Genomic DNA, 72089 nt, shown 5'->3' with positions numbered 1-72089 from the left:
CTATTGATGAGGGGTCATCTACATGTATTATGTTGATGAGTTTCTGGAAAACTTTAGGATCTCCAACCTTGTCACAATCTTCGACGACATTAAAAGCATTTGATGGATGAACATATACCCCATATGGTATTCTAAGTAACTTGCAAGTTGAACTGGGGGGCAAAACAGTAGAAATAGATGTCGAAGTAATTGACGAAAACCTCGATTATAACATCCTACTGGGAAGACCCTAGATATATGCTATGGCTGCAGTTGTGTCGACCTACTTTAGGAAGATTGCATTTCCTTTTCAAGGAGGAATTACAATCGTCGACCAAAAAACATTTCTCCCCAATAGTTCCCATGTTACGGGAAGCATTCCGATGATCCATGGAAGCCCCCATTTGCTTCAAAGTATCGGAATCGGCCTACTAAAAGACCCTATATTAATGGGAACTTTTGATCTCCCGCCTCCAATAAATATGGAAGAACTGGTGACGATAGGAACCTGCAATATGATATCTTCTATTCAAAAGATCTCAGAAAACGATATTAACATGGTTCATCTACAGGTATTGCCTCCAAGCCCAACAGAAATATTGTAGCAATCAATGTTTTTGGCATGGGAGGCAGACCCGATTAAATGCTCATCAAGAGTTTGGATAGATAGGTCTAAGGAATATGGCACCCCTTCAGATCCTTGGTCACAACTGCATTAAACCAACGAAGGAATTGTTCAGTCAATGACAATTGATGGGGCTCCATAAGAAAATTACCACCATCATTCCCATCTTCCGGATTATCAAGAAGATACTCTTGGTGACCTTCATTATCCTTCAATTTTTTATTTCCTATCAAATACTGTAAACACGGTGGATTCCAAGCGAAACTTGTCCAATATTAAAGAGACTATCGCCATAAATATCTCGACCAAAATAGATGTTGTAGAGAATATTTATGTTGGCAAATGTTGTTCTCCTTCAGAACTAGAAATATATAACGCTCCTTTTCGCGAATTCAGAGATGTCCTTGCTTGGTCATATGACGAAATGCCAGGCATTGGCTCGAGTATAGTTGAACACAAAATAAAGATGTATCTAGATGTCAAACCAGTACGACAACGGCTACGGCAGGTGCACCCCAAGAAAGCCACTGCCATCAAGACAGAAGTTGAAAAACTTCTCCATGCTAGTTTTATTTACCCGGTTCCTCTAACCGATTGGGTATCGAACATTGTTCCTGTAATGAAAAAACAAGGAACGATTAGAGTGTGCGTCGATTATAGGGATGTAAATCAAGCTTGTCCAAAAGACAACTATCCTACACCTTTTATTGACCAGATAATTGACGAATGCGCCAGATGTGAAATCTTTTCATTTATGGATGGATTCTCCGGGTATAATCAAATAAATATCCGCCCACATGCCTAGTCAAAGACTGCATTTATTTGTCCATGGTGCACATTCGCATACTGCAAGTTACCCTTTGGTTTAAATAACGCAGGGGCAACATTTCAGAGGGCAATGAATTATGCCTTCCATGACATCAAAAACATCATTCAACCATATCTCGACGATCTTCCATCTCATTCGCGAAAGCGGACCGATCATCCGCAGCATTTAAGAGCAATATTTCTACGTTGCCGACACTACAAAATATGACTCAATCCACACAAATGTGTGTTCTATGTCAGTTCTGGTCGTTTGCTTGGCTTTGTAGTCTCGAAGGACGGGATCCGTCTCAACCCATATAAAGTTCAGGCAATCATAAACTTGCCTCCACCTTCAAATTTGCTTCAGATTCAGAAACTCCAAGAGAAAGCAAACTTTCTGAGGAGGTTCATCCCAAATTACGCCGAACTTGCTAAAGGTTATACGCGTCTATTGAAAAATTAAGTGCCCTTCATCTGGGATCAGGTCACGTAAGCTTCCTTTTATGCTTTAAAAGAATCCCTAATGAAAGCATCATTAATGTACGCTCCTGATTATCAAAAAGACTTTAACATGTATCTGGATGCAGCGGATACAACCATCGCAATGGTTTTAGTTCAAGAAGACAGCAAAATTGAACATCCTATATATTATTTGAGTAGAAACTTAAACGATACAAAAAGTAAGTACTCATATGTTAAAAATTTGGCTCTCGCAACTGTTCAAGCGATACAAATATTTCGACACTATGTCGTCTTTCGAAAAACTACCATTTTATTAGATTGTAACCCCATGACTTATATATTGTCGCGAAAGCTGCTAAGGGGGCAAAATATTCAAAATGGATAGCAATTCTTCAAGAGTTTGATCTGGAATTTGTAAAATCCAAATCAAAGAAATCCCTGGTTTTCGCAGAATTACTATGCAATCTCCCATTGTTGTCCAACGATGAAACATCCGAAAAAACCATCGTGGATGAATCTTTGTTTCTGATATCTTCAAGCAATCCGTGGTATGGAGATATAATAATCTATCTCCAAACCCAAAAAATATAGGTCTAATACCTCTTGCTCAGAACAGAAATGTATTTGATACCAATCAAAAGACTACATGATCGTCGGTAATACACTTTACTGTCGTGGTGTCGATACAGTTCTGAGGAGGTGCCTCACCCATGACGAGGCTGAAAAAGTCCTGAATGATTGCCATTCAAGTGCGTGTGGGGGTCATCAATCTGGTTAGGCTACGGCGCAAAGAATTTTATGAGCAGGATACTTCCGGCCAACAATGTTCAAAGATTGCATAACTGCAGTCAGAAGTTGCCATGCATGTCAAATTTACGATAGCAAAACCAGAAAACCACCTGCACCCCTGCAACCGATAGTTGCTATTGGGCCATTCGCCAAATGGGGCATTGATTTCATGACATGTAACCCCACCTCGACTAGGGGGCATGGGTATATCATAGTCGCAGTAGACTATTTTACCAAATGGGCCGAGGTGATGCCTACATTAGATAACATCGGTGAAACAGCTGCCCTTTTCTTTTTCAATCATGTAGTTGCCAGATTCGGCGTTCCACAGGCTATAGTCACAGATCATGGATCGTATTTTCGCAATCATATGATGGTCAAATTGGCTGCCAAATTCGGGTTGTCCCACGACATCTCTACTCCATATTACCCGCAGTCCAATGGACAAGTTGAAGCAATCAACAAAGTCTTGAAGCGGATGCTGCAAAGGATGATTGGAGTCCACAAAAGGAGTTGGCACTTGATCCTGTACTCAGCCTTGTGGGCATACCAAACATCGATAAGGAATGCAACCGGGTTCACACCTTTTCAACTGATGTATGGCCTAGAAGCAATCTTACGAGTTCAGTGTGAAATCTCGTCCCTCAAACGCGCAGTTGACCTTCTCCCAGGAACTTCAGAAGAGGAGGCTCATTTCTTGGAACTAATCCAATTAGATGAAACCCGTTGTGATGCCGCATTGGCTAACGAAGCCCATGAGAAATGAGTCAAGGCATAGTTCAACAAAAATGTCAAACCCTGTGTCTTCTCATAAGGTGACTTGGTCTTACTTTACGACCAGGAATCTGATAAATTGGGAGCAAGTAAGTTCAAGTGTTTATGGATGGGCCCCTATATTGTTAAGCGTGTATTAGCAAAAGGAGCCTACGAGTTAAAGGATTATGACGGGGTTCCACTGGCGCAACCCCGTAACGGGTTGTACCTTAAGCATTACTACGCGTGATTCAGTGTGGTAACCCGTATGCTTTTGTTACATTTTTGTTTTCGCTAAGGGTAATTGTTTTGGTCAAGTAATCCACTTTTTACATTTGTTGCAGATGTCGAACCTATTGGAATCTTTTGTTGGATATGCCGACGGAGCGAGTCGTAGTTTGCAGAACCTATCATTTGTGGCCTGGGCCATTTTCGATCCAAGCGATGAGTTAGTAAGTTTCAGAGGGGTATGTATTGGTTGGTCAACAAATAACATCGCTGAATATAGCGAGTTGATAAAACTTATCTCTGATGTCATCACACATGGCATAAGCCAACTTGTCGTCAGGCTAGACTCCTAGCTCGTCATACTACAACTCACTGGTATCTACTCCATCCAAAATCCAGCTATCTATCGCATGTTCCTAAGGGTCAAGATTTTGGAAAGGCAATTTGATTTTATTCAATATCAGCATATTTCCAGAAACTTAAACACATTAACAGACTCATTGGAAAATTATGTGTTAGATAGACATTTACAACATTTATAAAAAGAAGCATTTCATCAATATTTGCATCAGGATCATGTAACTTAACCAAAATAAAACTCCGAAAATCAAAAATATATATATATATATAACTGTTTACAGTTTACATATAATGTTCTATAACCAGGACAAAAATTGGTCAAATGACCCAAAACTCAGAATGCTAGGGGGCACCCTAGTCTAATGATGCTGGTGATAACAAGTCACCGCTTGTGTAATCATGCGTAAAAGCCTAGTCCATCGACTCGGCATGCCGGTAGTATGTCGCTGCAACCTCAGAGGCAGCTCATCAGTATTCACATATAGAATACCAAGAGTGAGGCCTTCGACCTGATCTTGCAATGCTGAAAGAGTCTCGACCACATCAAGGTCGCGAAGGATAGCCCTTCCCACAGCCTCTCTTGCTGGAGCAGCAGCTGGCACTCTCAGGCATACTACTGGCCGAACTGGTCCAACATCTGCATCAGCAAATGAGTTTTGATTAGTCGTGATAGAAGAAAGCACAAGAACATTATAAAAAGAAATGATAAACAGAGATATGGTCAGAGAATTTACCGATGACACCCCACTGCTCGCCAGCAGGCAGTACCAAATCCGGATCACCACGGAAATCCATACCAGCATATGGATACTCAGAAAAAACCATGTCCTGACGGTTGAACCACTCGAAAAAGGTATCAGAAAAGGAAACCTGGGACTAACCAGCATGTCTGGCCATAAGGTCGACCCATCTCTGCATCCGTGGATCAGTCGGTGGAGGTAAACCAAGTGGAACATACTGCGACTGCATCAGCGGGATCTTTTCCAAGGCAAAAGTGGTCAAAATAGAACCATATCCAAAGTTCTTCAATCTTCCGTTTTTCACCTTGGTCAGTTGTTCTTTCATCATGGAGAGTACTGTGTCACACTAGTTGAACACCTTTGGTTCAAGGCATTCCAAGGCGTACTGTATATAAGACCTGTTGGCCACGTGAGGTGCCGCACTACCAGCCAGTCTAGCAAAAGTGAACAGAATGGTCCTTAGGGACCTATCAGTGACATCTCAGATATTGATCTTTCCGTCCTTACCCGGCTGAGATCCCTCTCTGCAATACCTGCGAATGTAATCTCTCACAGATTCACCCCCACGGGCCGAACCTGCTAATGAGATATGGGCACCCTGCCTCGATAAGCCGGTCAAAAAATAAATGTCCACAATAGTCAAGGGGATGGACTTGCCCCTAATCTGGAACACCTGGGTGTTAGGATCCCATGCATCGAGAAAATATTGCAACAAGTTGATTTGTTGCCTCATGTTATAGATGCGGAAAAACTTGAACAGGCCACAGTTCCGCAGTGCATTTACCGTAACCGGATCATGTAAAGAAATCATGTCCTCTTCTTCATGCTCACGTTCTCACCATGTAACAGGAATTTTTCTCCAATGAATCTCTGAAACAAATAAGAGAAGAGTCAGGATCCTGGTTTGGTGAAAAATAGGCAAAAATTTCCATGAAAAACTGTGCATAAATTTCCCTCTTTGTGCCCATCACACCCCCAGCAGTGTTCTAGGTGGGATGCATGCTGACTGGCCAATGGCCAAGCTAGCATGCATCACACCTTTCGATATAGAAGAGGTGCGATGGAGCCAAGGCGAGTTTTTCAAACCCCATAGGCTCAGAAAAACCACAAAACATGCTCAAAATTCAAAAAGGAAAGGATGAAACTGAAGAGCTCAGGTTTAGCTCCTACTTGGTCCAGACGACGCCGAGAATCATCCATAGAATATCTTGGAAGAAAATCAAAGGGGAAAGCACCTCCAAAGCTCCAACAAACCAAAGTTCGAATGAAATGGTAAAATGAGAGGTAAAAAACCACTTTTAAATTACTTTTCACGTAATTCAAGTAAAATATTAGTGTTTTGACTCATTTTTCAAGCATGTGTTATTCATTTCTAACTAGTTTGATGAAGCAATTGAAGAAGCAGTGCAACTGCTGAAGGAACAAAAATTGTCAATGGTAAAATCAAGATAATCAATGACCATTATATCGAGCAGTTTTAACATGGAATTCAAGCTCGTTAAAAAATAAACATAAGAAATGCGCAAATGTTCCCCCAAAGTTTAAGCTCATTAAAAAATAAACCAATTTCTAGTAAATAACCATTGTGAATAAATTATCATCAAGCTTTGAAACCTTGGTTGTGTTCTCATCATCACTTCCACTCTATATTGGCCAATCATTCACCTCCATTTGATTGTTTACCCTTTTTGAGGAACAACTGCGAAGAGAGATCCTGTTAGCCATCCTTGTGACACTGCCGTGATTGGAAAATTCCAAACCTTACCTAGAATTAGTTGCTACCCAAAATTATCACTCTTTCCTCAAAAAACGAGTCTCCTTTAAGCTCTTTTCAACTGACTTGTAAAATATGAAAAGATTGCCGAGCGATTGGCCTCTCCAGCTCATAAAAGTGACCAGAAGTGCTATCCCTCCTTTAGATTTTAATCTTTTTGTACTTGAGGGATTATTACACAAAAATATCGAGCGCTTGTTTTGTTCGGTTCGTTAAAAAAACCGAAAATTCATCCCTTTTGTATTGTTTTATACTTTTTCGGATTCAAGGGATTATATGACGAAAAAGGATTATTGGAGTTTTCTTTACATCCCTTTTCCAGACTCTCTAAAATTCAAAAGGACTGAGTTATCTTTGTCGTTAAACTCGTTAAAACTGAATAGTGACAAACTTGTCCATACAGACAAGAACGAGTTTCACTATCACTAGGCTCGTTAAAACATAGCGATGGGTTTGCCCGAAGGGCAGATTATAGAACAAGAATATGTTATCCTCCTCAATCTTGGCAAAAATAAAGAGGTACTCATCAGCAACGACTGGGGAAAATTTGGGAAGAAAACTTGAAGAAACTTTATTGGTAGCAAGTCGCTCTTGAACATGACACTTTCACTCCGCATCCGAGTCGGGTAGGCTTGTTCCATTCACTGGTCATATCACCATTGGTCCATCAAACCATCCATATTTGGGGTTGATGCTACCAATCCATCATGTCAGCATTGCCAATATGTTCAAGAGAAGTCGCTCAGAGAATTCACCTGTGTCTCATCCACTGCAATACATTTACGCTCCATTCTTTCATGACCGCCAGCCTAAACCTTATATCATCAGATCGTTTTCACCTCCATTAAAATAATTTGCTCCATTCCATGTCATTGATGTGGGATTCACGAAGGCCCTCCTATGACGGATCGCTTCTTGTCGACATCAGCTCATTATCCAAGAAGTCGATCTAGGAACAACCCTTTCAGTACTTTGAAGCTTGCATGCCTCAATGGCAAGTTTCTCACTTCCAGCGATAGGTTTACATCAATGGCCTTCGACCGAAGGATTTTGTGTGGTGTTCGAAGCCAAGTCCCTTATTCAAACCACGTGAATTGTACTACAGTACCTTGAGGGTCATCATCATTATCGGTGATTCCTCTCGCGCCTGTTAACAACTTACATCATTGGCTTGTAATCAGGCGATGTCTTTCCATGTTCGACCCCAGAACATCTCTCACATGGATCGACTTGTACTTTGAGTGAAGATCAAACGAGATTGAAGACCCCAGATCTAGTTTCATCCATCCGGGCTATGATATATATTCAGAAAAATAAAGACATCAAATGTACATCATTACTGCACAGATAATCATCCAACCCAAGGGATGATGGCTCTACCAGAATCATCAATCTGCACACAGACGGTTGTTTGTCTTATGTACATGAAAATGAATTTATAAAAGCTAAGCATGGGAATGCCCACCTCAGCTAAATCATGAAAATATTATGAAGATAATGTATTGTATTGTATCTTATTACAGGTCGCCTTACAGCTCGAAAAAACTTCGGATCCTCATGATAAAGCATTTCACCCGACATCAAAAGATTAACGACTTCATTCTTTAGGGGGAAACTGTTATAGAAATTTTTGGGCACTTCAACCCCAATCATAAATGTCCATAAACCAAGGGCTCCTAAGTCCCTAAAAGTGTTGTTCCGACCCCTAAAAGTACAAGTTCAGCTGATTACATCATCTCCCAGAAGTTCTCCATGAAAAGCTACTCAGAACTGGTCAAAATTGGACCATCTCACCTGCTCCGTGGTCAAAGTGCGATGCATCCCACCTAAATGCACACGAGAGGTGTGATGCATACTGAAAATCCCTTCTATGGGGTGTGATGGGTGAGAGTGGACAAATGGCAAGGTCAATCTATGAGGTGGAAGATTATGGAATCTTCCAGAAACTTCTCCTGTGACACTTGCCTCTCTGCATTCGCCCAGGGATGAGTAAGAGATCGTCAATCTCCAAGTGGAATCAAGAACTATCAAAGAGAGGACACTAATCAAATCTCAAAAGCTGACTCACCCCCCTTGCAAAAATCTATATATGCATCCCTCATCCCGGAGATCCAGAGGCTGGAATTTTGTATCTTGTAAGGAAGTGTTGCTGGTTTCTTGGTGTAACATCATAGTGTTTGGTGATCTAAGCTTTTCATGAGGTGAAGAAGGGCTTTCTTGCTAAGAGGATGACGCTAGTTCAGAACAATTGGTTGTAATCCTCTTCGCTATTCTTGATTATTAATAAAGCTATTCAAGTTTCTCTTCATTGAACTATGAATATACTTTAAATTCTTTTAAGGATAATTTTTCTTTACTAAATGTTTTACCTTTATCACTTCCCCTCATTATTTTGAATCTCCTCCATTAACTTTCCGCATAGATCTACTTTTTCATTTATGAATAAATATGAATTGAAGATTTGACAAACACTATACATACAATAATAAAATAATAAATGTTATATATATTGGAACATACATTTTTGGATCTAAAGCATATGCTCTATAGGCTAAGTTTAAATATAGGCCATTGATATGACATGTTGAAATCAATACTATTGGATTTGAAATTTTGAGATATATGCCATTATACAATATATATTTTACACATAGTTTAACTCTTCTCTCTTTTTGTCATTTTTCTAGAATAGTTTCCAATTAATTTTTTATGAAATCCAACAAGGATTTGTTGAAATGACAAGTTTGAGATTTGTAATTTCCACAATCTGAGTGTTGTTTAGGTTTTTAAGGGCATTGAATCCATTGTTTATGTCATATATTAAGACACTGAATCAAGAAAGTGAAACTGTGCATCTCTTTTGGGTCAAGGATACGAAAAAACTTGGGGAGATAGAGGACTGGAATTATCGGGGGGGGAAGCAGCTAATTGCAGTTGTGAGGGATTTCAAAAGAATATGAGTACATTACTATTAGATGAGCCAATAGAAATTGGACAACCAGTTGGAGAAGATTGTTAAAGAAGAACTAAACGAAATTATGGTGGGAAGAATGAGTGTTGTAGCAAATCAGGATGGTCGTGGCAAGAAAATTGAGGCAAATGGTGATGAAGGAAAACAATGACAAATCTTGGAGGTAAATGGTGATGAAGGAAAATAGTGACAATGCCAAGTGTCAAATTTTAATTGCATAGAGGACGACAAAAATGAAGACATTCTATTGGTTGGGGTGAATAGTATTTTCCCACCGAACCCCACAATGAAAAATGCCTCCGAGTAACAATGGAAGGTGAGAGAACTCCATCAAAATGTAGTTCATTTTGGGAGTGGTCATAGAAAATAATCTAGATTTTACAATTTTCAACAACATAAATGCATTCAAAATCCAATTTTATATATAAATGATCTACACGTCATCAAAGAATACATATTTTTAAGTGTTCACAAGGTAAATGACCTCAAATATATATGGTTGTTGTGTCATCCATAATAGACAAATACAATTTTCACAAGGTGAATGCGTTCAGAGCAAGGATACTATGAAATTAAAAGGCATGTGCTCATATCATACCCTGAGCCATGGATTTGATTTTGAGGGTGACATCATTAATAAGAAGAACAACCTTTCCTTCCACAGCTAATTGTTTAAAAATTAGAGCACACTCAAGAATGTGAGTTTTTGTTGTCGATGAAAAAACGTCAATAAGGTTTCCATAAGAAGAGAAAGAAACTGAAGAATAAACATCATTGTTACCATCACGTTGATGGGAATGGGGAGATCAAGGGGTGACACCAAGAGGAAAATTCTCGTGATTTTTGTACGTTGATCCACCAACCAATTATCACCATGCACTCCTTTATCCATCTCAAAATATTTTGTACCTAATTCTATCTCTTTGATATCTTCTCACGTTTCAGAGAATATAGCTCTCATATAAAAATTATAGGGATGATCATAGGAGTCCCTTAGATGCCTTCAAGCTTCTTTAAATTCTATCTATTTTTTATATCTAGTAGCCAACCAATATCTACAGCCATATTACATTTCCTTTTTGTTTCTAGTGGAGTCAAATGTTGTACCCTGCCATAGCCGTGGTTAATATTGTGCACCTCATACAAGTGCGAAGCCTGATTATTTTCAATACTCTTCTTAGAATTATTTAAGAGCAAATGAATTGGTGGTATTCCATTAGCCTTTGAGTCCTGAGAAAGATATTGCAATGGTACTCTCTTTGTATTATTTTTAAGGCACATCTCTTCACCCGCTCTACTACAATTCTCTATTTTATCCTTGGATACTGGAGGAGTCATGTTCTCCTTGTCAGATGTATAATAATCATTATATTCTAGCCAAAATCTAGTTGAAGAGGACCCATGAGCACTGGATTCTTGCTACAATTCTTGTAGACAACCTCTCTTCCCCTGTGCCAAAATTATGTTTTTCTTTGTTATACATCACATTTTATTTTATTTCTATATATCAACACTTGAATTCTCTCTTAAAATTATTGTTTTCTTGCCCAACTTTACCTACACTTCCTAAATATTTTGACCAATTGAGTTTGTTTCAAGGTTAGATGTGTGCAAAAAAATAGGATTACCACTCTATTGTCTTCTTGACTAGATGTTAATTGGTCTGCCTCTATTTGTTTCCATTAAAGGACTCTGATTATGTTTCATTTGGGACATATTGACCCCTTTTTTCTCTTCAATCACTTCGATTCTTCTTAATTTGAATCATATCGACCCCATTTGTTTCCATTAGAGGACTTTGATTTTGCTACATTTCATCATATTGGCCCCATTCCTTTCCCTTATAGGAATCTGATTATGTTGCATTTGCACATATTGCATTAGGGGAATTTTGAGGTCTAAAACGGGCCTCTTAAGAAAAATGTACAACCAAAATAAAATTTATAAGAACCAATACGATTCAAGATGATGATGTCAACCATGGGGGATGATTCAAAATTTTTGGAGTAAAAAAGTAAAAAGATAAAAATTTAAAAAAATAATAAAACTAATTTTTTAACTTGTATATTCAACTTATCTCCCTAAGGTTTTAGTCAAATTTTGAGCGAGAGTACTCACTGGATGCAAAATTTAATTATCCATCCAAGGAGTACCCATGTTGCATACTTTCTATGGACCTCGCTAGATGAAATATGAGAAACACATGGAAAACATTATTGCAATCATTGTTTTCATGTATTTCTTAATTTTCATGTATCCAAGTCCATAAAAAGTATGAAACATGGGTACTCCTTGGATGAGGAGTCAAATTCTGCATCCAACGAGTGTTTCCGCTCGAAATTTGAGTAAACCCATAGGAAGATAAGTTGCAAATACAAGTTGAAAAATAGGTTTTTCTTTTTTTCTCTCTAAAATATGATGATGTAATCTAATATTATTTTATTATTTCCACTATTATTTTATAATTTCCTTAGGAGGCCCATTTGAGACCTCAAAATTCCCTAAATGGCAGCGTTCTTTTCCCCTAGAGGACTCTTATTCTCCTGCATTTGCATCATAAAGTATCTTTCAATTGGGTCATGTCGACCCCATTTGTTTCTCTTAGAGAGATTTGATTCTCCAACATTTGTTTCATATCAGTCCCATTTTTAAAACATAGAGGGATTTTATTCTACCACATTTGGCTCATATCAACCACATTTATTTCGTTTAGAGTACTCCGATTCTCTCGCATTTCTTTCATGTCAGCCTCATTTCTTCCCATTAGATCACTCTGATACGCCTACATTGGGGTCATATTTCCCCTGTTCTGTTTCTTCAGAGTATTCTGATTCTCCTTTATTTGGGTCATTTTGATTCTACCTGTTTCCCTTGGATAACAATGATATTCCTATGTGTGTGTCACATTGGCCTCATTTTTCACTAAGAAATTTTGCATTGGGCAGAAGGAGAAGGGGGCCCTCATAATGGAGGCACTTTTGGTTGCACTGGTCTTCTATCTTGTGCCACCGCACTCCCAAAGGGAAATTCAATAATACAACTTTGACTTTCTTCCCAAATCATTCGACCAGGTCCGGGCTCGACCGGTGAGAAATAATACAAATACAAAAGTGATAATCCTTCCCATTCGAAACTTCAACTTTCACCAATGTAGAAACAAAAATAATTGGCCCGCCCAAGTTGAAGGCCCGGTTTGATCAACCCAATAAATTTTTACAAAACTCCAAATAAAAATGGTCCATGATAATAAAAATAAGATGATTACCACTTTGGTTCCGAGAAGAGGATATGGGTTTCCTCAAATATCCTTCACTGTAATTTCATAGTCATGTTACAGTATATTTCTAATACTATTATAAAGACATAGACCGACTGATTTTATAGCTTCGAAATATCCATCCTCCTTCAGAGCTAGGATGCTTTTTTTTTCATTATCAAATCCTCATTTTTTTTGTTGGTTACAAAAAAATTGGCTAGTAATTTTGGTGCCTGAGCTTCTTTTTCTGGCAAAGTCCCATGAGAGGTTCCCATTACAAGACAAGTGGTTGCTTCCTCATCCAAAATGGTTGAGGAGAATGGAACCCATTGCATCGTTTAAACCCTACTGGAGGAACCCAACTTAAAAGTATCAATTTGCCCAAGGGTTAACGAGACTTGGGGTGTAACTTTCTCTCCGCAGAACCATGTGCCATGAACTCCAGATCCATGAGGAATCAATGTAGAGAGGATTTGTGAAGTTGGATCTACAAATGTGATCTGTTGATGCTGGGATGATCCACAACAATATGGAAATCCACATGCATTCTTACCATTAAAATTTTATCTTCCACTAAGTTTCCCTCATTTCCCTTTGAATTTTGAGCCTGCAAAAGAATAGAGCACATTCATGTTCCATTTTTGGAGACGGAAAGCACTAGAATGAGCTCTCCAGTTCTGTCATCATCAAAAATAGCCTGGCAACCTCAATCTTACCTAATATGGTTCCAAACTTTTCCGAGAGCCTCAAGTTATGATGAATCCACCTGAAATAAAAGGGGCATGGTGAAGCAAAAGCGGACCCTGGAAATGAAGGTGTTATTGGTTGCAATGCATTCCATGTGACCAATTTTTAGAAACACTAGCTGGAGAGATTGGTGTTCGACTTCCTTTTCTAGGAAATCCTTATGATATATTACCATGATAGGATAAGTGATTTCTCCCTCTTATAGAATGGTTGAGGAGAATGGAACCCATTACGCAGTGTAAACCCTACTTAAGGCACCCAGCTTAAAAGTATCATTGGGAGTTGGGGTGTAGCTCTCTCGTTGCAAAACCATCTGTTGGAACTAATGATAGATCCATGAGGAGGAGAGGTTGAGCGGATTTGTGAAGTTGGATTTTCAAATGCCATCTGTTGATGCTAGGATGATCTATAACAATATGGCAATCCACATGGCTTCTGATCTAGGTGGATATTGGTGGCCACCTGCCAAGTCCACTTGGACCCCCACCATCGTTTCTTTCAGCCTTTCAGTTTCCTTAATTGTAGCACATTTTACTATTTTTAGCTTTTTTTTCAAGTCCTAAACTTTCGGAGCCATTTTGAGGCCCTAAACGATGTTTCTTAAGAAAACTAGGAGCAACATGGGTCTATGGACTAATGTTGATCTTACCAAAGTTGTAGATCCTGGATAGATCTTTCTAATGAGATATTGTGTGCGTCAAACAGAGATCGTATGCCATAGTTCCGACCCCGAGAAGTTGAAGTACCAATTTACCCAAACAAGGACCACAGTTTGGCGTTTCATCTTCTAGGCTTAGGTTTTTGGATGTTTAGGGTTTTCCATTGTTTCTCAACAATAAATAGGCCTTCAAGCCTCATTGTAACGCAGTTTAGAGGCATGTAGCCACCATATCTATTCTCAGAGATAAGCTACCATCGCCCTAGCTGGTTTATTTCCATTGCTGTTTGTAAACATATTTTAGTATTTTACATTAATGACATGAAGTATTATTTCTGTTGCATCTCTTTGTTTATGGTTATCTCTGTAATTTTCTGCGTTCCTATTTAAATCTGGATCAGGCGTATCAGAGTGGTCTGCTTTCTCTTTGTTTTTCTTTGCATGTCCCCAACAAGGTCGGGATATAAGGAGTTAGGGCTTGAACTGGTTGAACCTTTGCAAGTCCAGCCTTGCAAATCCTGACGGCCTCCCATGGCATATGAAAAGAAATATGAGGGGGCAGGATATCCTATCAAAATCTTGCTCGAAGAAGCCCTCGAGTGACAAAGGAACGCGATGATGGACAACTTTACCCAGTGTTGTTGGGAAAAGTATCCAATTCGGAATGACCCTATCCCACTCTAAGGGTGATAGTACCTCAGCAACAACCGAATGCAAAGCTATTTAAGATTTCTTCTTTATGAAAGTAAAAAGGGGGGAAAGGGATCCACTAACCGATGTCTTCCGCTAATGGTTGATCCAATCTTCTCTCCTTGCCGCTTGCTCCCAGCTCCTTGCTCTTTCACTGGCCCAGTTACAACAAGATCCTGCAAAATGGCAAGAGAGGGAAACTACAAGAAGCATACATTCATAATTGATTCAAGGATTAGAATAAATCAAATACACAAGTATAACAATACATCATTGAGACACATGCATATAGAAGAACCTCAAATGCTTTTATTAATGGAAGAAGTAAAGTTCTGAGAGTGTTACAACCATAAGAGGCCCAATCCAGCAACACCTCCCAGCAGAAAGAAATCTCCTCTTCACCTCCTTCAAGCAAATCACCCAATAGCTCTATACTCAAACCAACAACATTTCTTTACTTGTACAAAATTCCAGCCTCCTTAGACCTCATGAGAGAGCTCTATATATAGGAGTTTTGGAGAAAGGATGAGTCAGCTTGAGGCTGGCATGAAGCTGACTACTGTCCTCTCCCACTTCAGTTAATCTTCAGTTCTTGAGTCCACTTGGAGATCTAGATCCTCTTACTCATCACAAGGCGAATTCCCTGATCCAAGTGTCATTTTGGAAGCTTCCTGGGCATTTGACACCTTGAGGAATGACTGTGCCACTTGGCCAATCTCGCCCAGTGCAGGTAGCCTTCTTTGCAGTTGACATTTAGTGCAGGCACAGAGTGGAGCAGTTGACATTCAGCGCAGATGCTCAGTGGAGCAGTTGACATGATCCAGAATTAGCTTGTTTTTGAGTATTTTCAGGTGGAGAACTGATATTTAATGTTGTGGTTTGCTGACCTTGTTCCTCTAGGGGTAGGAACAACATGTTTAGGGACTTTGGATCCCTTAGATTATTGACATTTCATGCTTCATGCTGTAAGGCACAAAAATGTCTATAACAGTTGCCCCCTAAAGTATGAGGTCGTTTATCGGGTGAAATGCTTTATCAAGAGGATCCGAAGTTCATTCAATCGCTGAGAGGTGCCCTGTAATAAAATACAATACAATACATTATTTTTCATTCTGCTTTCATGATCTAGCTGAGGCGGGCATTCCCATGCTCAGCTTTATAAATTCATTTTGGTACATAGAACAGACGATCGTCTGATGGTAGACTGATAATTCTCTGCTGAAATTATCATCCTTTGAGTAGGATGATCATCTCCTACAATGATGTACATATCAAATGTTTTTATATTTCCTGAATATATATCACAGCCCGGATGGATGAAACTAAATCCAGGGTCTTCAATCTCTTCCGATCTTCACTCGATGTACAGGTCGATCCATGTGAGAATTTCTTGAAGTCGAACATGGAAAGGCATCGCTTGATTACCGGTCAATGATGTAAACCGTTAACAAGCGCGAGAGGAACCACCGATAAGGATGATGAACCTCAAGGTACGGCAGTACAATTCACATGGTGGGAATAAAGGACTTGGCGTCGACCACCATGCAAAATCTTCTGGTCGAAGGTCATTGATGTATACCTGTCGCCGGAAGTGAGAAACTTGCCATTGAGGCATGCAAGCTTCAAAGTACTGAAGGGGTTGTTCCTAGATCAACTCCTTGGATAATGAGCTGATGTCGACAAGGAGCGATCTGTCAAAGGAGGGCCTTAATGAATCCCACATCAGTGACACGGAACGGAGCTAATGATTGTGATGAGGTGAACACAAACTGTGATATCTGATTCAGGGTGGCGATCATGGGTGGATGAAGGATAATGTATGGCAGTGGATGGGACACGGTTGACTCTTGCTGAACAACATCTCTTGAACATATAACGACACTGATGTGATGGATCGGTAGCATTACCCCAAATGTGGATGGTTTGGCGAAGACCATGGTGATGAGACCGGTGAATGAAACAACCCAACCCGATGTGATACGGAGGACAAAGTGTCATGTTCAAGAGCGACTTGCTACCATTAAAGCTTTGAGGTTCTCTCAATTTTTCCCTAGTCATTTCTGACCAGTACCTCTTTATTTTTGTCAAGCTTGAGGAGGATAACATATGCTTGTTCTATAACCTGCCCTTCGGGCAAGCCCATCGCTATGTTTTAACGAGCCTAGCGATAGGGAAACTCGTTCTCGTCTAAAGACAAGTTTGTCGCTATTTAATCATTTTAACGAGTCTAACGACAAGGAAAACTCGGTCCTTTTCATTTTTAGAGAGTCTGAAAAGGTACAGAAAGTTAACTCCAAAATTCATTTTTCGTCATCTAATCCCTTAAGTCCGAAAAAGTATAAAACAATACAGAAGGGATGAATTTTCGATAGTTTTAACGAGCCGAACTAAACAAGCGCTCGATCTTTTTGTGCAATAATCCCTCAGGTCCAAAAAGATTAAAATCTAGAGGAGGGATAGCTCTTCCGGTTGCTTTAACGAGCTGGAAGGCCAAGACTCGGCAAACTTTTCATATTTTACGAGTCAGTGAAAAGAGCTCAAAGAAGACTCATCTTTTGAGGAACGAGTGATGAACAGGGCAGCAGCAGATTCCAGGTACAGGTTGGAATATTCCAATCACGGCAGTGTCACAAGGATGGCTTAGTGAAATCACTCTTCGCAGCTGTTCCTCAAAATGGGTAAACAATCATATGGAGGTGAACGATTGGCCAAGTGAAAGGTGGAGGTGACGGTGCACAAACACGACCAAGGCTTTTATATGGCTGTCAAAGGTTACATTTACCAGAGTTATTTACCGGGATGGGTTCATTTTTTAACGAGCTTGAACACTGCTCAAACTTATGTTTATTTTTTAACGAGCATGAACTATGTGCTAAAACTGCTCGGATCTTGCGTTTATTTTTTAACGAGCATGAACTGCGTGCTAAAACTGCTCGAATCTTATGCATGCCCCCAGCATAATAATGCAAATGAGGCGCATGCCCCCTAGGCTCTAGGGGAGGCGTTTCATTTTTTTTTAATGAGGTTGACATAGTAAAAGAACTATCCTCTTTACTCTTGATTTCATTTTTTAACGAGGTTGACCTGAGATAGGAACTATCCTCGACGTTTTAGATCCATTAGAAATAGAAGGCTTCATATTCCACTGTGTCCATTTCCGCTAAATTACTCGGCGGCGGTGGGGCAAGAGTACCCATTAAAGCGGGGTCTCTTAGGAAAACTACTACGATTTTTTGGAGAGAACGATTGCCCCCATGGATCATTGGAATGCTTCCTGTGGTGAATAGCGGCACAATTCCTGTCGAGGTTGTCGTCGAACTGCCTGGTCGACCCTTTTCCTGGTTATTCAGCAATTGCGGATTCCCGTAATTTTTGTCCATTGTTGAAGTTAAAGCATCATTTTGTTGCTTAGCGCTTGACAACATTAGAACTTGGCACGCGGAAGTATTTCCACTATCAACCAGATTTTGACCTGGATTGGGAAACGGATCAGTTAACACAGCTGGAGTTTGCGAACTCTTTAAGAATCTTTTTAGATCAGCTTTGTATGGACAATTTGTTGTCCAGTGATCCTCGCCACATATGTGACACCCAGAAGGTGGTTTCCCTTTTCCGAGAGAAGTTCTTCGAGGAGACGACTCTCCTTGTTCTTTCTTCTTCCCTTTGTTTTGTTTCTTCTTGCTTCCTGGTTGATTGGTTTCTTTGCCTTTATCTGCTGATACGGAATTTACTTCCGAAGCAAGAATCTCTTCTTGTGCATTTTGGTTCGAATCCTTACAGGCCTTCTTTGGGTTGGCCTTTCTTGGATTCGCGTTTGCCGTGCCAATCACGCCATCGCCGGCATGAGAGTCACTATTCGATTTAGGAGGAGGAGGAATTGAAAACTCTGGTCTAGGGGCATCTGGTATCTTGTCATAGAGTGTGCCGGACTGAGTATAAACTAAGTCCAAATATTGTGCACGAGCAATAACCTGCTCTTCTGTTACGACTCCCCCCTTCGCCACATCTTCCGTTATGGCCAGAAGCAACGACTTTATAAACCACTCAGCTAAAAGCTGATCAGGAACGTATGTTTTAACCATTCTTCGTCGACGTCGCCACTCATGTATATGGTCTGATATATGAGTAGCGGTTGTCTGTTTGAAGTTGGTTAATATCTCTGTTCCCGTTTCATACCTTATCGGTAATTGAAAGTGGGTTAAGAATGTCGTGGCGAGGGAGCTAAAATTGTCGAATGAAGCTCTAGGCAATTCTATATACCATTTTGCCGCTGGACCTGTTAACGTCCTCTGAAAGAGGCGAAGCCTTATCGAATCATCATTTAAGGTGTTCGATGAACACCATAGATGAAATGTCATCACGTGATTCGACGGGTCTTCACCCGGATTTCCATTAAATTTAGGAATGTCGGATGGAAGCTTGTGTGGAATCGTCGGCCACCATGGGGTGTAAGCAATTGGATCGTTGGTTAACCGATGTAGATCAGGTAACTCTAAAGTTGCCACGAATGGTAACTGTTGATTCAGGTTAGGCGAAGCGTAACCTGGATACGATGGAATCGCCTGAACAGTTGGTCTTTGCATACCGGCATAATGGAGTTGATGTTGGTATGACTGATACGGTTGGTGGACTTGACCACTATAAAGTGGTTGATTTTGACCGTTTTGGATATACGGTTGTCCACTGTTCGCAAAGATTTGCTGTTCAGAACCTTGGTACACTTGCTGGAATTGTGGTTGTTGGTACTGCACTAGCCACGGTTGCGAGACCATGGGCTGTTGTGCTACACTAACCATTGGACCAAGATGTGGGGTAGTCGTACCCAATTGTACTTGTGTCGCCCCACCAGTAGGCGATTGTGGTTGAGTCGCAGGGTCAAGGGGCTGTTGCATGAGAGCCTGAGAAATCTGAGGTTGACATACAACAGGCACCGTTTGAACTTGCGACACGGTTACAATAGCCGGTGTAGTTGGGATGTTCGTCACAGGTACACACTGTTGCATAGAATACACAACTCTTGGTTGCTGGGATAGCATAGGTACCCAACTACTTGTTGCAATTCCACCATAACCTGAATAAGGTTGAGAACTCCCGTATGGGTACCCTCCCGGAGGGGGTAATGAAAGGGCATACTGCCCCCCATACGGTGGTAATCCAGAACTCAAGGAAATTGATTGTCCTGGGGGACTGGATGGCCTAAATTGACCTCCAAAGGGGTCAATTTGTTGAGTCTCAACATAAGAGTTACCAGATATTACTCCGGAGGAACAAACAGGAACAGACCACACTGTCGAGATAGTCCCTGGGTGGACTCCTTCTAGCGGTTGAGAGCTAGTTGGGACAGATGGTATGCCGGCGAACATTGTCGGATTTGCAGCAGGTAATTCTGCCGTCGCCGTGTCGTTTGACACAGTCCTAGATGTCGACGGTTGTTCAGACATTTTGAGTCTATCCAATTGATTGCCTAGTGATTCTACAGGAACTTCCACTGGTGATAGACAAACTTCTGCTGTAGCAGGAAATAGAGTGACCCCTACTCCAAAATGAGTTGGAGTAGTTGCTTGCGGTTCTTCTATAATTTCCTCTATCGCAATCAGACCAGGTGGAAGAGGAAGACCGTCAGGTCCGTAAAATATTTCTGGTGCCGAAGAAGGGGTTGTATCGACAGCGACAGCTGTTTGAGGAGCAAGACTCTCTGGACCGGTTACAAATGGAACTGGTTCAGTGACACAAGTACTTGTTCTCAGACTAGGATCAGTATTATTGTCCTTCTGTGGCTGTTGAACTTCTTCTATAGAGGCAGGGTTTCCAGAAATGTTTGGAGTAACCAGAATCTCGGATGTTGTTGGAACACTTGTTCTAACTTTTAAAGGAGATTTTGAACTGGTTAGACGAGTTCGCTTTGTTCGTACTGTTTTCGATTCCGGAGACAAAGACGGTTGACTCGAAAGCCTCCGAGAACGATGGATTTTCAATTGACTTTCTTCCACGATTGCGGATTACTCGATCAACCAAAATATTAAAAGGGGAAATTTGTGTTTCCGATTTGAATGAATTTTATTAGACGCTTTTAGACACAACTTGTTTTTTCACTTTTTAAGAGTCAAGAAAAAGCTAAAGATGACTCTAGTCTCCTTCGATGTATTAACGAGCCCGAAGTGACAAATGCTCGGTTGGACTTTTTCAGTTATAGATTTTGAAAAAGGCCAAAAGAAACTGCTCTGGAGATCAAGGCAGAGGGTGTGCCAAACCTTTCGCAAAACCACAGAATACGTTTTACGGTACGGGTGGTCGATCTTCGTGAATGTTGTGTTCACTGCATTACGATCAGTAGGGCGGCCGACACGGCTTCCTAAGGATAAAAGATATATGCCTATAGGGGTCTCCCAATATATACGCGACGGTACGTGGGAGCACAAGTCCGTATTAGTGCCACCGACTCTCAGGAGGAATCACCCACCTTCTTCGAGATCGACAGTCACTACGTTTAATGACGCCGGAACACGTCTCTAGCTTAGACCTCTATGTGTTTGCGTTATGTTTCAAAGTGTTGTTAGGTTCATTCAATATATTTTAAGTTGATCTTTTTAAAGTTTGCCTTTCAAGGTTCACCGCGAGATGTATGATACAAATTCCTAAATGCAGTCTAAGATGAGAAGCAAGCTTTTTCAATCTTTTTGACTTATGAAAAGCTTAACTACTGAGGGAAAAGAAAGACATCATCTTTTCACACAGATCATAAGGCACACACTAATGCACTTTCTCCAAAATCAACATGCAAACTTATCAAAAATTCACATGCACAATGCAGGTATTTCTTTTCTCTTTCTTAATGTTGATTTATTACAAAAAGAAAGTTGTTATATAACTTTGAATTCAATTTCAAGTGAAAGCAAACAAGCTTGTCCAAAATCAAAAGACACCTTAAGATTTACTTGTTTCGACACTAGAAATATAAAAATTCAAACCATATGACGAAAGCAAAAGCTCAATTAGCTATGAACAACAAACAAACTAACTCTTAAGATCAGAAAGACACTTATCATAGGTCTAGATCCAAGAGGCCACAGCAAGACTAGTTCACTTTTCGTTATGGGAAACTGCAAATGGTGTAAGAAATACAAAAAGAATAAATACAGTTTCTTTATATAACCAAGGCGGAATAGTGGCAAAGAAAAGTGGTTTCAGATAGGTACATTGACTGGTGACAGGCTGCAAAAACAAGGGTAAAAACAGGGCAAGAAACAGCAGGAAACCCCAGTAGCACAAGGCAAGACTGGTTCAGCGCAGGTGGTACACTGTCAGTTTGACATTCAGCGCAGGTAGCCCCTTCGGGAACTGCGCTGAAATGCAGACAGCCTTCACACAGCCTGCACTGAAGAACGAAACTTTCGTTTCTCTCAGTTTCCGGGTCACAGATTGCTCAAAAATTCACAGTTTTTGGCCAAATCAGAAGCTATCAGTCAAGTACACACTAAGGGATGAAAAGGAGGATGAAAAGCTATCACTAAGAGCTTATCAGAGTCCTTGTGGATCAGCTCTTCAAATCATAAACATGCCCAGAAACTGAGCTAGAGTAGCTGCCCTCTACTTTGCATTTGAAAGATTCAAATGCTTTTCGATTCGGTACTCCCTGTGTTTAGGAAATGAATAGCAAAAAACACAAACAACCAACAAGATACGATCCCCAGCGGAGTCGCCAATTTGTTGTTGGGAAAAGTATCCAATTCGGAATGACCCTATCCCACTCTAAGGGTGATAGTACCTCAGCAACAACCGAATGCAAAGCTATTTAAGATTTCTTCTTTATGAAAGTAAAAAGGGGAGAAAGGGATCCACTAATCGATGTCTTCCGCTAATGGTTGATCCAATCTTCTCTCCTTGCTGCTTGCTCCCAGCTCCTTGCTCTTTCACTGGCCCAGCTACAACAAGATCCTGCAAAATGGCAAGAGAGGGAAACTACAAGAAGCATACATTCATAATTGATTCAAGGATTAGAATAAATCAAATACACAAGTATAACAATACATCATTGAGACACATGCATATAGAAGAACCTCAAATGCTTTTATTAATGGAAGAAGTAAAGTTCTGAGAGTGTTACAACCATAAGAGGCCCAATCCAGCAACACCTCCCAGCAGAAAGAAATCTCCTCTTCACCTCCTTCAAGCAAATCACCCAATAGCTCTATACTCAAACCAACAACATTTCTTTACTTGTACAAAATTCCAGCCTCCTTAGACCTCATGAGAGAGCTCTATATATAGGAGTTTTGGAGAAAGGATGAGTCAGCTTGAGGCTAGCATGAAGCTGACTACTGTCCTCTCCCACTTCAGTTAATCTTCAGTTCTTGAGTCCACTTGGAGATCTAGATCCTCTTAGTCATCACAAGGCGAATTCCCTGATCCAAGTGTCATTTTGGAAGCTTCCTGGGCATTTGACACCTTGAGGAATGACTGTGCCACTTGGCCAATCTCGCCCAGCGCAGGTAGCCTTCTTTGCAGTTGACATTCAACGCAGGTACAGAGTGGAGCAGTTGACATTCAGCGCAGATGCTCAGTGGAGCAGTTGACATGATCCAGAATTAGCTTGTTTTTGAGTATTTTCAAGTGGAGAACTGACATTTAATGCTGTGGTTTGCTGACCTTGTTCCTCTAGGGGTAGGAACAACATGTTTAGGGACTTTGGATCCCTTAGATTATTGACATTTCATGCTTCATGCTGTAAGGCACAAAAATGTCTATAACACCTAGATCCTTTAGCAACTACCCAGGGACGATGCAACAGCTTCCAACAACTACTCTAGAAACACCATGCCATTTAAGGTACAAGTTAATTTAGAAATCCCCATATTCGAGGGTCAGATAGACGCAGATGTTGTCGATAAATGGTTAAATCTACTAGAGTTATTTTTCTAGTCATGACTTTTCGAGTCGGGAAAAGATTATTTTCACTCTTCTCAAAGCAGCCCCCCACGTCAAGAACTAGTGGAAAACCTAATGCGAGTAGAAGGATGAAAGTACAAGCTCACTATTTTCAACTGCACCCACTTGGGATTCATTCCAGGATGCCATCAAGGAGCAGTATTACCCTGTTGGAAGCTATGAGGATCAATACATAAAGTGGACCACATTGTACTAGGGAAGGGACCAAGATGTGCCAGAGTTTACCAATATTTTCCATACCCTTCTCACAAAGTTTTGCATCAAGGATTCAGAGCAGAATTTGGTACTCAAACGTTGTGGCTGCCTACACAAGTACATCTAGGAAGAAATGGAATTCTTGAACATCTCCTTGCTTGGCACGGCATACCGATATGCTATCAAGGTCAAGCAAAAGTTTAAACAGAAGAAGATATATTTTGTATCTATAAATCTGAAGCAAGCGAAAGGTGCCCCCAAACCTCAGAACAAAGGAAAAAGCCAAGGTGGGGTAGCCCACGACAACCTGCCAAAGTTGTAAGCAAAGAATAGCGTCATGAATCTGAAAAAGGACATAGGAAAGTGGTGTGAGTTACATAAGAGCTCCACTCACAACACAAGTGAGTGTTGGGCCAAGCAGTCACTGGTGGCCGACCTAAAGGTTTCAAAATCAGATGCATTTTTTGACTCTGAGTCAGAACCCAACAAGGGGAATGACAAAGGGAAGCATATTATCAATGCGGAGCGCAACACCACCATTGCCACCACAAAGATCGAGAAGGAGGAACCCGATGATCCAGAGGAGGAGGAGCATCTCTTCCACTCCCATATGTGGGTAAAGGGCTTGCCGCTACAGTTCATTATCGACAGCAAGAGCGAAAAGAACCTCATTTCGGCAGAGGTCGTGAAGCAGCTGGGCTTACCGACCACAACACATCCACAACCGTACACCATCGAGTGGCTTCACCAACGACGGGATCTTCACATGAGCCAGAAGTGTCGCATTCCATACAACATCAAACCCTTTATGGATGAGGTATTATGTGACATTGCTCCCCTTGATGTTTGTGATGATTATTAGGACAACCATAATTGTGGAAGAAACATGTTGTGTATGAATCAAGGCCCCGTGTTGTTATTGTTAGTTTGGGAAATAAGTTGTACAGGATACCGGAGGTAGCACCGCCTACTGCCATCTCTTGGATTACTGCAAAAAAATGTAGTAATCTCATTTCCAAAACAAGGAAATTTGTTTTCCTGATGATATGCCCTCAAGGAAATAAGAATACGGTGGCCACGACATCCATACATGGTCCCTCACCATGACAACTACAGATGGACAAAGTCATGGAGGAGTACGAGGACATCTTCACCTCCCCTGTAGGGGTTCCTCTGCACTGTCAGGTCAAGCACTCCATCGATCTAACCCCAAGTGCGCCGCTGCCCAATGGACCAATACATCGGCACTCCATTCTCGATAATGATGAAATAAAGAGGTAGAGTCAGGAGCTACTGCAGAAAGGTCACATCCATCCAAGCTAATCGTCGAGTGGGAGCTTGATCATGTTGGTATAGAAGAAGGATGGGACTTGGAGACTCTGTATTGACTATCAGGTGCTGAACAAGATCACCGTCCGTAATAGGCACTCGATCCCATGGATTGATGACCTCTTGGACCAACTAAAGGTGGGAAAATATTTCATCAGGATTTATTTGAAGTCAGGATATCACTAGGTACCAATCGAACCCACCGATGTGTGAAAGACTGCCTTCAAAGCCAAGGAGGGCCTTTTCAAATGGTTGGTTATGCCTTCTGGATTGACGAATGCTCCTGCAACCTTCAAGAGGGTAATGGATGACATCTTGCGACTATTCACCAACTCATTTGTAGTGGTATACTTGGATGACATCTTGATCCTCAGCCAAAGTTGGGAAGACCACCTCCACCACACCCGACAGGTTCTCCAAACACTGCAGCAACACAAGTTATGTTCCAACTTGGAGAAATGCGCTTTTGGCATGACCCAGGTTTAGTACCTGGGATACATTATTGATGAATAGGGGGTGCATGTGGATCTAGCCAAGATCCAAGTCATTCGAGATTGGCCATCTCCAACCACTCTGACAGAGCTCTGCAACTTTCTAGGTCTTGCCAACTTCTACCGCAAGTTCATGTTGGGATTTTCTCATATCAATTGGCCCTTGAGTCAAGTCACCAAGGGAGGAATGAAAGAAAAATTCTTTTGGTCTAAATCTCAACAGAAGGTTTTCACATTGTTGAAATATCGCCTATGCATGGCACCAATTCTCACATTACCAAAATTGCAACGACCATATGTGGTCGAGACAAATGCCTCTAACTATGCTATTGGGGTAGTCCTGACTCACCACGAGCATCCAGTGGCATATCATAGTGAGACACTTTCAGACATAGTCCAGAGGTATCCCACTTATGACAAAGAGATGTATTCCATTGTGCAGGCCTGCCGACAATGGAAGCATTACATTTTGAGGAAGGAAAAGGTTGTCCACACAGACCACCAACCCCTATAGTTCATACAGACCCAAGGGAAATTGCATAATGATCACCATCAAAAGTGGTCCACATACCTACAACAGTTCCATTTGAATATCAAGTATAAGAAGGGTAGCACCAATAATGTTGCATATTGCCTCAGTCGACCATCGATCATGGCGCTAACCATTGTGCTTAGCTCTTGTGGGAACGAGACTTTTGATTGGCCACTTCTCTATAAAAGTGACCTAGAATTTGGCCACACATACCAGACACTCTTCAAGGATCAGCATGTTCTAGATTTTCCCCTCCACAATGCTCTGTTATGCCACTTGGGTCACCTTTGTGGTTCTTGAAGCGAGCGTGCTAAGATGATTTGGGAAGCACAATACAGTCAGGTTGCTGGACATTTTGGGGTTGAGAAAATGGTGGTAGTACTGCAGAAGTATTTCTATTGGCCGAATCTTTGATAGGATATTGGGAAGTACATCAGATCATGCACTGCCTACGCCATTGCCAAACCGACCATCAAGAAGGAAGGCCTTTATACCCCACTGCCTACACATGGTCAACCTTGGGAATCCATCTCATTGGATTACATGTCAGGTCTTCCTTCCACTAAGCATGGAAACGAGTGATTTTGTGGTCATCAACAGGTTCACGAAGATGCCCATTATGGCTACCTGCAAGAAGAATATCACAACAGAAGCCACTGCTAAACTCTTCTTTGGACGAGTCTGGGTACACTTTGGGGTCCCACACTCTATCATCTCAGATCAGGACAATAGGTTCCTTAGTACATTTTGGTCCAGTCTCTAGTCGATGCTCGATACCAAACCCACTAAATCCGCAGCCTTCCATCCTCAAACTAATGTCTAGATAGAGGTTGTGAATAGGATGATTGTACACATTCTATGCATGTACAACTCAAAGCATCCAGACACATGGGACAAGAGTCTCCCCTATGTTCAGCATAGCTACAACTGGGCTCTCCACAGCTCGGCTGGCCACAGCCCTTTTTAGGTGGGCTTGGGATTCCAACCACTATGTCCCATTGATGTGGCCATTCCATTTGTAGCTACTCACGCAGATTCGGCTCATGTCCAGTCTGAAACAGATAAGGCAAACAACTTCATTGAGCACATCCAACATATTCCCCAGTAGGTCCATTCCATTATAGAGAAATCAAATGCCAAGTACAAGCAGCGACATGATCAACTTCGGGTACGCAAAGGAACGCCATGACAAAGTTTGGTTGCATTTGCAAAAGGAACACCTTACCGAAGCCTATCAGAAACTCAAACCACTCTAATATGGTCATTGCACCATTACGAAGGTTGTGGGAGATAATGCATCTGAGCTCAGCATTCCCCCATTCCTTGGCCTGCACACAGTGTTCAATGTGGACCGCCTTCGGTCATACTTTCCACCATTACTAGACACATCCGACATTGCAAAACAGCTCACACCCACAAAGTTAAATACAGATTTCATGTAACAAGCTACAACTAATTGGTTCATGGACACACAGGACAAGCACACTCAGCAGCAAAATATCCAACTATATTGAGTTGTCAAAGCAAGCCAACTCCTTCACCAAGGCAAGTGGCTCACTATGGACCAAGTTCAACAGAAGCTTCATCATCTCATGGAGGAACTCAACGCAATGGGGACCATTGCTACCTAAGGGGGGAGGAATGATCCAAGTGGATATTGGTGGCCATCTACCAAGCCCACTCGGATGCCCACCATCGTTTCTTTCAGCTTTTCAGTTTCCTTAATTGTAGCACAGTTTACTATTTTTAGCATTTTTTCGGGTCTTGAACTTCCTGAGCCGTTTTGAGGCCCTAAATGACGTTTTTTCGGAAACATGGGAGCAACGTGGGTCCATGGACCTATGTTTCTCTTCCCAAAGTTGTAGTTCTTAGATAGATATTTCTAACGAGATACTGTGCACGTCAAACAGAGATCGTATGCCAAAGTTATGACCCCAGGAAGTTGATGTACCAGTTTACCCAAACAGGGCCCACAGTTTGGCATTTCATTTTCTAGGGTTAGGTTTTTGGATGTTTAGGATTTTCCATTATTTCTCAACAATAAATAGGCCTTCAAGCCTCATTGTAACATAGTTTAGAGGCATGTAGCCACCACATCTCTTCTTAGAGATAAGCTACCATCGCCCTAGCTGGTTTATTTCCATTGTTATTTGTAAGTATATTTCATTATTTTACATTAATGAAATGAAGTATTATTTCTATTGCATCTTTTTGTTTATGGTTATATCTATAATTTTTGGCATTCCTGTTTAAATCTGGATCACCATCCTACCATTAAAATTTACTCTTCCAAGAAGTTTCCTTAATTTCCCTCTAAATTTGCGGTGCGCAAAATAATAGAGCGCATTCCTGGTCCATTTTTGGAGACAAAAAGCACTAGAACATGCTCTCCAAGTCCATCTTCATCGCAAATTTTATGGTCTCTTCAACATGACTCCCAAGCTTCAGAACAAATAAATTGAAAAGGAAAACTAGTCGTTTAACATATAAAAGAAGATGAATATCTACAAAACCGTCTTTCAGGTTTACTAACCATTAGAAACCAAAAATCTCGAAAGCAAACTAGTTGTTTTAACATATAAAGAAAATGAATATCTACAAAACCATCTTTGAGCTTTACTAGCCATTAGAAACCAAAAATATCGAAAGCAAACTAGTCGTTTCAACATATAAAGAAAATGAATATCTACAAAACCTCTTTTAGGTTTACTAGCCATTAGGGATGAATATATCTCGACCAAAATCAACAAAATTGAAAATGCACAAACATCTCATTTAAAATTTATAACCATCAAAAATGAAAACTTGCGAAGAGAAACTAGAAAAATTTTAGTCGGAGCATGGTTGAATGTAATAAAATGAACTTAGAATAGATAGACCATGGTTATTGCAATAAAATGATAAGAATTAGCAAAAACGAAAATGGACAAATATATCATTTTAAATTTATAATTATCAAAAATAAAATCTTGATAAGAAAAGTTGGCAAAATTTTAGGTAGACCATGTTTGATTGCAATAAAATGTCTTAAGTAGACCATGGTTGATTATAATAAAAAGTTCTAGGTAGACCCTGGTTGATTGCAATAAAAAGTAGATCAAAGGAAAACTTGAAAAAATCTTAAGAATGTTGAATGCAACAAAACGTAAATAATCGAGATAGAAACAATGATAATAACTAAAGAAACAATCATTGATAGTAAAAAGATGAATGTATATTTAATTTTGTATCTAGTATGTAAGAATAAAAATAGGGAATGCCTGAGTACATGACAATACTAACAGCAAAGAATGACCAAGTACATGAAATTTCCAATTCAACATGGAAATGAGTACCACCAAGTACATAATTAGACACTATCATAAATTAATTAATTCAACGTTGACAATTACTTGTCCTCTATTTTACCTTTCAAGAACCCATACGGGAATATCAATATACCCACTACAACCATTCAAATATAAGAGTTCCTCTATATGAATATGATTCATGTTGAGCATACCAACAACGGAGTATACCCAAATCACAAGAATTCAAAAAAAAATCTATCAGTTAATACCATATACACAATACAAGAACCAAATGCATGGCAATATTTCGTTAATAAAAGCTCCATCATCAAGAATATTTTCTTAATAAAAATTTCATCAAGAATCAAAACACATGATTTAAAGAGTTCAAATGAGCATTTAAACAAACATAAAAATTATATATATCTCTTAAACTTATACTACATAGGATAAGTCATTCTCACCATGTAACATATGGTAAACCTACGAAACAATGATTCAAAAATTACCTAGTTACTAAGAGTCTAATTTGACAATCTATTGGAAAACCCCTCCTCTCTCAAGAATTTAATTCCATGAGTAAAAACCACATTTAGAAAATACCCATCACATGTAATCCTTTGCAAAAGAGTAAATCAATCAATCACCCTTCTTTCTAAAAGGGCATCCTTCAATTACTATTTTGTTTCCTCCAGTTGGCTGACATACAATAGTTTGGTAGCTCCCACATACAACAACCATATGTGAATGACTGAAAATAGTAGTGTTGCATGGTTCAACAATTAAGATGTTTAGAGAAAATACTGACACAACTTTACAACTTCAGATGACACAAATTCCAATGAAAAAATAAATGAAATCACAATATACAAAGCAATCAGTAGATACTACTCACATTTGGAAGAGACCTTAGCACTTTACATCCTGCAAAAAAAAAATTGAGTTCAAGAAACCAGACATCTAAAAACTAATGTGAAAAGAACAATTAACACTCAAGCTAGTCAGTACCATGAAAAATGAGTTTGGAGATTGTGCAAGCCTTTTCAATTTGTGCTTTCTATTTTCCATCTCAACTGGGGGATGAAGAAAGTCAATATCATTAGAAAGAACTTGGAAATACCACACATGAAAAGCATTACAATATGTTAATGAATGAAATCCATCTCCAATCCTTAACATATGCTAAAATGTTTTTAATTATATAAAAACTAACAAAACCACCACAAAAAACATTCTAAAAACATCTAAATCCCCTCGATTAGAACAATAATGACTATCATAAACACCAATTGTTTCCAGGATTGAAATCGAAACTCCACTAGAAGATTAATATTTTTCAATAAGTCATGCTTAAGAATTTGCACTCTAACATTGGACTAAAGATAAGAATTTGCATGGCACTAGGTTGTAATGAGATATACATGTCGATAGGTGTTGTAGTGGCTACAACCACACTCCAAATTTTTTCCTCAGCATTATTCTGGAGCCTCCCTACCAACCATCCTTAGCCGGATGTCTTGCATTGTCCATGTACATAGGCTTCAAATAAGTTTCAATCACTTACTAGCCTGTGCTTGTCAACTTGTTTTCTTCCCATCCACAGGCTATCATTTCAAACTTAGTCATTTTTCTAGCTGAGGTGCTCACCTAGAAAAGTGCATAATTCTAGAGGGGAACCACCCTTCCCTCCAGAAATTGCACAATCCTGCTCGGCTCTATAAATGCATAATCGAGCCAGGAAACCTTCCCTCTAAAATTGCGCAATCCAGCCCAACACTGGGCTTCATCTCAGAAAATGCACAATTATGACTGACAACTAGGGCTTTAGTCCAGAAATTGGGTAATGAAAGAGAGACAACTAGTCTTGCTCAGCCCAAAAACTTCACAAACTTCATCCCCAGGCTTGCAAACTATTGCATGTGCTTTCAGGTTGACTAGTTCCTCCCAAGATCTAGGAATCCTAGTTTGCATGCATGGGTTGCTTTTTCCTAAGAAGTAAAAAAGAAAAAAAAACATTCCTATACTTTAGGGATCTATTTTTAGTAGCTGGAGGTTACACACAAAGATCGTTTCAGAAACTTCCCTCCAAGTGTCACTTTTTCCTAGATTTGTCACATGCGCATCATAAGCCTTATCCTTATCAAATTTATTTATTTGATGCTACAGAGATAATTCCTCACATCAATCTTGGAGCTCTGACATCCCACATTGCATCTAGGAGTCTTCAAGACATCCAACTCAACTTTTTTCGGGTAAGTATGCTTTTCATGTCTTTTGCTACTTTTTTGTCGCTTTTTGTAATTCGCTTTGTATGAATGTTATTTGCTTGGTTTTTTTGAATGCTTGCTATCATTTTAATGTATGTTAGCTTATAAATCATTGTTTCAAGTTTTTCATTGCATCTCACGGTTGTCACAGGCATGACACTTTTTCTGCACAAACGATCGCCATTGTGGAAATTTACTTCACACATATGCTTGTTTTCCCATTTTATGAATATTTCTCTCACTTTTTTCATGCATGATCATTCACTCTTGTTTACACTTAAGCTTCGCCATGCATTTAGAAATTTTCATGTTCTCAGTCTGTCGACAGGTTTGGGCTGCTTTGGCCTAGACCTTGCCTTTCCCGGCTAGCAATGCGCATTTCTGAGAGTGAAGGCTTTGCCTTCCCTCCAGAAAATGTGCAAATCAGGCCCAGCACTAGCCTCCAGGCTTTCTTTAAGCATTTTTGGGAGGAAGTGCCTTGCTGGCCCCAGAAATTGTGCAATGCAGTTTGTTGGGTTTGCATGTCATTGATGAATTAAACTACGCATTGCATAGTTTTAGTCCTTAGTAGGCCAGGCTGAACTATGAATTACATAGTTTCAACAATTAGTTATCCCCCTGAGAGCCCAGACTGTGCATTGTGCCTTTTTGGTAGTTAGTCTCCCAACCTTAGGGTCAAAATTGCACAATCTTCCTCAAGTTGGTTTTGGTTTTCAACTAACAGATTTCTTTCCATGAGTGTTGTTATGTCTCTAGGTATCACAAGTCTTGATCCATCTCTGAGAAATACAGGTTCAATGGCCTCCAAGAGAGCAGGGTCAAAGGACATTGTTGAAAGTGCAACTGTAGATGTAGTTGAGCTAGTGTTTATGAGCTTGCCTATCTACAAAGACACCAAGATTTCCATAGAAAAATATATCAAGATGAAATTGTAGGACACCAATAATACATTCTCAAGCACATTTGAGGAAAATCTAGAAGACTAGAGGGTCTATGTCAACATTTACAAGTATGGTTTGTATTAAATTGCATGCAGGTATCTCGCATTTCCATGCACGGACATGATCCACTGGGTTGTCTTGCATACGAATCCTAAGAAAATGGTGTTGAGAAGTACCAGTGGAGCATAGATTTCTACCTTTAGGGAAAAGTACTTGTAGATGTATCACTTGCCATATTTGGTGATCACAATGGAGAAACCCTTCAATAGACCTAAGAGTAGTGCAAACTTAAGAGATATCTTGAAGAGTTTGGCAAAAGAGCCAGCCAAGTTCAAGACAACACCTAGCTAGGTTTACAAGGTGAAGACACTGAAGAAGGAATATTAGTACTTGGTCCTCTTTGTATGTCGCTTATACGACCAAGAGAGCATAAAGACCTTCCCACAAAGTTGGGTGATCATGTTGGACCAACTGGCCAACGAAGGAAGACTTTGCAACTAGTCTGACATATTGGCTCTCATGTAGAATGAATTGGTGATAGAAGCCCGATATCAACCCAATGGTCAGCAAGTGGAGATATACATGTCTGCCTACATTCTGGATGTAGTATGTGCCCGTCAGCAGTTCCCAGGCTTCGGTTGGGCATGATCACCTTTGGAAACCTCTATGCAAACTTATTGCAGATTGTTCTCCGAATGCAGATTCTGTGGATTTATCATACAGTTGTTCTCCTCAATGTAGAAAATGATATTTGAGTAAGATTCACCTTGCATGTCATAGGCAGCAATGGAGGAATTTATCGACATAGCATATTGGTATGCCTCACCCCTTGGAACCTTCATATGATGTACACTACGAAGAAGGCTCTGCATGTTTTACCAAAGTTTTCCATGGACAAGCTCGTCATGCAAGAAGTGTCATATCACATCTCGACAGAGTTATCGGTGAGACTGCACAGGAAAAATAAGGCACCTTGGCCCACTCTTCCTTTGTGCATCAGGTTGTAAGAGATTTAGAATATCAAGCATGCTAAGGCCGAGACGAAGGAGTTCAAAAGATTCACCTTTGACACGAGAAGGTTCAATCCATACAACCCACATTGCTTGGTGAAGGACCACTTTTCGAGAGTGCAATTTCCATGGATCCACAGGGTGTGTCATTGGCCTGAGGAAGACCCATGGAGATATTTTTATCACTCCTCCAGGCTCAATGAACTAGTCAGCATAATTGTAGAGTGGTTGGCAAAGCAAAGGGAGGCATCATCCAAGCGAGCAACATCATCATCAATAGTAGAGGGTAGAAGAACTATGCGTGACAAAGGCAAGAGAAAGGTTTTTGATAGCGCAGAGGCATAGAAAAGTTGCAAGTTCAAAGAAGATCAACTTGTGTTGAAATAAGCTTTGGAGATTAAGGCTAAGAGGTGACAACGAGACAAGAGGATCACATAAAGGCTAAGAGAGAAACAGAGGAAGGAGGAAATAGAAAAGGAATTGTAGGAGTTGAAGAAGCAACTCAAGGAAGGATAGGAGTTGCGTAGAAGAGAGAAGGAAGCACAATGGGAACAAGTACAAAAGGAGTCACAACATGCATAGATTGATGAAACTGCACCCATATAGATTATAAAGTAATCAAAGAAAGTGGCATAGAGAAGACAAGGTGAGAAGTCACCGGAGCAGGACTTGGCTCAAGAGGTTGAACAGAAGATAGAGCAGATGGACACAGGTATGGTCTAGCTAGAGTCAGATAGGATATTGACTTCATGCCATGGAACCAAGAGGTAACCCTACCCACTTCACCAGATCTGGAAGCAGAGCAAGTGCCAAGCAATCAAGAAGACATAGAGATCCTTGTAGACAATCTAGAAGTGAAGATGCATAACATATATTTCAATGATTCACAAGAGAGAGTTGTGTAGTCACGCAGCTTTCCGAACAGGTGATCATATCTGATGTGCACAAGCATCCAATAGTATTGTCTGATGTTACTAGAGCATATGCCAAATCCACTAACTCGAGTGTTCAATTCTTGATAGCAAAGAACAAGCACATGGATAAGGAGTTACAACCAGTCAACGAGGGAGGAGAATAGGTCACAACATCCACCAAAGTAGAGTTGAAAAGAGCAATACTAGATGAAGTACCATCCCTCAAGACAGTCATGCATATGTTGTATTCTAGATTCATCACCGTTCACAAGTCAGTTGTCCATCTCAATGGTGGGCAGCATCACTGTGCTAGGAGAGCACACATCTTGTCATACCTACATACTATTGTCGATCTCATGCAAACACGGAAAATGAGGTACAAAGGATCCCCATTTCACTTGCTAAATATGATGAAGCAAAAGGCAGGAGAGTTGAAGGCATGCATCTAGAGTCAGATCCAAAACTATGAGGAACTCCCATAGCTCATCACCAGTTTGCAGGCTTCACATGCACGGGTGTTCAGAAGCATGGATGTTATTGTTCACACACACGTGATCCCATCCATTGGCACACTCACTGAGGCAAAGTCAAATAACCAAGTCCAACTGGATCTGGACATGTACTTTGATGAGGTGATGCACGTAGCCACCAGCACAGACTTGGAGATCAGCGCAGACACTATGCATCCGTATGTTGATGGCCCTTTTGTAGTCAAGACTATGATGCGCATGTTATCAGATGAGTTCGATATAGGTGCCAAATTAATGTACCCAGATGAAATGGAGGCAAGAATTCACTTTCAATAGGATATCACTATTGAGCACGTGGAGACCATAATGGACTACCAGGCTTGGTATCATTCGCCACAGTTGATCATCATGAGGATGTCGAAGAGTTGGTGTTCCCAAAGCCATCCGAGTCTTAGTAATGTCTTGCATGGCTTACTCAAGCCTATTTTGTCTCACATGGGTACATGTGCAGATTGTAATGTAACATCTAGAAAAAGTGAAAGACCAAGTGTCGATAGTAAGTGTAACAATCATGTAGTAGTTGAAGAGTCATGAGTGTAGGTGAAGAGTCACAAAGGGGAATGTCAAAGTTCACCCCACCCTTTTTTATTTATAGAAACTCATAGATCATTGTACAAGCTTTTGGTAGCCAATCTTCCTATAGGTATCTTAGAGAAAGCTTGGAGTGTATTGTAACGAGCCTTGGTTTCTCCACAGTGCAGAGCTAGTATATCTCTTTGGAGGACCAGACAGTAGTGACTGTAACATTCTATTGTGAGGACTAGTGGTTGGTCATAGTTGTATATATGATTGGTTGTTTCACTTTCTTAATATAAAAAACCCAACAAATTTCATGCATATGTTGTTGTCGTTTTTAATATATCTTGATTACTCTAATGATATATGTAGTTCTTGTTTACACATGTATGTATGGACTTTTCTATATATGTTTGTATGAATCTTAACAACATGTGTTCTTCATTTAACCATAAGTTTGGATCATTGGCTAACCTTCTTTCTAGCTTGTAATGTATCTATGCTCATGTGTTCCCTTCCAACCTACATGGTATCATAGGTTTCCAAGGGGCACACTCATTCCCCTGTTCTGTGTGTTAGAGTCATTCATGTAGCTTCCTTGAATTCCTACACATGTAACATTCTTGCTACCAACAGGGACATATTACTCACCTCTGCATGAAACCATGGTCGAGGCGATACTGTACTACCATCTACTGGGACTCCTAGATGAAACGGTGTGAGGTCTTGTTGGGACTTCTTGCCAGGGATGTCCTCAGACATATTGGTGGGTCCAACACCATCAACATTTCTGACACTAGAAGGAGGGCCATATCACACGCTGACTCCTCGCATCCTATTTTGAATATTTTCACATCTATCATGGATATCATTAGACTCCTCCCTCCGTGATGTCTATGTAATGATTAACCTATCGTCAACACGAGGGATTTTTATGATCTCTTATCAGAATTCATGTATAATGGTGGAGGTGAAGTGGCCTGGCCTGAGTACTTACATGACTTCCTTTCATTCCCTGAGGATGCAAATGAGTTCTATGAAGTCAAGGTCATCTTGCTACATTCACACACACTTCGTGAATCCCCACAATGATGGTGCCACAACCTGCCTCATGGTTGTATGCACTCACTTAAGTATTTCAGTGATCTAATTAAATATACTTTTCATCATTTTGATCCTGAACCCATTGACAAAAAGATGTTGAAACAACTGAAGGCCCTGCATGAATCGCCTATGGATTTTTGGCAGCGCTTCCATGTACATCAATATGAAGCTATGAGAAAACAGAACAAATTCCAATATATTTGGGACAAATTCAAATATTTCCTTCACAAATCATTCTATCATAAGATGAAGTTGAAGTTCAATCCCCGCTCGGCATACTTCAGTGATGGAGCTATGTAAGCGTAAGAGGAAACAATCACTGTCACAGATGAATGTCCGCCTTCCCCTCATGAAACAACTCGACCACCACAACATGATGTGGGAGAACATGAATGCACGTTTGTTCAACTTTCATATCCTCCCAACATCACATCTCTCAATTTTCGCACAGATTTAGTTGCAAAGCCAATGGGTTGTCACATGCATTTTTTACCTCAGCCTTCATGTTCATGTTCTGCTCATCCTCTGGATTGCACTATATTTTGTTCTTTCATTCCAAACTCTACAGTTGTTTTGAATGAGGATCAAGCCATCGACAAAGTTGGTGTTGCCCAACCAACCTGCATTTTCATTTGTGATGAGTATGTACTATGTCTGGGAACCTAAACATCAACTTGGGGTGAAGGATGATCTCCTACTTCCCGTGCCTCCTCCACTTTTTCTTGACATCTTTGGTGATTATGCTATCTTTTATTTTCATTGTGTCAATCCTTCCATGGATTAACCTACTATTGATCATTTGCAGAACACACCTGATGTTCATCCCTCATTCAACAACGGAGAGGACAAATTATTCATTGAAAATCCACTTGATTTTTCATCTTCCTTTTCAGGAAACTATTAGGTCCCTATACTACTAGTGTAACCCGTTATTGTTATTAATAAAACCCCCTTATTATATTGTTGTGCCCATGTAATCCCCATATGGTTATTATTGTGCCCCATAGAAGCTCACTATTGTTATTATTATGCCCTTACATTATTATTGTTATGTCGGCCCTCATTATATTATGACCCCTTAGACTCCTATATATAGAAATAAGGTATTGTCATTTGTATCATACAAGAATTGTTCATTTTTGTAATGTAAAGGAGGTTTGCCCCTTGAAGAGGATGAATTCTAAGACGTTGATCTATCTTTTCTATGTTTTTGTGAGTTGGTTTCAAAACATTTCTTACCAGAGCTTTGGATTCTAGGGTTTTGCTACTCCAAACAGGTCATCGTGGAAATTTCACTATAACATTTTTTCTGCGACCTTTCAGAAGCTTAAAATAAAACCCATTTGAGCCGAAATTATTCTGAACTTTGGGTCCAAATTTCATATCTTGTTTCGCTATAGTTTCGGAGATATTGGATAAGACATTTAGGGTTTCTGTAGGCACCCGAGTTACATCCCAAATAGGTGACCTAGGGAAAATCATCATAGCTATCTCTCTGAGCATCAAATTGAACTTTCTTAACAAGTTACAGAAAGAGGACGGACTGCAGTTTTCTTTGTATATTCTTTAGATCCAAAGGTCGAAATAGTGACATGTGGCACTTCATACAAGTTCGTTCTTCTGAAAAAGTATATAATCAGGTCATCCTGGGAGATTGTGCATAACTCTTTCTTGGAGACTCCAATTTTGATCAAACTAGTGGCATTGGAAAATGAAGTAGAGGTTCACCGCAGGTCACAATTTTAGAACTGGGAGATCTGCAATTACAGAGTTAAAGTCATTTCAAGATCGAGCCCCTAAAATCAAGAAAGGTGATATGAGGAAGTTTGATGGAAAGGATCCGGTAAATTGGATACTATAGACGGAGCAATATTTTGATGTACATGAGGTGAAACTGTTAAAAAAGGTACATATTGCATCTATATATTTAGAATCGAATCAATTTTTATGGTATAAAGGGCTTTGATATCGTAAATCACTTGTTACATGGTCAATTTTCACAGAGGAAATGATAGCACATTATGATAATACAAAGAAAAACAACTTCTTTAGCCAATTGATAAATCTCAAACAAAAGTGTTCAATGGAATATCACATTGAGGACTTTCAAAAATTGAATATAAGGGAAAATGATATTCGAGAGAAGTGGAGGATTGATGTCTCCATAGGGACTTTAAAGGATAACATTCAACATGAGGTTCATCTTTGGGAACCTGATTCATTGGAGAATGCATTCAGGTTGGAAAGAAAAGTGGAAAGAAAAATTATGGGAACAAGGAAGTCTACCCCTCACAACTATAAAGATGGAAGTGTTACTTCTCCTAGCCTTCCACAACCTACAAGGTTGACACCACAACAATTTTAAGAAAAAATAGCAAAAGGGCTTCGCTACAATTGTGATAACAAATACATTAAAGATCATAAGTGTGACACAAAGAAATTATTTTACATTAAGTGTGAAGAGGAGGAAGAAAAGGATCAAGAAATGTCAAAAGAAGAGAATATACACCAGGAACCAACCCCAGAGAAAGAAGAAATGAATTCGACCATATCTTGTAAATCATTGACAAGAATTACCACTCCTCAAACTCTCAAGATAGAAGGACATATCAAGAAGAAAAACATTCAAGAAGTGAAAGATCACATCGAGCATCAAGAAATGAATCCGACTGTATCTTGTAAAGCATTGGCAAGAATTACCACTCCTCAAACTCTCAAGATAGAAGGACATATCCAGAAGAAAAAGGTTCAAGAAGTGAAAGATGACATCGAGAAAGAAGAAATGAATCAGACCATATCTTGTAATGCATTGGTAGAAATTACCACTCCTCAAACTATGAAGATAGAAGGACATATAATGAAGAAAAATGTTCAAGAAGTGAAAGATCAGATCAAGCATCAAGAATAAATCCGACCATATCTTGTAATGCATTGGTAGAAATTACCACTCTTCAAACTATCAAGATAGAAGGACATATAAAGAAGAAAAATGTTCAATAAGTGAAAGATCACATCGAGCATCAAGAAATGAATCCGACCATCTCTTGTAATGGATTGGAAGAAATTACCACTCCTCAAACTCTCAAGATAGAAGGACATATCAAGAACAAAAAGATTCAAGCAATGAAAGATCGCATTGAGAATTAACAACAAGTTCTCCAACTTTTAAAGGATAACACCACTTTGGTGTAGAATCAAATGAAGCAACAGGTAGATCAACATCGCAGTGAAAGAAGTTTTGATGGAGGAAATTGGGTATTTTTACGACTACATCTCAATAAAGCTATTTATGAGAAGGCAATGTTGGCAATACTACATGCACTTAAGAAATGGTGACCTTATCTAATGGGAAGACACTTCAAGGTAACAATGGATCATGATAGTGTTAAATACTTTTTAGAACAAATATTATCTTTAGAAGAATAGAGAAAATTGGTCATAAATATGTTGGGTTATGACTTTGAAATCATCTACAAAAAAGGGAAGAAAAATGTTGTTGCAGATGCTCTCTCAAGAAAGGATGAGGATGTGGAAGCATTGTTTTGTGCTATTTCTATTATCCAACCAAATTGGATAAAAGAAGCAAGAGATGAATGGAAAAGAAGTGTGGCCACTCATTCAAAAGTTGCAAAAGATCCCAACTCAAAAAATATTGCCAGAATTTGACAAGGAAGGAAAAACATATTGGAACCTGGAGCAGTGACAGAAACAAGAACTCGATACAAAATCGATCAATTTCAGAGTATATCATCAAGTGGAAGAACTTACCCACTGAAGATTCCACATGGGAGGACAATAATTTTATACATAAGCATCAATAACTACTCAAGAGTTAAGGACAACACTTTTTGAAGGAGAGGGGCATGCTAGGTCCCTATACTACTAGTGTAACCCCTTATTGTTATTAGTACAACGTCGTTATTATATTGTTGTGCCCATGTAGCCCCATATGGTTATTATTGTGCCCCATAGAATCCCATTATTGTTATTACTATGCCATTACATTATTATTGTTATGTCGGCTCTGATTATATTATGACCCCTTAGACTACTATATATGGAAAGGAGGTCTTGTCATTTGTACCATCCACGAATTGTTCATTTTTGTAATGTAAAGGAGGTTGTCCCCTCGAAGAGGGTGAATTGTAAGACGTTGATCTATCTTTTCTATATTTTTGTGAGTTGGTTTCGAAACATAAATGCAAAGGGTCAACATTCTTGCTTCTCATATACCCCTCTATTTGATTTATCTGATCATGAGGATGTCGACGAAATCCTTGATTTTTCTAATCCTAGTTGTCGTGATCCATTTACTCCCATGTTTGATCACGATGATGATTCTATCACTATTGATCTCTCAAAGCCACTCGTTTATGATGATCTATCTGTCGACGAAGTCGATACCTCGAAGACTATCGAGGAACTTCATCCTGAGCTGATGTTTATGTCAGGCCCTCGCTGTCCTAAGTTTGGTTTCACTTCCGATCAAGAAATTGTTGAAACACCCAAGGCTCCTCATCACTCATCTGTATGCATTGAATATCAATCCAACCCACATATTTCACACCCTCCACTTGAGTTACATGATCCTACCGCTCATGCATTGGAGGAATCTTACACAGCAAGCACACTTGCGTGATGCAATTTGTCTATGTTTCTCGCGTTTTCTTGCATGTCATAGTCAAGGGAGTGCATATGCTTAACATATTCACGTAGTGTAGCACAACAGCATGGCAAGTCCATAGAGGGCATGTCATGCACTTTCACTTTTTTCTTTTCTATGGACGCATTTAACCTGGAAGTGTGTTATTCTTCATTGTTATATCGTTCATGTTTGTTGGTTCATCTTACTATGTTGTTTGTGAACCATACCTTCACCAATATGGGTTGACCAACGTGTTAACATCCTATACCAATAGGTTTCATTTTTCATGATTGGCAGGGGAAATTCCAAATATGTTCTACTTTGATGATGCAAAGATCCCATATTTCTGTGATAGAACATGTCTGTACATAGTTTCGATGATGTCCTACTTCCGAATGGGTGATCCAACAATCTAATCTGGATCATGCCATGTTTAAATTGATGTTGTAGAATAGAGAAAGAGAATCTGTCCAAACTATTTAATCTTGGCAGATTAGTAGTTAGGTATAGAATAAAGGTTCCCCAACAGTTTAATCTGGGGCCTTGGAAGTGATAAGGGTAGTTTTAGATAGAAATTCAAAAGGAAAAAGAAAAGAAAAAGGAAAAAGGGCAATTGAGGGTTTGCAAGTCTAAGTGCACCCTCCTTGAAGTAATAAAAAATGCTAGGCACTAAGATGGGTAGGTAGAAAGGGGTTGCAGAAGCTTGTTTTCCTTCATATTGCTGGCCTTGACAGAGAAAGCATATATTGGCAAGAGCAGGACCACCTACTCAGCATTTTGGTAACAACACAGTGAAGCATGTCTAACTCCCCAATCATTCCCCACAAAACTTCTTTCTAACATTCCCTAAATGTCCAATGGGATTTCCTCATTGAGTCCTGGCATCACCTTTTGATTATGGCAACATCAAGCCAAGGTGTTGATTCCTATTACACAAGAAAGCCACATTTCCTGTGCAAAATCCTTGATCATTTTCATCTGTCTCTGCACCTAAGTTTACTCATTAAACTTAGTAGTCAGTTCCTCTCTCCCATCTCAAATCCATATTAACCCCTAATTTTACTATTTAGCTCCCTAATTTTCCCCTTTTCCCTATTATTATACTATTTTCGTGCAAAAAAAAAAAACCCAGAAAATATATATATTTCCCCCCCCAAGGCAATATAGCCTTAATACTCTAAGGGTGAAGGCATGATAAAGTCAGACGCTAATGCAAATGTGCGTTAATATTTTATTTTTGGGGGATTAAATCAACAGTTGGTTGATTTAATAGCCCTAGCGCACCTTATAAATCTGTGTATTGTTTACCACTGATCCCTAAAACCTCATAAAACCCACAAATTCAGTTTTTCCAAAGTTTATCCCGGTGCAATTTACCAGAAATAATAATTGTTTATTGGACGGGCCCCGCCGTATCGCTCGGTCATCTTCGCGTCCCGTCGTCCATCGGATCCGGGTCCTCCCATCCGACGGTCCTCGGCGATTTTGGACCGCCCACGATCGCCGTCCTTTAGCGCCTGATACTGTCAGAATGCTGACGTCTGTCCGTGGACGCGTGTCGGATTCTAATTGTATCGGGCGGCTTCCGAGACAAACCGGGCCTGTACCAAAAGCGGTCCGACAAAACCGCTTACCGCCATTGCCTTTCTGCCTCACGTCATCCTCGCATCATCGCCACGTCATTGCCGCATCAATATCGTGTCAGCTCCCATTTTTCCATGGTTCCGACAGCTCCGCCACGTCGCTCGTCCAGGTCAGCCCACTCACCGGTTGACACATCGTCCCGCCGTACTCGACCCCACCAATGACGTCATGCTGACGTCATCCGTCAAAAAGGCGCCAAAAAACTAATTTTTCCATATTTCGCCCAAAAATCATGTTTTTTCTTATTTTTCATAAGTCGAGCACTCTATCGCTTGCATGCGTTTTACGACGTTTTTTCTGCCAACCTCCAGAAATTCATCCTGAGCTGCTGCCGCCCCGAATTCCGCACGGTCAGCTCCCCCCGTCGCGCGACAACCAGGTATTTACCATTTTCTCTGTGTAACCTGGTCTTCCTAATTTTCTATGGTAAAAAACTCTAAACAACTGGTCTAATTACCTACGTACCAAGCCCCTGTAATTACCAAATCAACCCGAAGTTCATCTGAAGAGGGTTCCTACTATGAAATTTACTCAATTCCCACAGCTCCCGGCGCATTTTCAACTAAAAAATCACTGGCAGACAAAGTCCACTAAAAAGGCAGCGCTTACCCCCAGCATTGGTTACTTTCACCCTCCCGACAAGTTGTTGTTCTCTGTTAACCCAATCCTCCTTTTTTCACTTCTTCAAGTCATCCCATCGACAAAAATCTGCTGTTCACTGCCAGTCTTGCCAAACTGAAAGCGCAACTTCAACTTCAAGTAAGAAATAAGCAATGGAGACCCCTATGGCATTGAAAATTACTCCTCTTGAATGCCCCACAGAGAAACCTGGAATGTTTGGCTCTTGCTGACCGGGATTATCAAATCAAAGAAACAGTCGAGATAAGTACCAAATATCACATACACACTGTTTGTGAGCTGAAGAAGAAATACATGAGTGGTGCTAATGAAATAGGTATCTGGGAGTCTAACTTGCCCATTTATTACCTACCCCAAGTCAATGTGTTCCCAGACCTCATCCATCAGTGTTGTGAACACTATGAACCCTCACAAAGAGCAGTTTTGGGTTCATCTGGGAATATTTTATTTCACATCACTCCTCAATCCATAAATCAGATGCTGAACTTTAAGCCAACTAAACCTCTGGTGCCCCTTTCTATGAATTTTCTGCTCAAAAAAGCTGCCAAGTTGCCCAGCTCAGAGGTCACAAAGATTGGCCAGTTGTTCATGAAGCCAGAATATCAGCCCCGACAACCTCCTCCTTATCTACATGTATGGTTCAATGAAACAGGGAGACTGCTAGTGGATATTACATCCTGCATTCTAGGATTCAATACCAGTGAGTTTGTGGATGAAACAACCTTGGTAATGTTATCCATGTTCACTCCAGGGAAGCCCCCTGCTGCCTAGTATGATTATGCCACATTTATTGCTAACAAGATTCATGAGAAATTCATGAATTTGGACAGGGAAAGGGTATTCAAGTACACCTCCTATATATAGCATTTGATATTATATTATCAGCCTGATAGTTTCCCTATTTTCTTGAAAAAGCTGGATGCAAAAGGAAACAGGAGGTCAGTGGTATTTTGGTCATCAATCTGTCACCATGTCTCTTGCTCCCCATATAACTATTGTGAGTTCATTGATCTGTTCATCTATCCGGCCTTGTCTCTGCTACAGAGTTCTCCTCTTCCTAGACTCACCAATGAAATGCAGAAGATCCTCCAACTTTCAAAGAATTATAGCATTGGAGATTGGTACTTCTACCAAGACTACACAGTAATTAGAATATATGGCTGTGAGCTAGCCCCTTACAGACTGCCAAAGTATGTTCCCATGAGACTTTTTGCATTAGAGTATTTCCAGCAATTTGGAAATGCAGACATGATTCATTTTCATAGCAGAAATAAAAAAGCACAGCTGAAAATCAAACACCAACTCGGTCCATTTATCTTCAATAAAAGGGAAGAAGCTTGGGGAGAAGCAGATAAGATCCTAAAAAGCCTCCAGTTGAAAACAAGCTTCTATTGGGCACCATATGACCCTAATCATTTCATAAGCCTCAGAAGAATCAAGTATAGGCTTGTTGTCTATGATCACTTTAGCATTCCACAAATTGAAAAATATGCTAACCAACTAGAGTGGAAAGAAGGCACATTAGTGGAGGACTATTCTGAAGAAGAATTAGCAGAAAGAGCAATTAAAAATCTAGAAAAAGCAGTTGAATTGGAATATTTTGAACAAGTTTGGTCTCCAGCCCCTCGACATCTTGGAGAGAGTGCCTCATCCTCCACTGTTCCCCAGCAGGCTGCCAAAGTAATTGATCAAACAGCAAATCTAACCAAAGGCAAAGAAGTAAAACAAGAGGAGTCACCTCCCAATTTGGAGCAGCAAGCAGAACAGCAGGAAAAAATGGCTAAAATGCCTACCTCCATAGAGCAACAAACCAAAGAACAGATCCCTCCAAGGCAGGAAGTGACAGTTGAAAATATAGTCTTACAGACACCTGCCAACGAGGAGAGAACAAGAAAAAGAGATAGACAAGAGCAGACTCCTCCTACCACTTAAACAGATCAGCAAGGTGAGAAAAGACAAAGGCTGAATCCCTTTTCTGAGGAGGAGATGCCTAAAAGACCCACTGATACTATGCTCCCTCCTAGCATTGAAACATCAGCCAGCTCTTTACAGCAAGAGCAAGAACTACAGCAAGGGACAAAAGTAAGTTCTTCAAGGCAGCGCACCAAGGCAGAGTCCAGCATAAAGAAACAATTTAAAGACATAAAAGCAAGAAATGAGCCGCTCAGATTCCAGCTTTATAACCAGGTGCTCAAAATGGCACCAACTAATCAAGAAAGGCTTATGTCGGCCTATGATATCCAAGAAGGAAAAATGACTCTTAGTCATTTTAGGACCACCATGCAATAACCTCAATCAGCTGCAGACTACATCAGAACTAACTTAGAGGTCTTTGCCAAAGACATCCACCCCATGGACCAGATCGAGCTACACAAGCAAACAGGGGAGATGCTCTATTCTACATTGGCTGATAAAACTCTGTTAGCACACCATTTGCAGAATTCTCTGCACAACACTACTGCCCAGCTAGAACTAGAGAAGGCTTCATCTCAAGCCAAGGACAACAGAATAAAGTCCTTGGAAGAAATTATTATAGAGCTAGGACATGACCCAAATGATCCTAAGGGTGTGCAGGCATTGATGAAGATATAACAGCATTGAGAAAGCAGATTAAAATACCACCTACCCATCACCCTCAAAATGAAGGGGTTGCAGAACAAAAGAAAGATCAAGATGTGGTAGCTCTACTCTTGACCCTACATAAGAGATTGGTGGAAACAGAGGGTGCCTTGGAGGTGGCATTAAAGACAAAACAGGGAGAATTTCCAACTCAGCCAGCGCAGACATCTACAGCCATTGAAGATGTGCCTCCTGTAACCATTTCAGCAGTTCCTCCTACTGGACAAACATCAGAGGCATGCCCTTCAGGCTCAGCACCAGTTTCAGAAGAGACAGCACCAACAACAACATCAGAACAGGCACCCAGCCTCGACATGCAAAATATGAGGAAAGAACTAGAGGCTCTTGAAGCACAGATGGCAGAACTAAAGGTAGCAAAAGAAAAATTGGCGACACTGGAAGAAAAATATGACAAGTCAAAGCAGAATATAGCTAAAAGAACAAGAGAGGTAAGGGCTCTTGAAAAAAGGATAAAGTAGTTGGAAAAGGAGCTCACCATGAATGAGACTATAGCTGATGTGAAGAAAATTCTATGGGCTAAAATTGGCCAATCCATTACAGACCAATGGCAGTCCATTGAAACAGTTCATGAGCAAATGGATCTACTGAGCAGAGCTCAAGCTGAAAGTCAAAGAGCCAGGGCATCTTTAGGGAGTATGCCTGAAATAGCCAACAGAATGATAAATGTCCTTAACAATTGGACTAGCCTTCAGCTGGCAGGAATGGGCATTAGAGACAGGACTGATACTATTCTACTGATAAAAAGGGTGCTTACCCTGAGGAATTATGTCCAGACATTGGAGAGAAAGTGTCAAGAAATACAAGCAGAAGTGAATGGGCTTATTGCAAATATCACAGTTTTACATAACAGGGGCCTCCCCAGTTTGGTGACCAGTGCAGGAAGATTGTTATCACATGAACATTATGCCAAAAGGGTCAATAACTTTGCAACAAATCAAATAACAGCATCTGCAAGCGCTCCAGAGGAAGCAGGGCCCCCATCTGGGCAGGATCTTTATGATAAGCTAGAAAATCTATTCTTTATTGAGCATGAGATCAAGCACCTTTTTGCAGTCCCTCCTAATTATTACAAATATACTGAAGCTGATGAAACTCTAATTAAAATACAGAGGCACCAATTGCCCACTGAAGAATGGTGGAGGAGTATGATAGAAACTTTACTTTGATGAATTAATTTTGGCCTAAAGTCTTTAATCAACCGCGAGTCAGCATTTTCAAATGACCCATGTATTAAATCTACCTGGAGAAACAGTGGGAGACAGCTAGATGAAAAGGACAGTGTCTGGGTACAGCTGGATAATGCATTTGATGTGTCCAGTACAGCAACATCATGGCAGGGCAGCGTAAATGTAAGAATTCTCAAAATCAATGCAAAGGTGCTCAGTCGTCCCAATGCACTCCAAAAGTCAAAGATCTCTGATAGGAATGAACAGCTGTAATCAATCTGCTTTAATAGCAATAACTATTGTATCCACTATTTTGAGAGTTGGTAGAGAAAGTTATGAGTCAATGACTCATTTTTGAGATATTTTGTAAGATAATTTTGTATATATGCGCCCCGCTTAGCTTATTTGCGGGTTGTTGTTTATTTGTTCTGAAGAACTCGGCTGTATATTCTGAGAAGTATAATACAAGAAGCTGCTGGTTTTCTCATTTTGGCTATGCTTGGATGCGTTGTGATGGGATTGTTGGCTGTTGCAGAACTCTCGTGTTATCTCATGATGCAATAAGTGTTTTCCTAACTGTGTCTGTGTTTTATCTGTTTACATAACTCATCTATGCTATATGTTTGATAATCTTAGTAGGAAGGAAAATGAATAGTTCAGGATTTGTCTATTAAGACACCCTAAACTCAATCTTTCCTGCTAACTATGTTTTCTTCAGGATTAGCTGTAAATGTGGAATTCTTAAATGCTCCTGTTTACTCTAATTTTATGGTGAACTCTATTCGGGAATTCTCTTTTGCTCTTGAATAGGATTCAGCCCTTTATTTTCTGTATCACCGAGAAAGAAATCTTTGTTGCCTTTCATGGTGTGATCCTATACTGTTTCTTCTTAAATCAAAAGTTTGTATCATGAATACCTATCTGGATCTGCAGTAACACTCTCTTTATCACAGGTACAAAGTAATAATCAGTCATGGACTCCAATTGCCCAATGGAATGAACCCTCTTTGAACATTGCAAACCCTTCTTCAGACAATAGCTGACAACCAAAAATCAAGCAAAATTTTATACTTCATAGGTAGCCTAAAATCTCGAAAAAACAAAGCTAAATCAAAAAGAGAGGGCCCTCTCTGATTGCAGGTAGGCTAGAACCTGTAATCCAAAGTTGGTTTGTGGTTACCTCGACCGTATTCCCTTAGGAGTCAAAGGGAACAACCTGAGTGATAACATAATTGGCGACTCCACTGGGGAGATGAACTAATTTCCCAGCCACTGCCCGATTCACAATATTTCCTACAAAATTTCAAAGAGGTCAGGAAACATAGAAGTTGGCTCCTAATAAGAAGACACGTTACACCAGATCTAATCCAAATCCAAATCCATCACCTATATTTGGAAATCCAAACCTGATTTCGAGGACTCTTAGGAAACAAGAAAAGGAAGAAACTAGTCCAAATTCAAGCCCTGAAGCAGGATTTTAGAGTAACATTCCTACCCCTGCTAAAGTTTCCTTTCATCCTCATATCACAACTTCGCAGTCTCCCAGTTCTACATCTACTTCACATAGCGCTTGTTCAACTCCCCCATTAACTACACACACCCCTCTCATCCATTTCCCTCCACTTGTTCCGTTTGTTCCTGTTGTTCCAGTTATCTCAGCAAACATGGCTAATAGGTATGCCCCTTTACAGTTACCAGCAAATCTAGGGGCTATGCCTCAGGATTACCAGACCAAGATCTCATATTTTGATGGTACTAGTTCCTATTCAGCCCTGCAACATACCAAAAAGATGCAGGACTACTTTGAGAATTATGAGATAGATGATGAGGGGGTTAGAATGAAGATTTTTGTTCAAAGCTTGACAGGAGATGTAAGGTCCTGGTTCAGATCTCTTCCAGCAAATTCTATTGCTAATCCAGAAGCCCTCTACCAAACTTTCCTAAACAGATGGGAAAAGAAGAAAGACCCGCTTCACATATTGTCTGAGTACAACTCTATTAAAAGAGGCCCTCAAGAAACTATCCTAGACTATTGTGCTAGATTTAATAATGTATACAATGCCATCCCCCAGAATCTGAGGCCTCCACCTGATCTGGCCTTATACACCTTTCCTTATGGGTTTGATTCAGACATGGCATACCAATTGAGAGAAAGAGCCCCCCAAACTTTAGCTGAGATGCAAGATATAGCAGGCAGTGTGGAAGCCAACTTGATAGCCAAGAGAAATAGGGCGAGGACTGAGAGAAAGACTACCTTCAAAGAAGAGCCTTCAGGCTGGGATCAGAAACTAGATGCAATAATCACCGGTATGCATAGGCTTGGCGATAGAGTAGAATCAGTTGAAAGGAAATCATCATGGGAAGGACCAAAAAATAATGCTATCAGAAATCCTGGCTTTAGAAGAAACCAAAACCCAAATGCTGGAAGGGCCGACCCAGAACAAGACATAAGACCTCCTTTCCAAGAAAACTATGCTGAAGCATCCACCTCTAGTGAACAGATAGATGATACTCACATTAATTTAATGGGTCTAAATAATGAACAGCAGGTTTTTCTGAGTCAAGAAGATCAGGAAGATGATGATGTTGATCAATTCCGAACTAAATCGGGTGAGTCATTTGACTTCAAGCAGGGGTATGGCACAGTTGTTTTTGAAGTCCATAAACAATACCAGCTGAGAAGCAGGACCATAAATGTGCCACAGCCTGTAAAAACAAAAGATAACCAATAGCCCAAGATGTTGAAGGAGAAGGTCACTTTTACATAACCAATTGACAAAACTAGCTCTATTTCAAACGAAGCAATAGTGGAGGATGTAACTGAAATACACCCCCCAAGTCAACAGCAACTGGTAACATCTCCTTCAGAGCATAATCAAAGTAACATTCCTCAAAAGATTAGCAAAAAAGATAAACCCCAAGATAAAACTGAAAGCCAAGAGGGTGCCTCTGAAAAATCAGTTGAGAAAGAAAAAGTTGTTAACCATAATGCCAAGACCCAATCTGAAAAACCTTTTGACCTAGAAGCTGAAATTGGTAAGTTGAAGATAGCCATCCCTCTTTCAGAGCTGGCTAAGCATGACATTTACAAGCAGCAAATCAAAAAATCCCTCCAATTAACTCAGAATAAAGATGATGTCAATGTACTGGATGATACACCAGAATTACTTTTTGGCCCAGAAGTTGATGGAAAAACAATAAGCACAGGAGTTTTACCCTTTTATGTCAGCTTGCACATTCATGACAAGATACTACACAATGCAATGTTTGACTCGGGCGCCTCACATAATCTTATGCCTAAATCTGTAATGGAGAGACTAAACCTAGACATCACAAGGCCATATAAGGACCTATTCTCATTTGATTCCAGCCAAGTCAAATGCCTGGGCCTGATCAAAGATTTGTGTGTTTCCCTTGTCCAGTATCCAAATAAAACTATTCTAATGGATGTGGTGGTAGCTGATATCCCACCTAAATATGGAATGTTGTTATCAAGATCATGGGGAGCCAAGCTCCAAGGGTCCCTACAATTAGATATGTCTTATGCCACTATCTCTGTCTTTGGGCAACCAAAGAGGCTATATAGAGAGACACTCATGAAATATATGGTGAGCAGTGAAGAAAAACCTCAAAATTTTCCCATTTATGCAGTCCATTCTGATATGGATTCCTTCATTCTGTTCAATGATAACACATGTCCTACAGCTGATAACAAATCTTTCACTCTTGAACAAAATATGCATACAAATGAGCAATCAGCTGCCCAAGGTCTTGAAATTATGGAATCAATTGATCAAACTGTTCTAGAAAACAAATCGGATGAAAAACAAGACCTCCAACTCCCTATTCCAAGTCCTAATGAGTCTCCTAATTCTGCTCTAAATCAAGAAATCCTTTGGTTTCTTGAGTTCGATGGATCAGTTAACAGGTTAGGGGCAGGAGCAGGAGTGTGGATCCACAATAAACAAAACAATCATGCAGAGGGTCGAGCCTATAGGCTAAATTTCAGATGTACTAATAATATGGCAGAGTATGAAGCTCTCTTACTAGGCCTCAAACTGATCAAATCCTTACAGGCAACAAAAGTGTCAATCCTGGGAGATTCAGACCTCATTATCCAACAAATGAAAGGCAATTTTGTCACCAATGACAAAAGACTAAGATCTTACAGATCTGCTGCTATTGAAATACTCAATGCCTTTACTGAATTTCAACTGACCAAAATATCTAGAAGCCACAACCTTCATGCACACAGTCTAGCTACCTTTTCTAGTACTTGCAAGTTACCCTTTGAACCCAACCATTGTTTTACAGTTGAGATAAAACACAGACCTTCCATCCCAAACAATGTCAAAGACTGGCAAGTATTTGAAGATGACACACAGATAAATAACTTTTTAACTTTGCAACAAGAGTTTTCGGGTTTAAATGTTGATACTGATGCTGTAAAAGACTCCCAACAACAAAGCAACCAAGGTCAAAGAACTATATCAGTCAAAACAACAAATCAAATACTTCACCCAACAACCTTTGATAACAAGAATGTACAAGAGCTTAAACAAATCAATCTTGATGAAATAGCTGGAGCAGAGGCTGAAGTCATACAACTAAAGGACAATTTTTTACCCATAGGCCTGACCCCTTTGGAAGACATTTTTGATTCAAACGATATTCCTAGGAAACCAAAGATGTAGCCCCTAAATTCTGTCATTGAAGAATGCAACATTGGAACAATTGAAAACCCCAAGATAATAAAACTATGAAAGTCTTTTCCCCCTGATCAGAGGCCCAAGTATGTTGACCTCTTTAAAGAGTTCCAAGATGTGTTTGCATGGAGTGAGGATCTAAAATCCTATGATACTTCAGTCATTCAACACACTATTCCTCTCAAACCAAATCAAAAGCCTTTCAAGCAGAAATTAAGGAGAATTAATCCTATACTTCTCCCTTCAATTGAGAAAGAGGTACAAAAAATGTTTGAAGCAGGTATTATAGCACCCATCAGATTTTTAGATTGGATTTCCAATCTCGTTTCTACAAGGAAGAAGACTCGTGAGATTAGGCTTTGTGTTGACCTTAGAAACTTGAATCAAGTTTCCCTCAAGGAAAATTATCCCTTACCCAAAATGGATCACATACTCCAAAGAGTGGTGGGGGCTTCAAGAATCTCATTACTTGATGGATTTTCAGGTTTTAATCAAATCTTGGTCCATCCAGATGATCAGGATAAAACAGCATTCACAACCCCATGGGGAACGTTTAAATATGTCAAAATGCCTTTTGGACTAAAAAATGCAAGAGCTACTTTTCAAAGAGCAATGGATATTTCCTTTTCCAAGGAGATTCATGACTTCTTAGTTGTTTATCTTGATGACCTCACTCCTTTTTCTAAATCTGACCAAGAACACCTTAGACACCTGAGGCAAATATTTATGACATGTAGGAAATATGGTATTTCCTTAAATCCCAAGAAGTCTCTGTTTGGCCTGGAAGAGGGTAAGTTGCTAGGTCATATCATTTCTAAAGAGGGAATTAGAATTGACCCTGACAGAATTCGAGCTATTCTAGAAGTCCCACAACCAAGAAACATAAAGGAATTACAAGCCTTTTTGGGAAAGATCAACTTTCTAAGAAGATTTATCCCAAATCTAGCAGAATTGATAAGGCTATTAAACCACATGTTGAAAAAAGATTCCAAAGTAAAATGGACATTAGAGGCCAAACAGGCCTTTGAGGGCATCAAGGCTTCTTTGACTCAAACACCCGTTCTTACAAGTCCTCAATTTGATAGAGATTTCATTATCTTCTCTTTTGCCTCCCAACATACTATTGCTGCAGTTTTACTACAGAAGGATGATCAAGGAAGCGAGAAACCTATTTCCTTCTTTAGTAGAGACCTTAGAGATGCACCCTTGAAATATCAGATTATGGAAAAGCAGGCTTATGCCCTTGTTAAGGCCATTAAAGATTTTAGGATTTATATCCTATATTCTCATTTTATTGCTTATGTGCCAAATGCCATTGTGAAAGACATATTGACTCAAGAAGGGTTAGAGGGCAAAAGAGGAAAATGGATTGCTAGTATTTTGGAGTATGAAATTGAAATAAGACCGACAAAACTGATAAAGGGACAAGGTTTGGCTAAACTCATGTCTGAAGCAAACTTTCAAGCCTTGGATATTAATCAACTGGACAATGAACCGGAGCTGGCAACTCCACAGATCAATATAGCGTTTGAACAATCCCCCTGGTATGCTGATATATGTTATGTATTGCAAAACCTGTGTGCTCCCCCAGGATTGTCCAGAACCAAAAGAAGATTTTTAAAAATGAAAGCTTCAAGATTTTGTGTTATGGATGGTAATTTACTGTGGAAAAATCATGAGGGTATATTGTTGAATTGTTTAACAATCAATGAAACTCACAATGTTATGAAAGATTTTCATGCAGGTGACTGTGGTGGACATTTATATTGGAAATCCACTGTGGATAAGATTTTAAGGGCGGGTTACTATTGGCCTTCTCTATTTGCAGATGTTAAGAGATTTTTTACTTCATGTCATAAGTGTCAGATGTTTGAGGGAAAAAGAAAATTATTTCCCTTACCTCTGAAGCCTATTTCAATAGAAAGGCCCTTTCAGCAATGGGGCTTAGATTTCATTGGAGAAATTCATCGTTCATCTTCAGGTCAACACAAATGGATCCTAACAGCCACAGATTATTTTACCAAGTGGATTGAGGCTGTTCCATGTAGACAAGCGAATGATTCCATTATCATTCAGTTCCTTGAAACTAATATATTATCCAGATTTGGTTGTCCTGAAAAGATTATTATAGATAATGTTGCCGCTTTCAGATCCAAGAAAATGGTCAATTTTTGCCATAAGTTCCATATTACTTTGGGTCATTCCACAGCATACTATCCTCAAGGCAATGGTTTAGCTGAATCATCTAATAAGAGCCTTATCAACATCATCAAGAAGATGTTGGAGGAAAATAAGAAAAATTGACATAAAAATCTTGCAAATGCCTTATGGGCAGATAGACTAACAACCAAGAGATCTATTGGGATCAGCCCATATGAGTTGGTTTATGGAATGGAGGCCAAATTTCCTTCATCACTAGGGGTTCCTGTCATCAAGTTGCTTCAAGAAACCCAAGCTGAACCCAATGATATGCAAAGAAGGATCAACCAAACAATCTGTTTGCAGCAAACTAGAGACCAGGTATACACTAGAGTTCAAGTTTTACAAGAGAAGCTAAAGAGAATCTTTGACAGAAGAACAAAAGCATAAGACTTTTTCATTGGTGATAAAGTGCTCAAATGGGATTCAAGAAGAGAAGATAAGGGAAAACATGGCAAATTTGATTCTCTTTGGAAAGGACCCTTTGTTATTCAAGCAATACAAGGAAATAACACATATTTCTTGAAAATTTTGGATGACACTACAGTTGAAGAGGGCCCTATAAATGGCCGGATGTTAAAGCACTATTTTGACTATTTTCCATGTAAATAATCTGACACTGCCTTGTACATTATTACTTAGTTGTAGTAGTTTGTTTTCAGCAGATAAAAGGTGTTACAACTTCAAAAATTTTGGAAAGAGAGCAAGGAAAGGCCATTATTTCAAGATCTCTCATTTTTTTGAAAAGCCTCATGGTTGATCATCAAAAATAAAAGTTCCCAGTTTTGGCAAGAAATCAAGGACTAAGGCATTCTGACCTGCTGTTCTTGGTATTTCATATGGAAAAACCATCCCCAAGTGGAGCCACTGTTAGCATCCTATACCAATAGGTTTCATTTTTCATGATTGGCAGGGGAAATTCCAAATATGTTCTACTTTGATGATGGAAAGATCCCATATTTCTGTGATATAACATGTCTGTACATAGTTTCGATGGTGTCCTACTTCTGGATGGGTGATCCAACAGTCTAATCTGGATCATGCCATGTTTAAATTGATGTTGTAGAATGGAGAAAGAGAATCCATCCAAACTGTTTAATCTTGGCATATTAGTAGTTAGGTAGAGAATAAAGGTTCCCCAACTGTTTAATCTGGGGCCTTGGAAGTGATAAAGGTAGTTTTAGATAGAAATTCAAAAGGAAAAGGAAAATAAAAAGGAAAAAGGGCAATCGAGGGTTTGCAAGTCTAAGTGCACCCTCCTTGAAGTAATAAAAATGCTAGGCACTAAGATGGGTAGGTAGAAATGGGTTGCAGAAGCTTGTTTTCCTTCATATTGCTGGCCCTGACAGAGAAAGCATATATTGGCAAGAGCAGGACCACCTACTCAGCACTTTGGTAACAACACAGTGAAGCATGTCTAACTCCCCAATCATTCCCCACAAAACTTCTTTCTAACATTCCCTAAATGTCCAATGGGATTTCCTCATTGAGTCCTGGCATCACCTTTTGATTATGGCAACATCAAGCCAAGGTGTTGATTCCTATTACACAAGAAAAACACATTTCCTGTGCAAAATCCTTGATCCTTTTCATCTCTCTCTGCACCTAAGTTTACTCATTAAACTTAATAGTCAGTTCCTCTCTCCCATGTCAAATCCATATTAACCCCTAATTTTACTATTTAGCTCCCCAATTTTCCCCTTTTCCCTATTATTATACTATTTTCGTGAAAAAAAAAACCCCCAGAAAATATATATATTTCCCCCCCCTCAGGAAATATAGCCTTAATACTCTAAGGGTGAAGGCATGATTAAGTCGGGCGCTAATGCAAATGTGTGTTAATATTTTATTTTTGGGGGATTAAATCAACAGTTGGTTGATTTAATAGCCCTAGTGCACCTTATAAATCTGTATATTGTTTACCACTGATCCCTAAAACCTCATAAAACCCACAAATTCAGTTTTTCCAAAGTTTATCCCGGCGCAATTTACCAGAAATAATAATTGTTTATTGGACGGGCCCCGCCGTATCGCTCTGTCAACTTCGTGTCCTGTCGTCCGTCGGATCCAGGCTCTCCCATCCGACGTCCTCGGCGATTTCGGACCGCCCCCGATCGCCGTCCTTTAGCGCCCGATATTGTCAGAATGTTGATGTCTGTCTGTGGACGCGTGTCGGCTTTTGATTGTATCGGGCGGCTTCCAACACAAACCGGGCCCGTACCAAAAGTGGTCCGACAAAACTGCTTACCACCATTGCCTTTCCGCCTCACGTCATCCTCGCATCATCGCCACGTCATTGTCGCATCAACGTCGTGTCAGCTCCCGTTTTTCCATGGCTCCGACAGCTCCTCCACGTCGCTCGTCCAAGTCAGCCCACTCAGCGGTTGACACGTCGTACCGCCATACTCGACCCCACCAATGACGTCATCCGTCAAAAAGGCGCCAAAAAACTAATTTTTCCATATTTCGCCCAAAAATCATGTTTTTTTCTTATTTTTCATAAGTCGAGCACTCTGTCGCTTGCATGCGTGTTACGATGCTTTTTCTGCCAACCTCCAGAAATTCATCCTGAGCTGCTGTCGCCCCGAATTCCGCACGGTCAGCTCCCTCCATCGCGTGACAACCACTTATTTATCGTTTTCTCTGTGTAACCTGGTCTTCGTAATTTTCTACGGAAAAAAACTCTAAACAACTGGTCTAATTACCTGCGTACCAAGCCCCTGTAATTACCAAATCAACCCGAAGTTCATCTCAAGAGGGTTCCTACTCTGAAATTTACTAAATTCCCACAGCTCCCGGCGCATTTGCAACTAAAAAATCACTGGCAGACAAAGTCCACTAAAAAGGCAGCGCTTACCCCCAGCATTGGTTACTTTCACCCTCTCGACAAGCTGTTGTTCTCTGTTAACCCAATTCTCCTCCTTTTTTCACCTGTGCAAGTCATCCCATCGACAAAAATCTATTGTTCACTGCCAGTCTTACCAAACTGAAAGCACAAATTCAACTTCAAGTAAGAAATAAGCAATGGAGACCCCTGTGGCATTGAAAATTACTCCTCTGAATGCCCCACAGAGGAACCTAGAATGGTTGGCCCTTGCTGACCGGGATTATCAAATCAAAGAAACAGTCGGGATAAGTACCAAATATCACATACACACTGTTTGTGAGCTGAAGAAGAAATACATGAGTGGTGCTGATGACATAGGTATCTGGGAGCCTAACTTGCCCATTTATTACCTACCCCAAGTGATTGTGTTCCCAGACCTCATCCATCAGTGTTGTGAACACTATGAACCCTCACAAAGAGCAGTTTTGGGTTCATCTGGGAATATTTTATTTCACATCACTCCTCAATCCATAAATCAGATGTTGAACTTTAAGCCAACTAAACCTCTGGTGCCCCTTTCTATGAATTTTCAGCTCAAAAAAGCTGCCAAGTTGCCCAGCTCAGAGGTCACAAAGATTGGCTAGTTGTTCATGAAGCCAGAATATCAGCCCCGACAACCTCCTCCTTATCTACATGTCTGGTTCAATGAAACAGGGAGACTGCTAGTGGATATGATATCCTGCATTCTAGGATTCAATACCAGTGAGTTTGTGGATGAAACAACCTTGGTAATGTTATCCATGTTCACTCCAGGGCAGCCCCCTACTGCCCAGTATGATTATGCCACATTTATTGCTGACACGATTCATGAGCAATTCATGAATTTGGACAGGGAAAGGGTATTCAAGTACACCTCCTATATATATATCATTTGATATTATATTATCAACCTGATAGTTTCCCTATTTTCTTGAAAAAGCTGGATGCAAAAGGAAACAGGAGGTTAGTGGTATTTTGGTCATCAATCTGTCACCATATCTCTTGCTCCCCATATAACTATTGTGAGTTCATTGATCTATTCATCTATTCGGCCTTGTCTCTGCTACAGATTTCTCCTCTTCCTAGACTCACCGATGAAATGCAGAAGATCCTCGAGCTTTCAAAGAATTATAGCATTGGAGATTGGTACTTCTACCAAGACTACACAGTAATTAGAATATATGGCTATGAGCTAGCCCCTTACAGACTGCCAAAGTATGTTCCCATGAGACTTTTTGCATTAGAGTATTTCCGGCAATTTGGAAATGCAGACATGATTCATTTTCATAGCAGAAATAAAAAAGCACAGCTGAAAGTCAAACACCAACTGGGTCCATTTATCTTCAATAATAGGGAAGAAGCTTGGGGAGAAGCAGATAAGATCCTAAAAGGCCTCCAATTGAAAACAAGCTTCTATTGGGCACCATATGACCCTAATCATTTCATAAGCCTCAGAAGAATCAAGTATAGGCTTGCTGTCTATGATCACTTTAGCATTCCACAAATTGAAAAATATGCTAACTAACTAGAGTGGAAAGAAGGCACATTAGTGGAGGACTATTCTGAAGAAGAATTAGCAGAAAGAGCAATTAAAAATCTATAAAAAGCAGTTGACTTGGAATATTTTGAACAGGTTTGGTCTCCAGCCCCTCGGCATCTTGGAGAGAGTGCCTCATCCTCCACTGTTCCCCAGCAAGCTGCCAAAGTAATTGATCAAACAGCAAATCTAACCAAAGGAAAAGAAGTACAACAAGAGGAGTCACCTCCCAATTTGGAGCAACACGCAGAGCAGCAAGCAGAACAACAGGAAAAAATGGCTAAAATGCATGCCTCCACAGAGCAGAAAACCCAAGAACAGATCCCTCCAAGGCAGGAAGTGACAGTTGAAAATACAGTCTTACAGACACCTGCAAACGAGGAGAGAACAAGAAAAAGATATAGACAAGAGCAGACTCCTCCTACCACTTCCACATATCAGCAAGGTGAGAAAAGACAAAGGATGAATCCTTTTTCTGAGGAGGAGATGCCTGAAAGACCCATTGATACTATGCTCCCTCCTAGCATTGAAACATCAGCGAGCTCTTTACAGCAAGAGCAAGAACTACAACAAGGGACAGAAGTAAGTTCTTCAAGGCAGCGCACCAAGGCAAAGTCCAGCATAAAGAAACAATTTACAGACATGAAAGCAAGAAATGATCCGGTTAGATTCCAGCTTTATAACCAGCTGCTCAAAATGGCACCAACTAATCAAGAAAGGCTTATGTCGGCCTATGATATCCAAGAAGGAAAAATGACTCTTAGTCATTTTAGGCCCACCATGCAACAACCTCAATCAGTTGCAGACTACATCAGAACTAACTTAGAGGTCTTTGCCAAAGACATCCACCCCATGGACCAGATCGAGCTACACAAGCAAACAGGGGAGATGCTCTATTCTACATTGGCTGATAAAACTCTGTTAGCACACCGTTTGCAGAATTCTCTGCACAACACTACTGCCCAGCTAGAACTAGAGAAGGCTTCATCTCAAGCCAAGGACAACAGAATCAAGTCCTTGGAAGAAATTATTATAGAGCTAGGACATGACCCAAATGATCCTAAGGGTGTGCAGGCACTGATGAAGAAAAAAGATGAAGATATAGCAGCATTGAGAAAGCAGATTAAAATACCACCTACCCATCACCCTCAAACTGAAGGGATTGCAGAACAAAAGAAAGATCAAGATGTGGTAGCTCTACTCTTGACCCTACATAAGATTGGTGGAAATAGTGGGCGCCTTAGAGGTGGAATTAAAGACAAAACAGGGAGAATTTCCAACTCAGCCAGCGCAGACATCTACAGCCATTGAATATGTGCCTCCTGTAACCATTTCGGCAGTTCCTCCTACTGGAAAAACATCAGAGGCATGCCCTTCAGGCTCAGCACCAGTTTCAGAACAGACAGCACCAACAACAACACCAGAACAGGCACCCCGCCTCGACATGCAAAATATGAGGAAAGAACTAGAGGCTCTTGAAGCACAGATGGTAGAACTAAAGGTAGCAAAATAAAAATTGGCTACACTGGAAGAAAAATATGACAAGTCAAAGCAGAATATAGCTGAAAGAACAAGAGAGGTAAGGGCTCTTGAAAAAAGGATAAAGGAGTTGGAAAAGGAGCTCACCATGAACGAGACTATAGCTGATGTGAAGAAAATTCTATGGGCTAAAATTGGCCAATCCATTACAGACCAATGGCAGTCCATTGAAACAGTTCATGAGCAAATGGATCTACTGAGCAGAGCTCAAGCTGAAAATCAAAGAGCCAGGGCATCTTTAGGGAGTATGCCTGAAATAGCCAACAGAATGATAAATGCCCTTAACAATCGGACTGGCCTTCAGCTGGCAAGAATGGGCATTAGAGACAGGACTGATACTATTATGCTGATAAAAAGGGTGCTTACCCTGAGGAATTATGTCCAGACATTGGAGAGAAAGTGTCAAGAAATACAAGCAGAAGTGAATGGGTTTATTGCAAAAATCATAGTTTTACATAACAGGGGCCTCCCCAGTTTGGTGACCAGTGTAGGAAGATTGTTATCACATGAACATTATGCCAAAAGGGTCAATAACTTTGCAACAAATCAAATAACAGCATCTGCAAGCGCTCCAGAGGAAGCAGGGCCCCCATCTGGGTAGGATCTTTATGATAAGCTGGAAAATCTATTCTTTATTGAGCATGAGATCAAGCACCTTTTTGCAGTCCCTCCCAATTATTACAAATACACTGAAGCTGATGAAACTCTAATTAAAATACAGAGGCACCAATTGCCCACTGAAGAATGGTGGAGGAGTATGATAGAAACTTTACTTTGATGAATTAATTTTGGCCTAAAGTCTTTGATCAACCGCGAGTCGGCATTTTCAAATGACCCATGTATTAAATCTTCCTGGAGCAACAGTGGGAGATAGCTAGATGAAAATGACAGTGTCTGGGTATAGCTGGATAATGCAATTGATGTCTCGAGTACAACAACATCATGACAGGGCAGCGTAAATGCAAGAATTCTCAAAATCAATGCAAAGGTGATCAGCCGTCCCAATGCGCTCCAAAAGTCAAAGATCTCTGACAGGAATGAACAGTTGTAATCGATCTGCTTTAATAGCAATAAATGTTGTATCCACTATTTTGAGAGTTGGTAGAGAAATTTATGAGTCAATGACTCATTTTTGAGATATTTTATAAGATAATTTTGTATATATGCGCCCCGCTTAGCTTACTTGTGGGTTGTTGTTTATTTGTTCTGAAGAACTCGGCTGCATATTCTAAGAAGTATAATACAAGAAGTTTCTGGTTTTCTCATTTTGGCTATGCTTGGATGTGTTGTGATGGGATTGTTAGCTGTTGCAGAACTCTCGTGTTATCTCATGATGCAATAAGTGTTTTCCTAACTGTGTCTGTGTTTTATCTGTTTACATAACTCATCTATGCTATACGTTTGATAGTCTGTAGGAAGGAAAATGAATATTTTAGGATTTGTCTATTAAGACACCCTAAACTCAATCTTTCCTGCTAACTATGTTTTCTTCAGGATTAGCTGTAAATGTGGAATTCTTAAATGCTCCTGTTTACTCTAATTTTATGGTGAACTCTATTTGGGAATTCTCTTTTGCTCTTGAATAGGATTCAGCCCTTTATTTTCTGTATCACCGAGAAAGAAATCTTTGTTGCCTTTCATGGTGTGATCCTATACTGTTTCTTCTTAAATCAAAAGTTTGTATCATGAATACCTATCTGGCTCTGCAGTAACACTCTCTTTATCACAGGTACTAAGTAATAATCAGTCATGGTCTCCAATTGCCCAATGGAATGAACCCCCTTTGAACATTGCAAACCCTTCTTCAGACAATAGCTGACAACCAAAAAAAAAAAAAAAAATTATACTTCATAGCTAGCCTAAAATCCCGAAAAAACAAAGCTAAATCGAAAAGAGAGAGCCCTATCTGATTACAGGTAGGCTAGAACCTGTAATCCAAAGTTGGCTTTTGGTTACCTCAGCCGTATTCCCTTAGGAGTCAAAGGGAACAACCTGAGTGATAACACAATGCATGAGTGCCTACATTAGAAGTATTGCTTTACGTGAGTAAGCCCTTCCACCATTAGCTTAGGAGTGGGAGTAGTGTTTGATTTTGTCTTGTTTGCTTGGATGCATGTTTAATTCCTTGATTTTTTGTGTGTTTTCTTTCCTTCTTTCTTCACTTACATGCTTTGCTTTTGCATTTTCCTTTGCTCTTTATTTTGTTTTCTTGTTTTCTTGTTTACATTCGTAGGTTAGTTTAGGATGAAACTATATGCGACTCTCTTAGCAAGACGGGTGAAGTATAAGAGGACTTGTGTAGTTATCAATACATGGTTATTTGTTGTCATGTCTCTTTATGTAGAATCTGATGTCTTCAATCAATGATAGACCAATGGAAAATATGTTATGTTCGAAGTGAACCTTGATGAAAGCACATTGCTTGTGTGCTAACTAGTATCACCTACTCTAGTCGGTTATTTCTGGGTTAACCCTTGTCAGCTCAGTCAAGTAGAGTAAGGTGAGGGGGGAAACCTTAGCAACTATGTGAGAGGTATATACAAAATACTTCTCTGAAGGAACAACATCTTCTGCTCTCAATAAGTCAGGATCCCTCTTATGCATGTGAAATAAATAAGTGTTATGCACAGTTACGAAAAATGAAAAATGAAAATGTGAAAAATTATAAAAAATGAATGAGGCAAAAGAAGAGAAAGGCTTGCCTACACAGAGAGCCGATGCAAGTAACTCAGCAATGGTACTGACAAGGCTCATTGGCAATAGATAAATTCTTGTGTTCCTATGTTACTCTGTAGGGGTACTGTCTAGGCCTGCTGGAAGTGGAGCAACACCAGAGATGAAACTTGAACTCTGACTGTCATATTGCTTGTGTATTGATATACCCTTCATCCAAATCAAAACAACTTGGTTGACTTGGCTCAGAATCTATCCTGATCGACGAAGAGCGTGGAAGGTGATACATATTTCAATCAAGCTAGTGTGGAAACCAAGATGATCTGACAACTGAACAATAATTTTGGAGGAGTTATACTTGCTTTTCATGAAACAAGGTCCATTTAGAGAGCTAGAATTATACCAGTGTCTTAGAAATTGTTGTAGTGGCTACAACCACCCTCCAAATTTTTTCCTCAGCTTTGTTTTGGAGCCTCCCTACCAACCATCCTTAGTAGCATGTCTTGCACTATCCATGTACATAAGCTTCAACAGGGTTTCAGTGGCTTACTAGACTATACTTGTCAACTTGTTTGTGTCCCACCCAAAAGTTATCATTCCAGATTTATTCTTTTGCTATGGATGAGTTGCTCAGCTAGAAAATTGCACAATTTTGTAGGGGAACCAACCTTCCCTCTAGAAATTACATAATCTAGCTAGCCTCCCTGTTAGGCTCTAGAAATGTGCAACCGAGCCAGGAAACCTTCCCTCTGAAAACTGCACTATCCAGCCCAACACTGGGCTTCAACTCAGAAAATGTGCAATTCTGACTGATAGCCAGGGTTCGGGTCCAAAAATTGTGAAATGCAAGAGGGACAACCAATCTTTCTTAGCCCAAAAATTACACAAATTTCATCCCTAGGCTTGTAGACTGTTGCATGTGCTTTCAAGTTGACCAGTTCCCCCTGGGACTGAGAAATCATGATTTGCATGCATTGGTTGCTTTTTCCCGAAAAGGCAAAAATCAAAAAGCAAAAAAGGATGCCTAGATTTTAGGGATCTATTTTTAGCAGCTGGAGGTTACATGAAAAGATCATTTTAGAAACTTCCCTCCAAGTGTCACTTTTTCTTAGATTTGTGGCATGAACGTAATAAGCCTCATCCTTATCAAAATTATTTATTTGACACTTCAGAGTGCATTCCTCACATCGTTCTTGGAGCTCTGACATCCCACATTCTGTCTAGGAGTCTTTGGCACATCCAACTCAAATTTTTCTGGGTAAGTCTTCTTTTCATGTCTTTTTCTTCTTTTTTGTCGCTTTTTACATTTCTCTTTGTATGAATTTTCTTTTATTGGTTTTGTTGAATGCCTTCTATCATTTTAATGTATGTTAGCTTGTAGAAGCATTGTTTCAAGATTTTCATTGCATCTCACTGTTGTTGCATGCATGACATTGTTTGTGCACTTACGGTCGTTGTTGCGGCGACTCACTTTAAACACATGCTTGTTTTCCCATTTTTTGAATCTTGCACTCACTTTTTGCATGTATGATCATTCACTCTTGTTTACACTTAAGCTTCGCCATGCATTCAAAACTTTTCATGTTTTGAGTTGCCCGTTAGCAGGACTAGGCTGATTTGACCTAGATCTTGCCTTTACCGGCTAGCAATGCACATTTCTGAGAGTGAAGGCTATGCCTTCCAACCAAAAAATGTGCAAATATGGCCCAACACTCACCTCTATGGTTTCTTTTCAGAATTCTTGGAGGTAGTGCCTTGCTGGCCCTAGAAATTACGTAATGTAGTTTGCTAGTTTGCATTATCATTGCTGACTGAAACTGTACATTGCATAGTTTCAGTCCTCAGCAGGCCCAAATGGACTATTCATTATGCAATCTCAACACTCAGTTAGCCCCCTAACAGCCCAAACTGTGCCTTGTACATTTCTGGTAGTCAGTCTCCCAGCCTCCCTGTGAAAATTTTGTAATCTTCCCAGTGAGTCACCATGGTATGTTGCATGCTGGTCCCCAAGTTGCTTTTGGTTTTCAAATGACAGATTTCTTGCCATGAGTGTTTCTATGTCTCTAGGTATCACAGGTGTTCATCCATCTCTCAACAATATAGGCTCAATGGCCTCCAAGAGAGCGGGGTCAAAGGACGCCATTGAAAGTGCAACTGGAGATGCAATTGAGCAAGTGTCTATGAGCTTCCCTATCTACGAAGACACTAAGATGTTCATAGACAAAGAAGCCAACATGAAATGGCAGGACATCAATGATACATTCTCAGGCATGTTTGAGGAAAATCTAGAAGACGAAGGGTCTATGCCAACATTTACAAGCTTGGCTTGTACTGAATTTCATGCAGGTATCCAGCACTTCCATTCGCAGAAATGTTCCACTAGATTGTCTTGCATACTGATCCCGAGACAATGGTGTTGAGTAGTACCAGTGGAACACAACTTGCTATTTTCAGGGTGATTGAATTTCAGGAGATGCATCACTTTACACAGTGGGTGATCACATTGGAGAAACCCTTCAATAGACCCAACAACCATGCAAACTCAAGAGATATCTTAAAGAGATGGGAGAAAGAGCCGACCAAGTTTAGGAAAACACCCAGCCATGTTCACGAGATCAAGATAATATAGAAGGCATATCAGTACCTGGACATCTTTGCATGCCTTGTATACAACCAAGAGAGCAGAAAAACCTTCCCACAGAGTTGGTTGATGTGTTGGACCAACTGGCTAGTGAAGGAAGACCTTTTAACTAGTCTGGTATATTGCCTCTCACATTGAAGGAATAGGTGACAAGAGCCCAACATTTTACCAAGTTTCAGCAAGACGAGATATACATGTCCACCTACATTCTGGATATAATATTTTCTTGTCACAAGTTCTTAGGCTTGGATTGGGCATGGGCACCTTCATAAACCTCTATGAAGACATATTGCAGATTCTTGTCCAATTGCAGCTTCCGCGGAGTTATCATACAATTGTCAGACAACTTTGGCACCCGAGTGTACAAAATGATATTTGAGCAAGATCCACCTTACATATCATAAGCAACAATGGAGGAATTGATTGACATAGTCGATTGGTATGCTTCACCCCTCAACACCTTCATACGGATGTACACTACAGAGAAGGCTCCGCATGTTTTATCAAAATTTTCCATGGACAAGCTCGTCATGCAAGAAGTGTCATATCACATCTCGACATGGTTGTTAGCGAGACTGCATGGGAAGAAGAAGGAAAACTTGGCCCACTCTTCCTTTAAATATCATGCTGTATGAGATTGATAATATCAAGCATGTTGAGGCCAAGACAAAGGAGTTCAAGAGATTCACCTTCAGCACCAAAAGTTTCAATCTGTACGAACCACATTGCTTGGTGAAGGACTGCTATGCGAGAGTGCAATTTCCATAGATCCACGGGGCATGTCATTAGCCTTACGAAGACCCATGGAGATATTGTTATCACCCCTCTAGGCTCAATGAACTGGTTGACATAGTTGTAGAGTGGATGGCAAAGCAATGGGAAGCATCATCCCGGAGAGCAACATCATCATCAATAGCAGAGGGTTGCAGACATGTGCATGATAAATGCAAGAGAAAGGTTGCTAACAATGTAGGGGTAGAACAAAGCTACAAGTTCAAAGAATATCCTTATGTTGACAGTTGTTTTGGATATTGAGGCTGAGAGGCGACAACATGACAAGAGGATCACAAAAAGGCTAAGAGAGAAATAGAAGATGAGGGAAACAAAAAAGGATTTGCAGGAGTTGTGTAAAAGAGAGAAGGAAGTGCAGTGTGAACAGGTACATAAGGAAGTGCAACATGCATAGATTGATGAAACTGCACCCATATAGGTTATATATTCATCTGAGTAGCCAGCACAGAGCAAACTGGGTGAGCAATCACAGGAGAAGAACTTATCTCAATAGATTTAACAAATGATAAAGCAGATGGACACGAATATGGTCTAGCTAGAGTCAGATCAGGATATTGACCTCATCCCTTGGAACCAAGAGGTCACCCCATCAACTTCACCAGATCCGGAAGCAAAGAAAGTCCCAAGTGATCAAGGAGACATAAAGATCCTTGAATACAATCCGGAAGCGAAGATGCACAACATTCTTTCATTGAATCACAACATAGAGTTATGCAGCCATGCAGAGTACCTACTTTGGATGTTCACATATCTTCTACACAATTAGAAGAATAGGTGATCATATCCGAAGTGTGCAAGAATCCAACAACATTGGCCAATGCTACCAGAGCATATGCTGAAGCCACCATCTCGAGTGTTCGATTCTTGATAGTAGATGACAAGCGCATGGAAAAAGTGTTACAAGGGGCCAAGAAGGGAGGAGAACGTGTTACAACATTCACTAGAGCAGAGTTGAAAAGAGAAATATTGGATGAAGTATCATCCCTTGATACAGTCATGTAGACATTATATTCCAAATTCATCAACGTGCACAAGTCAATTGTCCGTCTCAATGGTTGGCAGTAACATTGTGCTAGAAGAGAACGCATCTTGTCAACCCTACATACAATTGTGGATTGCATGTAAACATGGACAATGAGGTACAAAGGAGTCCCAATACACTTGCCAAAGATGATGAAGCCAAATTCAGTATAGTTGAAGGCACACATCTGAAGTTAGATCCAGAACTATGAGGAACTCCCGCAACTCATCACCAGTTTACAGGCTTCACATGCATGGGTGTTCAAAATCATGGATGTTATTGTTCACACGCACGCGATCCCATCCATCGGCACACATTGACGTGAATTCAAAGAACCAAGGCTGACTGAAGCTGGACATGTACTTTGATGAGTTGATGCACATAGCCACTAGCGCAGACTTGGAGAATGACGCAGAAATTATGCATCAGTATATCGCTAGTCTAGCTACACTCAAGACTTTGATGTGCTTGTTATCAGATGTGTTGGATAGAGGTGCCAAATCATTGTACCCAGATGCAAAGGAGGCAAGAGTTTTCTTTCAACGGGATGTCATTATTCAGCATGTGGACACCATAATAGACTACCAAGCTTGGCACCAGTGTGCCACCATCGATCATGACAAGGATGTCGAAGACTTGGTCTTGCCACAACTGCCTGAGTCTTAGTAATGTCTTGCATGGATTCTCAAGCCTATTTTGTATCACATGGGTACATGTGCAGATTGTAATGTAACATATTGGAAGAGTGAAAGACCAAGTGTTGATAACAGAGTGTAACAATCATGTAGTTGATGAAGAGTCATGGGGGTAGGTGAAGAGTCACAAAGGGGAATGTCAAGGGTCACCCCACCCTTTCCTATTTATAGAATGTCATAACTCATTGTACAATCTTTTGGGATCCAAGCTTCCTATAGGTATCTTAGAGAAAGCTTGGAGTGTATTGTAACGAGCCTTCACTTCTCCATAGTGCAGAGCTACTATATCTCTTTGGAGAGTAGGTGATAGTGACTGTAACGTTCCATTGTTTAGACTAGTGGTTGGTCATCATTGTATTTATGATTGGATATTTCACTTAATTAATATAATAGATCCATCAAATCTATGTAGTTGTTGTTTATGAATGCATTTATGGACTTTTATATATATGTTTGTATGTTAATGAGATGTGTTGTTGGTTTAACCATCACTATGTATCATTGGCTCACATGCTTTCCAGCTTGTGATGTATCTCTGCTCGTGTGTTCCCTTCCAAGCTGCATCCTATCATAGGTTTCCATGGGGCACACTCATTACCATGTTCCGTGTGTTAGAGTAATTCATGCAACTTCCTTGACTTGTTGCACATGTCACACCCTTGCTACCAACAAGGACATCTTACTAACCTCTGCGCGTAACCACAGACCTGACCATATCATGCTCCCCACTATGGGGACTCCTACACCAAATAGTCTGAGGTCTAGTTGGGACTTCTTAGCAAGGAGATCCCCTGACATGTTGGTGGGTTGACCACCATCAAAAACAAGGTACAAAAATATATAAAATTGTAGTGAGTGACTAATTGATATAAAATTACGGTCAATACTCGATTGGTCTTGTAATTTGGCAGAAATGAGCATGTTCCCACCTTCAATGGTGTGTTGCAGGGCATTTCATTATAGTGGTTGCATGGATGTTCCAATATTACATGTTCTATTAGTTGCATCCTTCCAAGTCGAAAGGCAAGTATAATGGTTAGTATACCCTATTGTATCTTTGTATATTGTATATTGAAAATAGATAACAGATATACAATTCAGGGCTTTCTCTATATACATGCATAGAGTATAGAAACTCTCTTTATATATACTCTCTTAAGTGCCTCTATGTATAGACTTTCCTCTCTATATATACACTATATATAGGGAAAGAAAATAAGTAGATACACTAAATTAGTTGACATGTACAGGTAGAAACCTCCCAAATTGACAGGCATAAGTTCGACGTCCCACTAAACTAAACATGAATATCTATTTCCGTAACCATAGCCCTTGAAAAGGGTAAACAATAATCACCAAGTGAACAATAATCACTGGGCAGGTAAACATTAATACTACTTTATATTGGCATATACATCAATACTCAAATCTAAAGGCATACTTCCGAGTATATTTTACTGTTAAACTTTTTTATGGTCCGTAGTTATTGTTTACTGTTGAGAAACTCAAATCTAAAATTCAAAAGGCATTCCATCCCCCCTGTGAAGTAAAAAACCATCATTTTTAAGGCTTTTTTTTATTGTCAAGTAAGAAACCATCATTTCTTGTTTCCTTTCAACAATGAGTACTATATTATAAAATTCAAACAATAATTAAAAAACCAAAAATACATAACCTTAGAGACTCAAAAACTAAAATGGAAGTATCACTTTCGACGTTTTACTATTTTCCACTAGTCGCTAAATCCACAAACCCTAAATCTATCTCGGTATATTCAGAATCTTCAATCCAGAAGTTTCAATCCATATTACCAACATTGCTTGGTGAAGCACCACTGTGTGAGAGTGTAATTTCCATGGATCCATGGGGCATGTCATTATCCTTAAGAAGACCCATGGAGATATTGTTATCATTCCTCCAGGCTCAATGAACCAATCAACATATCTATAGAGTAGTTGGAAAAGCAAAGGGAAGAAACATCCCTGAGAGCAGCATCATCATCAGTAGAAGAGGGTAGCAGACAGGTGCATGACAAAGGCAAGATAAAGGAGGCTGACAACGTAGAGGCGGAACAAAGCTACAAGTTCAAAGCAGATCCATTTATGTTAAAAGTAGTTTTGGATATTGAGGCCGAGAGGGGACAACATGAAAAGAGGATCATGGAAAGGCTAAGAGAGAGATAGAGAATGGAGGAAACATAAAAGAAGTTACAGGAGTTTTGCAAAAAAGAGAAGGAAGTAAAGCATGAACAGGTACAGCAGGAGGCGCAACATGCACAGATTGATGAAATTGCGCCCATACAACTTATAAATTCATCCGAGCCTTTGGCACAGAATAGACAAGGTGAGAAGTTGGAAGAGCAGAACTTAGCTCAAGAAGTTTAACAAATGATAAAGTGGATGGAGACAAATATCATTCATCTAGAGTCAGATAAAGATATTGACCTCATTTCTCAGAACCAAGAGGTCACCCCATCAACTTCAATAGATCCAGAAGAAGAGAAAGTCCCAAGTGATAAAGGAGACACAAAGATCCTTGAAGACAATCTGAAAGCAGAGATGCAAAACATATATTTTGACAAGTCACAACACAGAGTTGTGCAGTCGTGCAGAGTACCTGCTCTGGATGTTCATATATATCCTGTGCAGTTTCAAGAACAAGTGATTGTATCCAATATGTGCAAGCATCCAACAACATTGGCCAATGCTAGTAGAGCATATGCCGAAGCCACTATCTCGAGTGTTTGATTCTTGATAGTAGATAAAGAGTGAATGGCTAAAGAGTTACATGCAGCCAAGAAGGGAGGAGAACATGTTACAACATTCGCAAGGGCAGAGTTGAAAAGAGAAATATTGGATGAAATATCGTCCCTTGAGATAGTCAAGTAGACGTTGTACTCCAGATTCGTCATTGTGCACAAGTCAATTGTCCATCTCAATGGTTGGCAATAACATTATGCTAAGAGAGAATGCATCTTGTCAAACCAACCTACCATTTTCGATCGCATGCAAGCATGGAAAATGAGGTAAAAAGGAGCCCCAATACACTTGCCAAAGATGATGAAGCCAAAGGCAATATATTTGAAAGCACGCATCTGAAGTCAGATCTTTAACTATGACAAACTCCCACAACTCATCACCAACTTGCAGGCTTCACATACATGGGTGTTCAGAAGCATGGATGTTATTGTGCACATGCATGCGATCCGATCCATTAGCACACTCACTGACGCAAATTCAAAGAACCAAGTCCGACTGGAGTTGGAAATGTACTTTGATGAGTTGATGCTTGTAGCCACTAGCGCAAACTTGGAGAACAACATAGACGCTATGCATCAGAATGTTGCTAGTTTGGTTGCACTTAAGACTATGATGTGGATGTTATCAGATGAGTTGGACAGAGGTGTTAAAAATACCAACAATAAATGCTAAAAATAGCATTCGTATAGATAGCATTTCAAGATACATTACAATTTTAATTAGCCCCTAAATTAAAATTGTGAATTAAAATTCGAATTTGAGCTCAACAATTGTTTGTAAAATAATTAATTAACTCATCTTGAGTTAATAGTTAGAAAAAATCAAACATGAAGTTTATGTGAAGACATGCAACAGTTATCCCTTCGATTGAAGAAGTTATCCCTTAATTAAGGAGATCAGGATGAGTTATACTTTGAGTTGTAATTAGTTAGCTCAATTAACTGAGTTAAGTCTAGTTAGATTAGTTCCAATAGTTTGTGGAACTGATTGTGAGTTCTGTTAGTCAATGCATGCAAGCATGCA

General features: G+C 40.0%; 1 pseudogene; it reads right to left on the bottom strand.

Moving 5' to 3' along the window:
* Positions 1-30261: 30261 nt before the first annotated feature.
* LOC149212999 (small ribosomal subunit protein eS27y-like) lies at positions 30262-46767 on the bottom strand (annotated as a pseudogene).
* Between the last annotated feature and the right edge of the window lie 25322 nt (positions 46768-72089).

This window comes from Pinus tabuliformis, chromosome 1_1, assembly GCF_031772625.1.
Source record: "Pinus tabuliformis cultivar Carrire ecotype Pingquan chromosome 1_1, CPIR1, whole genome shotgun sequence".
Taxonomy (NCBI): Eukaryota; Viridiplantae; Streptophyta; class Pinopsida; order Pinales; family Pinaceae; genus Pinus; species Pinus tabuliformis.
This window is presented reverse-complemented; position numbering and strand designations above follow the sequence as displayed.